The sequence below is a fragment of the Hypanus sabinus genome, unplaced genomic scaffold (assembly GCF_030144855.1).
Source record: "Hypanus sabinus isolate sHypSab1 unplaced genomic scaffold, sHypSab1.hap1 scaffold_1217, whole genome shotgun sequence".
NCBI lineage: Eukaryota > Metazoa > Chordata > Chondrichthyes > Myliobatiformes > Dasyatidae > Hypanus > Hypanus sabinus.
In genome coordinates this window covers 34,620-106,708 of record NW_026779278.1, presented here as the reverse complement: position 1 = coordinate 106,708, position 72,089 = coordinate 34,620, and the positions used below count along the sequence as shown (strand labels likewise).

Below are 72,089 nucleotides of genomic sequence, written 5' to 3'. Positions count from 1 at the left end.
AGAAAGAATAGACACTGGATGAACTTTCAGTGACCACGAAAGGGTGGGTTTTGATCGCAGTTTGGGAAAGGGGTGACCGGTGGAATGTTATCGGTGTGTTTAACCTTTGATAGCTTTACTGCGTGAAGGCGGTACTCTTTTGTGTGATCACAAAACTTTAACAGGACTTCGGAAGGCAACGGAAAGATCGACATCAGCTTACTTGGAAAACAAATCACCTCTCTCTCCCTCTCTCTCCTCAATTCTACTCAAAATATCACAAACTGAACAGACGTCATTCTTATACCATCGGAAGACTGTATCATTTACTACCTAAGCTGAAGAAGTTTGGGGTTTTATATTTACACACTTACATTTGCATAAACTCTGGTAATCTGTTTGATTTGTCTGCTTTTATATTACGAGATTACGTAGATACTGATAAGTAGTGTTTTGTTTGTAACAATACCAGACACCAGGTGTGTTCCAATTCTGCTGGTTCTTTTAACCCGTTACTGGGCACGTAACAAACCCGTTCCAACCCCTACATCACACCGCATTTCTGTAAACCCCTTCGACCCCTACAGCACTCGGCATCTCCGCAAAATCTCCATCATCCACCTGGTGCATATAAACGACAGCAGACCCCAGAAAGATACTGTCGTGTCAGATTGAATGGCTCACTGTTGGCCAGAGAAACTACAGACTGATCAAGGGCGGGGACGCAGACAAACCAGTTCTCTCTGTTTTCTCCTATTTTGTGGGCTATGAACTGATTCTTGAACTGGAATAATTTAATCAGAGGAACACAATGTGGACACAGGGAGATTCAGATAATGATCTGCTAAACCTGAGACCATTCTCAAACAAGTCGCCATTTGTTATGTGAAGGGCGTGGACTCTGAACTGATTCTTGACTCTGGGACAATCTAATCAGAGCAATAAACCTGAGACCATGCTCAGAGGAGAAGCTACTTGTTATATAAAATGCCAGACATATCAAACAGGCAATCTGTAGTCTCGTCAGACTCTGTCTGGGTTGCCTCATTTAACTGGTTTGGACCGGTCAGGGTGTAAAGATACGATTACACAAGGCTGGGCTGGGCAGAGCCAGGTACAATATGTTGGATGTAACTTTGTACAATGACCAGTAACCAGGTGACCCAGGTAGGTCAGGTGACCTTGAGCCAATGGTTTCGAGATCCAGTGGTTCAACTGATGAGGAACAATATAAGATTCCGGAGCTCTTATGGATGGGTATTGCATGAGAGGATGGAAACATTTAAGAGATGATTGGAGAAGTCCACGGATGTGAGGGATATGTCAGCGGTGCCCCACAAACGACCAGGAGACGCAGAATATTCTTCAAGAAGGGTTAAACTTTAATTTGCAAATCAAAGCTGATACAGTCATTGAGCTCGTCGCTGATTGCCCACCCATCCTTGTACATAACATTTTTTATAGCAATCTCCTGGTTTAATCGCATTAGCATATCCAATCAGTCTATAGTTGTGTATCACAAGTACATCCGCCGCTATTGTTTCTACATCTCTTAGCTACCTCTCATTAACACAACATTGTCTTCTACATTCTTAAGATTTCATTCTCCTACTAAATTGGGTACATGCATAGCAAATAGCAAACTCAGACTACATAATCTACATCTCTACATAGGGTCTTACACAGAGAAAGAAGACTGAAGCCACACAAAAGCCCCAATAAACTCAAGCACTTATTCCCAAATCTCGGGTTAAAGTATAATTTTCTGCGCCAAGACCTCAAAGTATTCGTTCCCTGTTGCCCTGGGCCGATGAGCCAAAAACCTGTTCCCTTTGTACCTGAAACAGGGGAAAAGACTCATAAGCCCTTGCAATCTACTCCCACACTGTCGTTTTGCTCCTGTTCATCCTGCAGGTGTTGCAGGCTGTAACGATACATTTTCGGTGTTTCTTTCTCCACTAAGCTTGCTTCAGTAATTGCCACGAGCATCGGAAATTGTTTGGTTGCAGCACGCACCACAAGAGATTTGAGACAAGGAAGAAAACAGCACAGCACAAGCACACAGCTCAACAATACAATACTGACAGTTATTGCCATTTTAGTCAGCCATGCTCCCCATCCTCCGAGTCTACTTTCTAACCAGTCACAAAACTGATGTCCGGACCCTGCATTCTGTTTAACTTCCTATCTTAGACTTTTCAACTTATACATTGCCTTAGTAAACGATCCTTCTGGACTAGTGTTGTTTGGTATAAAAGTCCAGCACTTCTTTCCAAACAGCACACAAACTCCTCCTTTTTCTGCCAACAGCCAGTCCAATGCTTTCAGGGTTCCATTAATTCTCTCTATCATGCCCTGCGACTGAGAGTAGTGTACACATCCAAATATTTGCTTTATCCTCAGCGCTTGTAGTACCAATTTGACCACTTTCTGGATAAAAGCTGAACCATTGTCTGAGCTAACTTCTGTAGGTATTTCAAACCTTGGGATCACTTCATTTGTCAGAAATGTTACCACTGTCTTTGCCCCTTGATCTCTTGACGGTACCGCCTCCACACATCTGCTAAATCGATCAATTACTACCAGCATGTATCTTTTCCCTCTCACTGTCTTTATCGTGTCTACGTAATCGATCACTAGATGTTTAAATGGTCCTTCAGGTACAGGATTGTGGCCGATTGGGGTTGTAATTCCCTTCCGAACATTATTCTGTGCGCATACCTCGCACTGTGACTAGACAAAGTCCACTGAAGCCAGTAAATAAGGTACCAAAAACCATCCTTTATTTTATTTATCACTTCCCCCCTTGCACAATGGTCAATACCATGCGCTTCTGAAATCAGAATCGTCAGTAGAGGGGTGGGCGCTACCAACAAACCGTCTTCCATGCTCCACAAGCCTTCCGGGTTCTGCTTGGCCCCACTTCCGTCTCCACATTGTCTGTTCTACCAAAGTTGCCTTACCCTGTATTTCAATTAGGTCCTCTACCTCGGGTTCTGGAGTTAGGCTTACCTGGGGAGCAATGACAGCTGATGTACATCCAGACGCTTTTCTGGCTGCCTCATCCGCAGCTTGATTTCCCTTTGTTATTACATCATTTCCCTTTTTATGTGCCTGGCATTTTACTCTGGCCAATGTTTTAGGATTCATTATGGCTTTTATTAAGTCCAGAATTTGCTGACGATGTTGTATGGGATCCCCATTACTTTTTTTAAAAAACCTCTTTGCTTCCACACTGCCCCGAACAAATGGAATACTCCATGAGCACATGCCGAATCAGTATAGATGTCTACTCTCTCACCTTCCATCATTTCACATGCAGCTGTCAGGGCTTTGATTTCCGCTAGTTGGGCGGAACACGGTTGGGGACAGGACTCCATCCTAATAATCTTATAGCTCGACTGATCCTGCTGCACTACTGAGAACCCTGCATGATTTCCATCGTAATCCCTATAACAAGAGCCATCTACGAACAGAACCTTTTTATCTGCATCCTCTAGTCACGGGGGTCGGCAACCCGCGGCTCCGGAACCACATATGGCTCTTTTACGTCTGTGCTGCGGCTCCCTGTTCCTTTGGGAAATAATTGGTCAGTATTTAATTAAAATGTATTTTATGTTAGTTTGTTAGTTTTTGAAATGTAATTCTAAATTTGAAGATTATGGTGATCTTGTACAATCTAAATAGGACGTTGCGGCGACCCATTTCCTGGCACATTGGAACCGGCTCACAATTAGCCAGCGTTCAGGCTAAGGGAGATAGCCTACGGGGGTTTGTGAGTACGTGTCTTTTGCAGCATCCGCGCCCATGGGGGGCGGGTTGAGGGAGGCTTAAAAGCAAGGCTGTTTAGCTCGAATAAAGCTATCTTTGACTGCAGTTTACTGACTGCGTGTAGCACGCCGCTACAACGTGTTTTTATCGCTGGCTGTCCAGAGGGGAGGTGCTGAAACGCTTTGTCGCGTGTCTGGAAGAAGTGAAAACTTTCCTGGGCAGCAAAGGGCCCACCTTCCCTGAGCTGGAAAAGCCAGAGTGGCTGGAAAAGCTACACTTCATGGTAGACATGACAGCGCACCTGAACACGCTGAACACAGCTCTTCAGGGGTAAGGACGTACAGCCCTCACATGTTGGAGGATGTTTTGGCATTCGAGCGCAAGTTGACAGTGCTTGCCAGAGATTTACAGAAATGCACATTGTCTCACTTCCCCAATTTGAGAGAGTTCAAACAAGGTCATGACATGATAAATTCGGAGTATTTACGTTCTGCAATCATCGCAATGCAAACATCGTTTGGGAAACGCTTCTGTGAGTTCAGAGAGGAAAAAAACACATTATCCTTCCCGGTCACTCCCCTAAGCATCGATCCATCCCTACTGAATACGACTGCATTGTCAGGTGTGAGTCAACCTGACCAAGTATGATAAATATTTTAATTGCCTATTATTTTACGTATATTCATATGTTTTCATTGTTCAGTGAAATAGTCCTTTTATTTTTCAGGTTGACAGCTGGCTGACGTTATTTTTGGTTTGCTGCTGACGGCAAATTTAAGTTTGACGTTTTTCATAAATACAAGAAGGACTCAAATAGACGTTGAGTATTTTACTTAAAAGTAACCTTCAACCCAACGTCTTTTTTTCGGAGTTCAAAATGTTTTTGTTGCATGCAGAAATGTAATTTCGTTTTCTCTGCAAGAGTTCATCAATTTCATAAATGCAACACATTATAGTTTTTTTATACATAGCATAAAGGCAAAACAAAACGTTGTATGCAGTGTTATTTCATTTTAAATGTCAAACGGGTTTTGCGGCTCCCAGTGTTTTCTTTTCTGTGGGAAACGGGTCCAAGTGGCTCTTTCAGTGGTAAAGTTTGCTGACCCCTAGGTCCTAGGGGTACCCGTAGCCCTCTATTTATTTAAGCTCCATGTACCTATCTAGGGGCCTCTTAAATGCCCCTGTCATGTCCACCTCCACCACCGTCACCAGCAGCCCATTCCATGCACTCACGACTCTACTCCTACCTACCTACTCCTGATGACAGTACCTACTCCTGTCATCTCCTCTGCAGCTACTTCCAAGCACTTTAAAACTCTGCCCTCTCGTGTTAGCCATTTCTGCCCTGGGGAAAAACCCTCTGACAATCCACACGATCAATGCCTCTCATTATCTTGTACATCTCTATCAGGCCACCTCTCATCCTCCGCCGCTCCAAGGAGAAAAGGCCGAGTTCACTCAACCTGTTTTCAAAAGGAATGCTCCCCAATCCAGGCAACATCCTTGTAAATCTCCTCTCACCCTTTCTATGGTTTCCACATCCTTCCTGTAGTGAGCCGATGCTTTCTTCTACATCTCTTTCCTCCAATCCCTGCACTTGCCGCAGTCTGTTCCCCACACATCACCCTCACTCATCCTTTCCCAACAACCCTCGTGCTCACCCCACACTCGAAACCACTTCTGCCTGAAACCCGTTTCACTCACCCCTGCCTCATTGATTACATTCTCACTCTCCATTTTGCCCCTCAGTTTTACCTTTACATCAGCAATATTTAAAGGGTTTTTAGCATGTTTCCTTTAACAGGGAAACATGCACGTTTCATACACTGTGTAATGTCTTTGGTATTAAAGAATTTCACATTTGCGAATGTCAATGAGTGATTTTTCTTAAAAGCATCGTGGATAAAAATACTTTTAAAACAACTGCAGATATGTGAGCTTGAAGTAAAAATAGTCAAATTCTGCAATCTCACAGCAACTAGGGCAGCAACTGTAATCGGTTACGTAGCTGGTTCAAGCCCATCCGTGAAGATAAATTACATATTCATTGGTTTATTGCTCTTCCCTGCAGAAGAAATAGTTAATAGTTAAACTATTAACTATTAACAGTTTAGCATCTTTGCATGTGCAGAAATAGACAATAAACAATAGGTGCAGAAGTAGACCATTCGGCCCTTTGAGCTTGCACCGCCATTCTGAGATCATGGCCGATCATCTACTATAAATACCCGGTTCCTGCCTTGTCCCATCTCCCTTGATTCACCTATCTAGCTCCTTCTTGCAAGCATCCACTGAATTGGCCTCCACTGCCTTCAGAGGCAGTGCATTCCACATCCCCACCACTCTCTGGGAGAAGAAGTTTTTCCTTAACTCTGTCCTAAATGACCTACCCCTTATTCTTAAACCATGCCCTCTGGTACTGAACTCTCCCAGCATCTCGAAAATATTTCCTGCCTCTATCTTGTCAAATCCCTTAATAATCTTATATGTTGCAATCAGATCCCCTCTCAATCTCCTTAATTTCAGCGTATACAAGCCCAGTCTCTCTAACCGCTCTGCATAAGACAGTCCGGACATCCCAGGAATTAACCTTGTGAATATACGCTGCGCTTCCTCGACAGCCAGGAGGATGCCCTTCCTTAACCCTGGAGACCAAAACTCTGCACAACACTCCAATTGTGGTCTCACCAGGACCCTGTACAAATGCAAAAGGATTTCCTTGCTCTTGTACTCAATTCCCTTTGTAATAAAGGTCAACATTCCATTAGCCTTCACTGCCTGCTGCACTTGCTCATTCACCTTCAGTGACTGATGAACAAGGACTCCTAGATTTCTTTGTATTTCTCCCTTACCTAACTCTACACCGTTCAGATAATAATCTGCCTTCCTGTTCTTACTCCCAAAGTGGATAACCTCACACTTATTCACATTAAACGTCATCTGCCAAGTATCTGCCCACTCACCCAGCCTATCCAAGTCACCCTGAATTCTCCTAACATCCTCATCACATGTCACACGGCCACCCAGCTTAGTATCATCAGCAAACTTGCTGATGTTATTATTGTATTTATCTAAATCGTTGATGTAATTCGTAAACAGCTGTGGCCCCAATACCGAGCCCTGTGGCACCCCACTAGCCATTCTGAGACACACCCATTCACCACAACTTTTTGCTTTCTATCTGGCAGCCAGTTTTCTATTCATGTTAATATCTTATCGCCAATGCCATGAGCTCTGATTTTACCCACCAATCTCATATGTGGGACCTTATCAAATGCCTTCTGAAAAACGAGGTACACTACATCTTCTGGATCTCCCTTGTCCAACATCCTGGTTACATCCTCGAAAAACTCCAACAGATTAGTCAAGCATGATTTGCCCTTGGTAAATCCATGCTGGCTCGGCCCAATCCTATCACTGCTATCTAGATATGCCACTATTTCATCTTTAATAATGGACCCTAGCATCTTCCCCACTACTGATGTTAGGCTGACAGGATGATAGCTCTCTGTTTTCTCCCTCCTTCCTTTCTTAAAAAGTGGGATAACATTAGTCATTCTCCAATCCTCAGGAACTGATCCTGAATCTAAGGAATATTTTGAAATGATTACCAATGCATCTGCAATTTCCAGAGCCACCTCCTTTAGTTCCCCCGGATGCAGAACATCTGGACCTGGGGATTTGTCAGCCTTCAGTCCCATCAGTCTACTCATCACCGTTCCCTTCCTATTGTCAATCTGTTTCATTTCCTCTGTCACCCTATGTCCTTGGCCCATCCAAACATCTGGGAGATTGCTTGTGTCTTCCCTAGTGAAGACAGATCTAAAGTACTTATTAAATTCTTCTGCCATTTCTCTGTTCCCCATAACAATTTCACCCAATTCATTCTTCAAGGGCCCAACATTGTTCTTAACTATCTTCTTTCTCTTTACATACCTAAAAAAGCTTTTGCAAATTCTTTTATATTCCTGGCTAGCTTGCGTTTGTACCTCATTTTTTCTCCCCGTATTGCCTTTTTCGTTAAGTTCTGTTGTTCCTTAAAAATTTGCCAATCATCTGTCTTCCCACTCATCTTACCTCTGTCATACTTCTCTTTTTTTAATGCTATGCAATCTCTGACTTCCTTTGTCAACCACTGTGGCCCCTTTCCCCCCTTTGAATCCTTCCTTCTCCGGGGGATGAACTGATTTTGCACCTTGTGCATTATTCCCAAGAATACCTGCCATTGCTCTTCCACTGTCTTTTCTGCTAGGATATCTGTCCATTTAACTTTGGCCAGCTCCTCCCTCATGGCTCCATTGTCTCCTTTGTTCATCTGCAACACTGACACCTCCGATCTGCCCTTAACCTTCTCAAATTGCAGATAAAAACTTATCATATTATGGTCACTCCCTCCTAATGGCTCCTTTACTTCAAGATCGCTTATCAAATCCTGTTCATTACATAACACTAAATCCAGAATAGCCTTGTCCTTGGCCGGCTCTCAACAAGCTGTTCCAAGAATGCATCCCGTAGGCACTCTACAAACTCCCTATCCTGGGGTCCAGCACCAACCTGATTCTCCCAGTTTACCTGCATGTTGAAATCCCCCATAACTACTGCGACATTACCTTTGCCAGACGCCCATGTTAACTCCCTATTCAACTTGCACCCAATATCCATGCTACTGTTTGGGGGCCTGTAGACATCACCCATTAGTGTCCTTTTGCCCTTACTGTTCCTCAGTTCTATGTACACATACTCTACTTCTCCTAATCCTATGTCCCCCCTTGCAAAGGACTGAATCTCTTTCCTCACCAACAGGGCCACTCCACCCCCTCCGCCCACATTTCTGTCCCTACGATAGCACGTATACCCTTGTACATTCATTTCATTGTACATTATACCCTTGTACATTAAATAGTTAAATAGAATTCTAAAGTGACTTTGTTTGCGTTACTGAGAGTGAAATTTCGAAGCAGTTGGATTTGGTTTCAGCAGAAAGTCTGCTCCCTGTTCTGAGGAATGTGTTGTTTAAAGACAGACCCTGAGCTCCGAGTCTCACAGAAAAGCAACCCATACATTCCAACTCAATCAATGATATTGCCTCTTCCCACTTTATTTCCAGTTCCAATAAAAGGTCCCGGCCCGAAACGTTCCCTTTGTATTCAGTTCCATACATACTGCCCGGACCTGCTGAGTTACTCTGGTTAGTAACGGAGTGGCGCAGCGGAAGCGTGGTGAGCCCATAATCCAGGGGTCGGTGGATCGAAACCATCCTCTGCCATATTCTCTGCTGACGCATCCTTGTGTTTCTGAACACCCACGCTCAGTCCGTCAGAGAAAGCAGGACCTCCTAGTGGCCACACATTTTAATTCCACGTCCCATTCCCATTCTGATATGTCTGTCCGTGGCTACTTCAAGATGAAGCCACACTCAGGTTGGAGGAACAACACCAGATATTACAACCTGATGGCATGAATATTGATTACTCTTTTTATTGAATCTGAATATTGATTACTATTGATTAATTTCTGTTAATGCCCATCCTCTCCTTCTTTCCCCATACCTTATCTACCTATCATTTATTTATTTAAGACACCGCGCACGTGAGGGCGGATCCCGGTGTGGGGAGCACGTGCGTGATGTCAGGCGCGAGGGGGAGTCTGTGTGACGTCACCTGTCGGGGTGCGTTCGCATTTAAAAGCACCTTACTGGGCGTTCCTTATGATTTCAGTGGGACAACAACATTAATCACGGGTTTCATCACTGAATCCAGGGTTGTGGGATGTAAAGTCCCCTGTTATGTGTCCGGCTGTGCCGTGTTGTTGGTGGAGTGGGCAGCGTGGTGTTTGTCTCGATTCGGGTCACAACACGAGAATTGCCAGCGGGGTCCACACACAGTGTATTAGTCAACAGAAAACCTCTCGTCCCTGCAGTCTTTGTCGCCTGGTAAACTCAACACCCTGACTGTGTGGACCATAGATACCCCTTCCTCTCAGAGTCAAGGGATCATTCAGACAGCTGATCGCTGAGAGGAATTATATTTATTGGTCATTAAAGTTCACCCAGATTTGTTTGGACGGATTTGATGTGGAGTTCGGGGTGTCACCGTGAAAGGGCCGGACGCCCGAACTCTCTCCGTTGTCCAAACATCCTTCCAGGTGAGGCGACACTTCACCTGCGAATCTTCTGGGGTCGCCTGTTGTGTTCGCTGCTCCCGATGCGGCCGCCTCGACACTGGTGACACCGGCTTCTCCGCAGTTGTGCGGGGTAGGGTTTTTTTTAAAGGGTTTTTTCTCTTTTGTGCGGAGGGGTGGGTTTTGGGGGTTGATAATCGGGATGCCATTCTTTTTGATCCGGGAAGGGGGGGGGGGGAGTTTGATTTTTCTCTCTGAACAACTTTCTTGCTCTTTCTTTGTTTCGTTGCTCTCTGAAGAAGAGAAAAACTCAGCGTTATTTATGGATGCCTGCTTTAATAATATATTAAACTTTGAACTATCCCCTCCGAGCGGGACTTCCCGGTGTCCAAACGTTTCAATTCCGATTCCCATTCTCGTTCCTACGTGTCAGTCAATCTTGTGCCAAGATGAGGCCACCCTCGGGGTCCAGGATCAGCAATTTATACTCCGTCTGGGCAACGAACCCCCCACCCCCACAACCTGATGGCATAAATATAGATTTCTCCCTCCGGTGAACAAATCTCCCTCTTACCCCTCCCTCACACTCCCTGTCTGACTTTTCACGTCCTCTCTCCTGCGTATCACTTCTCTCTGGGTCCACTGCTCCATCCCTTTCTCCTATTCTCCTCTCTCCTCTCCTATTAGACTCTATTTTCTTCTGCTCTTGAGGTTTCCCACCTACCTGGCTTCACCTGTCACCTTCCAGCGAGACATGTCCTCGCCCGCCCCGATTTTATTCAGATATTTCTGCCATTCCATCTCAGTCCTGAAGGAGGGTTCAACTGGAAACGTCGACTGTTGATTCTTTCCGATTGATGCTGCTCGGCCTGCTGAATTCCGCCAGCATTTGTTTGTATTTCTCTGAATTTCCAGCATCAATTGTTTGTGAGTTACCTCTCCGTTGTCCCTCCCGTCTCCGGCCAATTGTCCCTCTGTAGGGACCTCCGGCCATGGCTGGTGCAGCCCAGAACCTCCTGCTAAACGCAGTCGCAGTGCCGACAGTAGCTGTCGCCGGCCGTTATTCTGTTCAGGCATCCGTCAAAAACGTACTGATCTTGGGTTTGTGGAAATCAGGGGCCGGCTGCCATGGAAGCATAACTTTGTGGGCCGAAAGGCCTGTATCGTACTATAGGTTTTCTATGTTTCTATGAAAAGTGCCGGGAACGAGCTCTGCCTGACGGCTGGAGGCTCCGGACTCTCTGGTCCTGCAGCCCAGTTTTCAGCTTTGCGCCCGAGGCCGGGCTGTGGGATCAGTTAGGTGTGGTTCCCAGGCGAGGAGGGGTTTAGGGTGAAGGGTATCTGTCTGTGTGTGTGTGGGTAGAGGTTATGACTGGACTGTGGGTGTGGGGTGAGAGGAGTGACGTTCTGGGGGACCGTATTCGGAGGAGTTGCTGTTGTAAGAAAGTGGGATGATCAGACGTTCAGTGACCTGGGTCAAATAAAGTTGTAAACAGGGGAGGATCTGCTCCGTTGTACCTGACGCTCGCGTGTCCTTTCAGGAAGCAGCAATTTTCTCTTCAAATGAATTGCTGTCTAATCTTGCTGTTAACATTGTGTTTGTTACAAAGCCCCAGTGTCTGGAAGAGCTGTCACCGTCATGGGCTGTTGGTACAGATTGGGATGGCGGTGGCGTGTCAGTGACCTCTGTATCAGAGAGCAACACGGGTTTCTACATCCCCCTGTGAGATATAAATGTCCTCACAGTGGATTCGGATCAGCTGGCATATCTGGAGCTTGCAAGGGGAAAGGGAATAGAGAAGGGGTGAGGAGAGAGAGAGTATTAATCAGCAAGCCATCATCCGGGGTGGAGGGGTAGAGGAGCTGTCTGATAGATCGTTTTACAGTAATTGTGTTTTTATATAATCTCACAGACGGTGACTGAGGAAGAAGCTTGGTGAGGGAGGATACCCGGAGGTGAGCAGGTCAGACACGGTATCAGGAGAGTGACAGTGATGTGATTTCCTGTGTCACGGGTATAGACAGCCGTCTCAAGTGAGGAGTTTGTGTGGTGATGCAGCTTCCCTGGAGGTGGAGGAACGAGGACACACCAACAGGTGGAACCAGCTGTGGGAAAACATGGTTTGTCAAGTCTGACGACGAGCTGAATGTACCATAACCTTCAGACTGAAACAGAAAACCATTCTGAGGGTATTTGAAATGTCAGAAGCAGGGGAGATGTGATCCGTTTGTCTCCATCAGACCCTCAGTGAGATGGTTCCAGTTATAACGTGCAGGGATGAAAGCACAATGTTTGGGGTCTCATTTAGTCCCTGATTCTGACACAGTGATAGGGTTAGTTTTACTGTAAGGCAGCAATATCAGTGGAAGAAGGCACAGAAACTTCATCAATTGCCAGTTGTTAAGCAAAAATGATCAATCCCTATGTTACCTTGACAGAAGCAGATATTCCCAGTGGCGACAAAGGGGCTCAGTCTGGTTTATTTCAGGTTGGAGAGGGATGCGGAGATTTAAAATCAATGCCTTACGGTGCCATCATCATTAATTTAGCATGTCCGGAGTGGCGGATCACACAGCACGGAAACAGGCCTTTGGCCGGCCATACCTGTTCTGACCATCCACTCACTGTCTACACTGGTCCCATTTATCAGCACTTGGTTCACAGCCGACAGTATCTCGGCAGTTTCAATGCTCATCCACTTCGTTAATGTTGTGAAGGGACCTGCCTCCACCACCACCTCGGGCAGTGAGTTCCAGATTTCAGCTATCCTCTGAGTGACAAATCTCCTCCTCAGATCCCTCTAAACCGCTTCATCCTCTGCTTAAATCTATGCCCTCTGATCAGTGACACATTTGTCCCAGGATCGGGGCCGATATGGGCATCAGTGAGTTCTTTCATAAGGTTCAGATGGTAAGTTGCTGTGGAAAGTCAGATCACACGGGATCCAGGGAGAGCTGGCTCACTGGATGCACAGTTGTCTTGATGGTAGGAAGCAGAGAGTGATGGTGGGAGGCTGTTTATTGGACTCGAGGCCCGGGCCTAGTGAGGTTCCCCAGGGTTACACCCCATTGCTCTCATTATTCATTGATATTTAATGATATTTGCATTTGCACAGTTTGTTGAATTCTATGCTCCACTTGATCTTTCATTGAACCTGTTACTATTCTATAGATTTGCTAAGGGTTCCTGTAGGAAAAACAATCTCAGGGTTGTACGTGGTGACATATATGTACTCTGATAATAACATTTACTTTGAAAATCAACCATTATTGTCATCTAGATCAATAATTTGGTTAAGAATGTACAGGATATAGAGAGTAGGTTTGCAGCAATTTCAATTACTTACTCTGAAAAATATTCAGTATAATCTCTCTGCTCTGTTTCCCTCTCTGCATTTGACCACCCCCTCCCTTTACTGTCTTCCCTGTCTGTCCCGTCCTCCCTCTCACCCTGACATTGGACATACGTTCAGGGTGAAAGTGAATTATTTTTGGGGAATCGGAAGGGGAATACTTTACTCAGAGGTTGGTGAGAGTGTGGAATGAGCTGCCAGTGGAAGTGGAGGATGTGGGTTTGATTTAGACACTAAAAAGGAATTTGTGTGAGGACGTGGATGGGAGGTGTATGGAGGCTCTGGTGCAGGCAGCTGGAACTGGCAGTAACAACAAAAACAGGTCGGCATGGACTAGAAGGGCCGAGCGGCCTGTTTCAGTACTGCTGCTCTCTTTGACTCTAATAATATTCTGATTTGTAATTTCCACAGTCAGTGCTTTGCTACTTATGATGAACCCAGACATTTACCCAAACAAGAACCGAAAGACACTTGGCTGGCTACAGAAAGTGTTTACAAGCTGTGATACTTGCCAAAGGGGGTGTTACTCAGTACTGACAATGCAGGGCACACAAACTTTTGCTTCCGGCCTTTTTCCTTGTTTATTATTTTGAGATTGTAAAAGATGGAACTAAAAGTGTAATCTTGCTTAAAATAATAAAGAAATGTGTCATCTTTAACTTTATGCCTTTTGAAATCAGGTCATCTTTTACTCGCTTAGCTATTCACAGGAATAGAAATTTTGACCGTGGTGCCCAAACTTTTGCATGCCCCTGTATAAATCCTGTGCCTTCCAAATTGTTTCCTGAAATTCCAGCCATTGCTGTTCTGTTTTTGTCCCTGCCAATGTTCTTTTAAAATCAATTTTGACCAATTTTTAATCTCATGCCTCTCTAATTCTCTTTATTCCATATCTGACTTTAGCTTCTCCTTCTCTAATGTCGGGGTGAATTTGATCATATTAAGAGCACTTACCCCGAAGGGTTCTTTGGATTTAAGTGACCTAATTAATTCCGGTTCATTACAATAATCCAGTTTTTCTGATCCCCAAATGAGCTCAACCACGAGCTGCTCTAAAAAAAAACATTTCGTAGGCATTCTAGGAATTCCTCCACTTGAGACCAATACCATCCTAATTTTCCTAATCACCTGAATGACAATCCCCCATGACTCTGGTAACATCGCCCGTATGGCTCACATTTTCTATTTCCCATTGTAATTTGTGGACCTCATTCTTACTATTGTTTGGAAGTCTCTGCACAATTCCCATCAGGGTTTTTCTTAACATTTGCTGTTCCTTAATGCTACCCACAGATTCTACACCTTCCAACCCTGTAATACCTCTTTCTAATGATTTTATGTAATATTTCACCAACAGAGCCAAAAAAACCCACAACTAGCTTGTTCACAAGCTTGTTCTTTCAAGAAACATATAAGTATCTGGGAAACAAGAGGACCTGCAGATGCTAGAGTTCTAGAGAATTACACATAAAGTGCTGCAGGAGCTCCGCATGTCCGGCAGCATCTGTGGATGGGAATCAACATTTCAGGCCAAGACCCTTCACCGGGACTCTTAATACCCACGTATCTGGAATATCAACAAGTAAAGAAAATAGAAAGTAGTGCGGAATAGGGAAAACCTTTGACAAAATTTAGTCCAAGGCATTTAAAAAACTACCAAATAGAGCTCAATAATTAACAAATACAATACAGGCAATAAACATTTTCATCAATACCGACATTGAATTTTTTTAATTAAAAATATCTTGGTCCCATTTCAATCAGTAAAATATAGAATGATAAACAAGAACTTAAGAAAGAAAATACCATTTACACTCAAACCCACTTAGATTAACACTACCTTGGACAGGAGGAAGAAGAGAAATAACACACATGAAATAAAAAGAAATCACACAACAGTCAGATAAAACTTCTAGCTATATATATTTTCATCAAAAATGAACTGGATTCAGCACTCCATGTGTGTATATGCAATTGTGATAAGAAATACAGAGCAGAAAACTTAAATGAGAGGCCAACTCAGAAAAATTAATCATCACTCTGGAAGAAAACATTAACCAGTGGAATGAGTATGACCCTCCATGGGAGACATCCCAACGATCTGAGCAGACTGGATGGTGACCAGGAAGCAGCGAGCACCTGACTGAGATTTGGAGACCTCTTCCCAGAAACAGAGGGGTTCCTTGCAGACATACAGGACAAGGTGTTTAAGAAAAAGAAAAAAAAATCTGAAATACATGCAATACAAGCAAACAAGACAATAAATGCAGAAAATGCCAAGAGAAACCAGACACGATCCAGCACATTCCAGGATCCTGCAGTAGTTGAACTCAATCTGATTACTTATGCAGGTACAATCAAGTGGCAAAAACCATTCACCAAAATCTTGCTTTAAAACACAAACTGATGAATGACCACAGTAACTTCATTAAGGCACCATGACTTCAACCCTGATTCTGTTAAGGACATAATCTCACAATTTATATGATAATCAATACATTGTTTCAGATAGGATCATCTCAAATAACAATTCAGATATAATATTATAGGATAAACAAGCAGGAATAACTCCCTCAATAGGTATAACCATTCTCAACACACACATGTGCCTCGACCAATGGGGGCCCTCACCACAGGCATTTTTCGTCAATCAAATAACCAAGTTATTTCGTCTGCCAATTACCGTCCAAATGTCGCTACTCTCTCATCCATTGCCACGCCCCACTGTTGAGTCCTTTTTCCTCATCATACCTTCTTACCCCATCCATCGTCCAGAGTCCCAAACTCTGCCCTGTGCAGACCCGCCTCTGGTTTCTGACCCTGCTCCTTTGAACATCCAACTTATGGGTTCCCATTCCAATTTAAGTCTTTAGAGGACAGTGGTGTTTCCAACAACCCTTTAGAAGCAGGGAAAATGAGGCATAATGTGGAAATAAGTTGTGCTTAAGGAGGTTAACGAACAATGTCGTTCTTCATCAGCCCAGAGATTAGAACTGCAGTCATCTCGACTTCTTCAGTCTGCAGAGAATTCAAGGGAAACAACAGGGGAGGATTTAGATGGACTGATGTGGAACAGATTCACTGGCCGGGTTCAGCAGGCCTGAGGACACCAGTTGTGTTATAAATTCACTAAGCACCAAACACAGAGTTTTTTTATTAGTTTTTTTTATACATTTTCTACACAGCGACAGATAAAAAAAAGCCCGGATCAAAATGAAGAACATTGATACAGTGCAAAAATAAACATACAATAATAATATGATACGAAGAAAGATAATTGAGAAAGCAGCCAAATTGAAGACATGTAAAATTAGTGTCCTCCCCAAGCCCCGCAACAAGAAAAACTCCAGACCAACCACAACACAATATATAGAATATAAAGAAAGCAAAGGACCGAAAAAAAAAACCTTAGTCAAGAGGAAGGTTATGGAAGTACTCAATTAAATGTCCCCAGACCTTATGGAACTTTAAATCCGAATTAAGGACTGAATATTTAATTTTTTCAAGGTCTAAGCAGGCCATAATAAGCCATTAAGCATGGGCGGGGCAACATCTCTCCAACTAGGGAAGATTAAACGCCTAGCCAGGAGAGTGGCAAAATATAATATTCGACACTTCGTCAAACTCAGACGTAAATCTGTCTCACCCCCGAAACCAAACAAAGCAATTAAAGGGTTAGGTTCTAGGTGGTGATTCTGAATATACGATAACGTTATGAAGACATCTTTCCAAAATTTCTCCAAGCTAGGACAAAGCCATTACATATGAATGAGAGAGGCCTCGCCCCTTTTGCATTTATCACAAAGCGGACTGATGTTACAGTAAAACCGAGATCATTTGGATTTAGACATATGGGCTCTATGAACAATCTTAAACTATAAAAGGCAATGGCGAGCACACAGCGAGGTTGGGTTAACCGATTTGAGAATCGAGTTCCAAGTCTCATCGGATAAAGAGGTATTTAAATCATCCTCCCATGCCATTTTAAGTTTATCCACAAGGGCACGTCGTAGGGCTGCTAATTTATCACGAATAAATGATATTAAAACTTTACCTAGTGGATTAATAGAAAGAAATAAGTCCATAACATTCTTCTCAGGCATTTCAGGGAAGTTAGGGATTAAAGGAGTAATAAAGTGTCTAATTTGGAGATATCTAAAAAAATGAGCATTAGGCAGATTAAACTTGGCAGAGAGCTGTTGAAAAGAGGCAAAGCGATTATCAATAAAAAGATCTTCAAAATGTCTAATGCCCTTCCTATACCAATCATGGAAGGCTGAGTCATATGCAGTAGGTAAAAAAAAAGGTGATTATGTAAGATAGGGCTAGAAAAGGAAATACCATGGAACCCATAAAGTTTCCTAAACTGAGCCCATATACGCAAAGTGTGTCTGACAAGAGGATTAACTATTAATCTGGACAAACTACTAGGGAGTACGGTGCCGAGAAGTGTAGAGATAGATAATTCTTTAGTGGAGCTCAACTCCATTGCCACCTATTTAGGGCACTCGGGTTGGCCATGGAAAAAAGACCAGAAGGTAGCACAACATATATTGGCTGCCCAATAATATAAACGAAAGTTAGGTAAAGCCATGCCACCATCTTCTTTAGATTTTTGGAGATAAACTTTGTTAATTCTAGAGCGCTTATTCTTCCACAGATATGACAAAATAACAGAGTCTAAGGAATCAAATAAGGATTTAGGAATAAAAATTGGGATTGATTGAAATAAATATAAAAGTTTAGGGAGAACATACATTTTAACAACATTAATACGACCTACCAAAGACATAGATAGAGGTGACCAATGTAACAGACTCTGTTTTATAGTATATGAAAGATTGGCAAAATTTTCAATAAAGAGATCTTTAAACTTCCTTGTGAATATAATCCCAAGATAAGTAAATTGATCGTGGACTACTTTAAAGGGGAGATCACGAAATGTTAATTCTTGTGCTTTTTTATTAATTGGGGAAAGTTCGCTCTTATGTAAATTAAGTTTATATCCAGAGAACTGGCTAAACTGGTCAAGAAGTGAAAACATTGGAGGTAAGGATGTAGACCGATTTGAAAGAAAAAGTAATAAGTCATCAACATAAAGAGAAACTTTATGCTCAACACCCCATCTCCAAATCCCGGTCAGTTCAGGACAATTTCGAAAAGCTATCGCCAAAGGTTCTATAGCTAAATCAAAGAGAAAGGGATTTAAAGGGCATCCATCCCTGACGGGTGCCACGATTGAGGTTAAATAACTGGGATTTCTGAGATTTAGTTAAAACAGAGGCAGTCGGACACAAATACAGCAATTTGATCCAAGAGATAAAACTTTGACCGAAATCAAATTTTTTCTAAAACTGCAAAAGGTAGTTCCACTCTATACGATCAAATGCTTTCTCCGCATCAAGGGAAATAACACATTCAGGAATCCCAGTTGGAGGTGAATATAAAATGTTAAATAAACGCCGAATGTTAAAAAAAAAGGAAGACGGTTTTTAATAAAACCAGTTTGATCATCAGAAACAATAGAGGGAATAAGTTTCTAATCTATGCCAAAACTTTGGCCAAGATTTTAACATCAACATTAAGCAATGAAATCGGCCTATACGAGGAACACTCTGTTGTGTCTTTACCCTTTCTAAATAAAAGAATAATAGAAGCCTCATTGAAAGAGGGTGGCAATTTGCTGTAGTTAAACGAGTCAGATAATACTGAAAGTAACTGAGGGGAGAGAAGTGAAGAGAATGATTTATAAAATTCTATGGGGAACCCATCAGGTCCTGGAGATTTCCCTGAGGACAATGCAGAAATTGCAGAAGATATTTCTTCTAATGATATAGGTGCATTAAGTTTGGCTTTAAAATCAGATGAAAGTGAAGGAATATTCAGATTATTTAAAAAATGATCGATAGAGATATTGTCATTTAATGATTCAGAGGAATAAAGTCGAGAATAGAATTTTTTTAAATGCGTCATTGATTTCTAAGTGATCCGATGTAAGGTCTCCATTCTCCTTCCGGATCTTTGTAATATGTTGCTTGGCTGTGGAATGCCTCAGCTGATTGGCTAGAAATTTACCAGATTTGTCACCATGAATATAAAAACGACTCTTACTTTCAAGAAGTTGGCGTTCGACAGATTGAGTGGACAGAAGATTAAATTTAGTTTGAAGTTCTACACGTTTCTTGTATAGTTCAAGATTCTTAGTTTGCGCATAGAGTTGATTCAACTCTTTAATCTGATTAATGAGGTCTAATCGATCTGCACAGGACTTTCTATTAAGAATTGCTGTATAGGAGATTATTTGACCCCTCAGATATTCTTTCATGGCATCCCAGACAATCTGGGATGACACTTCAGGTGATGTATTGGTGTTAAAATAAAAGGTTATCTGATCCTTGATAAATTTTAGAAAATCATCATCCGATAGTAAAGTCCAATCAAACCGCCAGTGTTTATTCCTCTGAGGAAGGCCAGGAAAATTTAGGGACAGAGTAATTCGGGCATGGTCAGAAATCAGTATACTCTGATAATCACAAGAATAGACAAATGGAATGAGTTGATTGTCGAGTAAGAAGTAGTCAATTCTAGTAAAGGTATGGTGAACATGTGAAAAAAAAGAATAATCTCTCTCAGTAGGATGAAGGAAACACCATATATCAGAGATATCATAATTAGAGAGAAACGATTGAATAGCTGAGGCAGATTTAGTAGGTGGAAGACGGAGTTTAAAATAGAACTGGTTTATTTGTCTCAGATCCAGAATATTAAACTGCAGTTCCATTAAAGGTGAATGTGCAGCAGAAAAATCTCCTCCAATGCCCAGTGACCATGGTGCAGAACTGGGTGTGGTGAGCAGCAGCAATAATTGCAGAGGTCAGCACCGACAGTCACTCCCAAAATTGCATTCAGCAACGGTGATGGACTAATATCCAGCATGCAGCTGGGAAACTTTCTCCCCAGTTTGAACCCGGTAGTGTGTCACAAGTGTAACACACTGTAAGGATTCATTGCTGATGTAATGGCCTCTCTGTAATGTTTCACTGCTGAGGTAATGGTTTCTCTGCAGCAGCAATGTTTAGGTTACCACTAGAGATAACAGGGTTTTGGAGTGCAGAGCTATCCAATGACAGAAATGTTCTTTCTTGTGAGTCTGGAAGAGAGATTTTCATGGCCTTTTGCTGGGGAGAGATGAGAAGACGTGAATGGAGAGAGCGGGCCCTTTTTCCTTTTTTTTTGTTTTCTTTACTGACCCTTTATTCAAAGTAAGAATTATAAATCTTAATAGTGTAATCACATATTATGTACCATTTGTTACTTCAGGTGTCACACAGACGCAAACCTATAAAACTACCAGCAACAATTGAACACACTTGGGAGTAGGGTTTTGCAGTGAACAAACACTATTTTAGTGTTAACTACTAATAATAGTGAACTTAAACCAGATAATCCAAGGGTTAGAAATGTTATGCATATACAGGTGTGAATACAGGTTTCCCCTGTATCTAAAGCTAGAGCGTTCCTATGAAACCATTTGTAAGCCGAAATGTCATGAAGCGAAGAAGCAATCACCATTAATTTAAATGGGAAAAGATTGTGATGTTCCCAGGCCCAAAGAATAACCCACCAAATCATACCAAATAGCACATAAAACCTAAAATAACACTAACCTATAGCAAAAGTAGGAATGATATGATAAGTATACACACTATATAAAGTAGAAATATTGTATGTACGGTGTAGTTTCACTGAAAATCCAGAAGATAGTGAACTGAAATTGATTTGGAGAGAAAAAAAATCGGCACTTGCACGCATGCATACACAACTGCCGCACAAGGCTTCACGGTCACGGTAGTCTTTCTCGGGATAAACTCACATATAAAGCAGGCATCATCTTTATCGTAAAAGCGAAAATCCTCTTTGGTTAGAAAAAACAGGTACTAACGTAGGTCTTTCATAACAGTGAGCTGTTGTAAAGCGAACGTCCGAAAAACGGGAGCCACCTGTATATAAAATCCAAAACCTAGGTGGTAAACGATATAGTCAATAGACAATAGGAAATAGGTGCAGAAGTAGACCATTCGGCCCCTCGAGTCTGCACCGCCAGTCTTACGATGATGTGGTAGATTCAATTTAGTTCATAAGATTGGAGGGGGAGGGAGGGAGGGAAGGAGAGGGAGAGGGAGAGGGAGATGTAATCCAAGTAAACAGGTGTTGTCGACCTTTTCCAATGCCCATCAAATCTTCCAAGTCAGCCAGACGTGACCAACTCAAGAGCACCTTCTTCAAGAGAAAGTCTCCCAACCCAGGCAAGGGTTAGACTCACCGGTAGATCCCACAGGGTCGCTCTTACACACACTAACAGCCACAGATCGATTCTTCTTTATCGATCCTCAGATCCCACCCTTGTGGGTACAAGAATGTCCAACTAGCAGAAACTTTCATCACTAGCCTTTGAGCATCTGCGTGTCCTGCGAGAAAAGCAGTTACGTGTGTTTAAATACCGTTGTGCTGAACACCATCTGTCCATCACGTAGCTCCGCCCCCTCTCTCTGTAAGAAGTCGCTTGCTTGTTCTGTGTCGGTAGAGGATCATTCTGACCTTGCTTAACCACACAGAACATAAACATTAGCTGGTCACCATAGCAACCCAGCACTTCTGTAGAAATCCAACAGCGTGTCCAAAGTCAGTCTCGGTTCTCTTTGCATTTTAAAGAGACAGTTCACAGAAAGGGGACACATCACTCAGTCTCCACCCAAACGAGATTCTTCAGTTTGGCCAGACTGGGGTGGGCAGGCTATAACCCCCTCTGTTAAGCTGCCAGCAGAACTGAGAGCTACATAAGATTAGATGACTGAGTGAATCGCTTCCTACATTCACAGCCGGTGAATGGCCTCTCACACTGAGTGTGAACTCAGTGATGCACACTGGTTGATTTGGCTGAAAGAATCTTTTCCTAAAGTCTGAGCAGATCGGTCTCTACCCAGTGTGAAGTCGCTGGTGTGCCTTTAGGATGGATGACTGAGTGAATCCTTTCCCACAGTCTGAGCAGGTGAACGGCCTCTCACCAGTGTGAACTCGCTGATGTATCTTCAGATGGGATGACGAAGCGAATCCCTTCCCACAGTCTGAGCAGGTGAACGGCCTCTCACCAGTGTGAACTCGCTGATGTATCTTCAGATGGGATGACGAAGCGAATCCCTTCCCGCAGTCTGAGCAGGTGATTGGCCACTCTCCGGTGTGAACTCCCTGGTGTGCCTTCAGTTGAGATAACTGAGTGAATCCTTTCCCACAGTCTGAGCAGGTGAACGGCTTCTCTCCAGTGTGAACTCGCTGATGTATCTTCAGATGGGATGACGAAGTGAATCCCTTCCCACAGTCTGAGCAGGTGATTGCCCACTCTCCGGTGTGAACTCCCTGGTGTGCCTTCAGTTGAGATGACTGGCCGAATCCTTTCCCACAGTCTGAGCAGGTGAATGGCTTCTCTCCAGTGTGAACTCGCTGATGTACCTTCAGATGGGATGAGCAAGTGAATCCCTTCCCACAGTCCGAGCAGGTGATTGCCCACTCTCCGGTGTGAACTCCCTGGTGTGCCTTCAGTTGAGATGTCTGAGTGAATCCTTTCCCACAGTCTGAGCAAGTGAACGGCCTCTCTCCAGTGTGAACTCGCTGATGTATCTTCAGATGGGATGACGAAGCAAATCCCTTCCCACAGTCTGAGCAGGTGAATGGCCTCTCTCCAGTGTGAACTCGCTGATGTATCTTAAGTTGAGTTAATTCGGAGAATCCCTTCCCGCAGTATGAGCAGGTGAACGGCCACTCTCCAGTGTGAACTGACTGGTGTTTCAGTAACTTATATGACGAAGTGAATCCTTTCCCACAGTCTGAGCAGGTGAATGGCCTCTCCCCAGTGTGAACTGACTGGTGTCTCAGTAATTGAGCTGATGAAGTGAATGCCTTGCCACAGTCCGAACAGGTGAACGGCTTCTCCCCAGTGTGAATTCTTTGGTGTACCTTCAGTTGAGATGACTGAGCGAATCCCTTCCCACAGTCTGAGCAGTTGAATGGCCTCTCTCCGGTGTGAACTCGCTGATGTATCTTCAGTCGAGGTAATTCAGTGAATCGCTTCCCACAGTCTGAGCAGGTGAACAGCCACACTCTGGTGTGAACTGACTGGTGTCTCAGTAACTGATATGATGAAATGAATCCTTTCCCACAGTCTGAGCAGGTGAATGGCCTGGCCCCAGTGTGAACTGACTGGTGTCTCAGTAACTGAGATGACTGAGTGAATCGTTTCCCACAGTCCGAGCAGGGGAACAGCCGCTCCCGAGTGTGAACTCGCTGGTGAGCCATTAGGTCAGTTGACCCGAGTGAATCCTTCCCCACAAATTCAGCAGTTGACCAGCCTCTGCCCGGTGTGAACTGACTGGTGTGTCCACAGGTGGGAAGACCAATTGAATCCCTTCTCACTCACAGGACAGGTGAATGGCCTTGCCCAGTGTGAACTCGCTGATGTACCTTCAGTTGAGATGACCGAGTGAATTCATTCCCACTGTCTGAGCAGGAGAATGGGCTCCCCCCATGTAAACTAACGGGCATGCCAGTTGGTCAGATGATCGAGTGAATCCCTCCTGACAGTCTGAGCAGGAAGGATGATTGACTGAAACCCTTGCTCCACTTCTTAAATATCTGGACAGAGACAGCAAAACTGGTGTGTTGTGTTCGAGATTCCCATACTCAAATTCCTTGCCATTTTTAACCTGTAAAAAGATTTACAAAATCCATCAATGGATATAGGACAACATTTCAGATGAGATTACTTGAGTGTCAAGGTGTGATCTGGCATCACACTGTTACAGTGAATTTTAACCCAAGTCGGAGAGAGAAATCACCTCCTGACTGGGCAGAGTGCTGGTATCTGGAAGACCATCAAACTCTCTGATGCTCTTCCTGTCTCTATAAGAATGGGGCATTTCTGCCATCTCCAATCTGTGACCTGGCTCAGTTTGACTCTCTCCATTGGTATTATTCTGTGTTCCCACTGAGCTGCATGGGTTCCTGGCCCCACAGTAACTGAAACACTCTCACGCAAATAGCCTACAATCCATTCCATGCACCCACAACTCTCTGTGTAAATAAAGTTACCCCTGACATCCCCTCCATATCAACTTTCAAGCATCTTGAAACTATACCCCCTCACACTAGCCATTTGAGCCCTGGGGTAAAAACCTCTGGCTATTCACACGATCAGTGTCCCTCATCATCCTATACATCTGAAAAAGGTTCTAAACATAAACAAAGATATTATACATTTCTTTGAGGATTTATTGGGAATAGACAACATTATGACAGTATAGATAGGGTACAGGTAAGCAGCTTTTTCCACTGAGGATGGGTGCGATGACAACCATAGGTCATGGGTAAGTGGGGAAGTGAAAATTTAATGGGAACATTTGGAAAAGCTCTTTACTGAAATGGTTGTGAGAGCGTGCAGTGAGATGCCAGTACAAGTGGTGAATATGAGTTCTGTTTCACCATTTAAAAGAAGTTTGGATGGGAGCCTGGATGGTAGGGGTTCGGCGGGCGATGGTCCCGGTGCAGTTAGTTGCATTAGACAGTTTAAATGTTTGTTTGGCATTGACTGGATTGGGCAAATAGCCTGTTTCCATACTGAACTTCTCCATGTTTCTGTGACAGAGAAGCTGGCCAAACTTGTTTGGAAGGGAAAGATAGGAGAGACAACGGAGCAGCAATGGCTGGAGTTTCTGGGAGAATTCAGGAGCTGAGTGATCGATACACCCCAAAGAAGTGGAAGCATTGTATAGGCAGGAAGACACAACTTGGCTGAAATGAGAACCCAAAGCCAACATAAAAGCCAAAGAGAGGGCATTCAAAAGAGCAAAAACTATTGGAAGCTTTTAGAAACCAACAGAAGACGACTAAAAATAAGTCCGATGAGCTCGGGGGTGGAATTATGGTACTGTTGTCATTAATGAGTCTTGGTAGCACCCAACAGTCTGAGGTATTTAGAGGAACAAAATATCGGGGGCCTCAATATCTCTTGAAAACCAAGGTTCCCTGCACCAGTTTCCTTTCAGCATACAAACTCTACACTCTCAAAAATGTCACTTCTGAAGGCCTCCCACTTACCAAGTACTCCTTTGCCAGAAAACGGCCTGTCCCAAACCACACTTGTCAGGTCCTTTTGACACCATCAAAACTGACCTTTCATCCCCTCTGTTCTGTTCTCCTAACGAATCCCCTATCACCTGTTTGACTTTCCTCTGCCAGGTAATCCCTCCCTCCCCAACAGTTTCTAAAGCGGCCCACCTGGCTGTTGTGTGAGATGGCAACAAGAGTACTCTGCGATGGCTATTTAACTTCATTCCCCTTCATGTCTCTCAACCAGTTTCCTGTGTCCTGCACCTTAGGTGTAACTCACCTCTCTTCATGTCATATCTATCATCCCCTCCAACTGGTGGATGATCCAAAATTCATCCATTTTCAGCTCCAACTCCTCAAAGTGCAGCTGGGTGCACATCTTGTAGGTGAGGGTGTCAGGGACACTGGAGTTCTCCCCACCAATGTCCCCTCTAATTTGTAATCACCAGTGTGCACATAAATCTTGTACTGTGCATTCTTTTACCCAGTGACGACATGTGCACTGTGAATTTTATATAGAGAGGTATTCATTTTAACAGCCAGCAAAACACTGTCTGTAAGAACTGTGATCTCCTCTGGGCTCGATCCAGTTCATCTGCCCTCTCACACCATGTCACAGGCCTGTAAAGGGTAATGAAGGATTTTCTCACCAGTGCTTTTGCACTTTGTCCATAAGTGGTTTGCTTGCTAAATTACACTTTAAAAAGTCAGATTTCCAAATATCACTCCAATTCTTCCCTCTTGTAAACTCTCCAACAACTTTTGCATCACCACAATACACACAGGTATCACCAGTTTCTGTATTGTACATAAATATTTCCCCTGAAGTCTCCCCCAATGAATGACGGTGTTGAACTCAGTGAATGAAATCCCAATGAATATGAAGGGAAGGGCAGTAGTCTGTCTCATTGGAGTCTTTCACATTTGTGAGGTGAAAGCTACTTGTTGCCCAGGGCAAAGGTTTTTGATATCATTATCTTCCAGAGAGAATGGGACAAAACATGTCGTCACGGGTAGAAAAGTCCAGAACAAGAGGAGGTGGAACAAGCAACATACACAAAATGCTGGAGGAACTCAGCAGGCCGGGCAGCATCTACGGAAAAGAGTACTAATGCTGAATTCCTCCGGCATTTTGTGAGAGTTGCTTGGATTTCCAGCATCTGCAGATTTTCTCCTGTCAGTGATCGGAGGTAGAACAAAGGCGAATTTCTCAACTGCTGATGTAAAAGATTTTGCTCCCTTTCTCCGAGTTCCTAATCCTTGCATTTAGATAGCTGGAGCTCAGCTCTGTCTGAGAGATCCATCGGTTCCCATTCACTCATCAGCCGGGAGCTCCCCGGGGCCCGTGTACGGATCGTGAGGCTGAGAGAGAGGGAAGAGAGCAGGACTGTCCCGGCATTGCGGACTGTGATGTCCGGATTTCACAGGAATCGTTCTGAAGTCGGTGTTTCAGAGAAAAACACGGAGAATCACTCTTACCTCCATCCGACATTTTCAAGGCCTTCAATGTACTGCGCGCATGCGTGACACTCGGGGACGTCCTCAGCCTGACGCCTGCGCATTTCATCGGTGCCTCAACGACGGCGAAATTTTCATCTCATGGCCCTATGGGTAATCACGGTGCCATTAAAGATTTGTGCAGGTACCGGTTCAAGGTCCATAACTTATTTTTTTCGTGTGTATCGAAAAATCTGCAGCTGTTTTAACGCAGAAAGCGGCTCCCATAAGCAATATACTCAATATCAACGCGTATCTAATGCCAAAGTAAAATGCAGTTATACAACACAGGAGATTCTGCAGTTGCTTGGAATACAGAGACGCACACACACAAAATGCTGGAGGAACTCTGCAGTTCAAGCAGCAACTAAGCAGCGGAGTACACAGGCTAGGCATGCTGAAAGGGCTCGGTGTAAACGTTGACTTTTTATTCCTCTTCACAATTGCTGCCTGACTGTTGATTTCCACCAGTATTTTGCAGAAATTAACCACCTTTTTTTTTCGATAAACCAGTTTCCAAAAGCTTCTAATCTTTCTTTTGTAGCCACATCCAGCTGGTCTGTTTCCTCCTCCTCGTAAACACTAGACCCCATCTCTCTTTGCAGCCCCAAAGCCTGACTCAATCTGGCAACTCTCTGGGTTTTGACTCTGCACCATCGAAGATTCACTCGCTAGTCTGCTGTCAGACTTCAGAGGTGCATTGTGTTACGAGACCGCAGGTTCGTTTACTGTGAGTGTCACGTTGAGTGCCTGAGTGAGGCGGGTCAGTGACGTGAAACACATAGGGGGAGGGAGGGAGGGAGAGGGGAAGGGGTAGAGGAGGGAGGGGGAGGGAGAGGAGAGATGGGGAGGAAAGGGGGGAGGGAATGTCAAAACCACAGTGAGCTCATCGTCTTATTCAGACTGGAGAAAATCATGCGGGTGTATAAGATGATGAGAGGCATTGGTCGTTTGGATAGCCAGAGGCTTTTTCCCAGGGCTGAAACGGCTAACACGAGGGGGAATAGGTTTAAACTGCTTGGAAGTAGGTACAGAGGAGATATCAGAGCTAAGGTTTTTTTTAAGCAAACAGTGGTGTGTGTGTGTGTGTGTGTGTGTGGAATGCACTGTCAGCAATGGTGGTAGAGGCGGAAACAATAGGGTCTTTTAAGAGACTCTGAGATAGGTACATGGAGCTTAGGAAAATAGATTTCTATGATTCTGTGAAATTCAACGGAAATCTCCTATTCCATGGAGTGGTGACTAGTTGCAACCTGACACCTCAGGGAGTGTGAGAGGGGAACGGCAGGGGTAGATTTTGATATCCGGATATGGAACAGAAACATGGGCAGGAACCAGATGGGCCGACTGGACTTTGTAGCGTCCATAGTGAGTGCAGTGGAGACAGTAAGTACCTGAAACACGGGATTTGATACAAAACTGATTTATCTTTCACAGATCCACAATATTAAACACCAGTCTAGTTTAAGGCTAACATCAGCAGTACAGACTCCTCCAAGGCTCAGTGACCAGGGTTCAGTCCTGGGTGCGATGAGCAGCCGCAAAAACTGCAGAATTTGACAGTAACAGTCCCTCGTGAACCTGCAGCTGCCTTCAGTTACTGTGATGGTTAAACATTTAACACAGATATGATTTGAACTTCCTCCCTGATGTAGGAAGGTTCATACCGAAGATGTAGGGGAGAAGGAAAACAAAAAGATAATAAAGTTGTGTGCACCGTTAGGGATAAGCAGAGAGGAAGAGGTGGAGAGTTTCTTAAATGCATTTATTTTAATGCTAGGAGCATTGTAAGAAAGATGGATGAGGTTAGAGCATGGATTGATACCTGGAAATATGATGTTGTAGCTATTAGTGAAACATGTTTGCAGAAGGGGTGTGATTGGCAACTAAATATTCCTAGATTTCGTTGCTTCAGGTGTGATAGAATCGGAGGGGCAAGAGGGGTAGGCGTTGCATTGCTTGTCCAAGAAAATATCAGGGCGGTGTTTTCACTGGATAGATTAGAGGGCTCGTCCAGGGGGACTATTTGGTTGGAATTAAGGAATGGGAAAGGTGTAGTAACACTTATAGGGGTGTATTATAGACCACCTAATGGGGAGCGAGAATTGGATGAGCAAATTTGTAAGGAGATAGTAGTTATTTGTAGTAAGCACAAGGTTGTGACTGTGGCAGATTTTAATTTTCCACACATAGACTGGGAAGCCCATTCTGTAAAACGGCTGCATGGATTTGAGTTTGTAAAATGTGTGCAGGATAGTTTTTTGCAGCAATACATAGAGACACCAACTAGAGAAGTGGCAGTGTTGGATCTCCTGCTGGGAATGAGATAGCTCAGGTGACGGAGGTATGTGTTGGGGACCACATAGTGTCCAGTGATCACAATACCATTTGTTCCAAAATAATTATGGAGAAGGATAGGACTGGAACCAGGGTTGAGATTTTTGATTGGAGAAAGGCTAACTTTCAGGAGATGCAAAAAGATTTAGGAGTGGATTGGGACAATTTGTTAATGGGAAGGATATAATAGAGAAATGGAGGTCATTTAAAGGTGAAATTTTGAGGGTGCAGAATCTTTATGTTCCTATTAAGTTGAAAGGAAAGGTTAAAAGTTCGAGAGGGCCAAGGTTTTCAAGGAATATTGGAAACTTGTGTAACCCCCAGGTCGCCTCAGGCTCGCTCAGCTCGTTCTCGTCTAGGGAGAGCAGCCTTCGGCCCCGCCAAACTGGGTAATCAGCTGGTGTGGATGCTGTGTGATGTCCCCGCCTCACCCAAAAACAGACAGTACACCATATGCGATTAAATGAGTACAATTTATAAAGGTTACTATAACTAAGTGATTAATAACGATACAGTATATATGAAGAGAAAATTAAAGAAAAGGCGCCAAACTTATCAAAGTCCAAACCACTTCGTGCACAACCGTTGGAGCTCAATTACTGAAGTCTTCTGGCCACCATTCGATCCCCTCCGAACTCCTCGACTCGCAGCTCAGGACCCTCCGAACTCCTTGGACTCTCCAAACAGCTCAGGACCCTCCGAGTGGTCAACCAAGCACATCTAGCTTCATCCCCCCCCCCTCCTCGAAGAATCTCCCGGCCTCGGACCCCCCTTTGGGGTCCGATCCTCGCCCAGCTTAGAGCATTGCGTCCTCTCTCTCGATCCCCTCGCGCCGATCTGCCCAAAAGCCCGTCAACAAAAGCTTACAGACTCAGAAGAAAGAACATTAATCCCCATTTGGTTTACAAAGGAATACCATTCTCGGTATCAGTAAATTAGCATTCCTGCTAGTTAACAAAAAGAAACCCTTTCCCAACAGTAACAAAGAAAAAAGAACCCCCTTTACACTCTCCCTCCACCAAATAAGTCATGTCCTCATGACTACTAAATAACTCGCCACCTTTCCTGCCAACACACCGTAACCCAAGCACAAACAGTGACATCTCCTCCCCACACAGTAACCCTCACGCCCTGCTCCTCAGGTGCTACTTAGGCCAACTATCTGGGAGTTCCCTAACCCTTCTGAGGCCTCCGTACCCCCTCACCTAAACCCTTCCGGCTCGGACACAACTGGGAATACCTTGGGCCCATTACCAACTCCTCTCTCAACCTCTCACTCATGCCCCACACTGCACACAGCTAACCCTCCCCGCTACACCTGACTCAATGGGAGAAGGGCCAAAGGTCTCTTCCTCAATCGAGGGAAAGTCAGCAAAAGGCAGCATGTACCACACATCCAGCACATCATCCATCGAATCTGTATTCTTCCTCATTCCTGTGATCGGTAGCTGCTGTTTGATCTTCTCCAAACGGAAACACGTGGCCTGCACTGCTCCCGCAGTCTCTTCAGCCTCCTGTTCAGTATTCACTGCACTTCTCTCCAGCTTTTTCTTCCTCATGACTTCTTCCAGATCAACTTTCAGGTTTTGCACTTCATTTGAACTGTCGATGGTCATCTTCAGGTTCCCTTCAAGCTTCCGCTTCTCTCTTCTGAGATTCGTCTGTAATTTCTTCACCTCCGCAAACTCCCCTCTCCGGGTTCTCAGTTTGCTATTACCCTCAGTCAGACAACTTTCTTCATTCTCTCCAACTTGTAAGTCTTCCAAATGGTTCCAGATCACTTTCTGCAGTCTCTCCGTCTTCATTTCAAACTTGATTCCGTAGAGACAGTCTCTCACGAGCTGCGACCTTCGCCAGCCCTGGCACGTGTCCCGAAAACACTTTAACTCGGTAGTTCTCAGCTGCTCCTGCAACGACCTCACTTCATATTCTCCTGAGGCAAATCCAAATACCAAGAGATCATCCACATACACCAAAACTCCAAACGCCTCCATATTCCCTATGGTCTTCCACCTGCCCCGCAGGAAGGTTGCAAGGGCTCCAGATATACCCTGTGGCATCTTTTCGGACCCGAAGACTCCTAGGGAATTTATAACGGCCGTCTTGTCCTTGTCGGCCCCACTCATCGGGATCTGGCAACATCCACTCCTCAGATCCAGCACCTTATACCACTTCACACCACTCAGACAGGCCATCGCCTCTCTGGCCCTCAGGGCCATATTCTGGTCACTGACAGTGCGCCTCTTCAACGCAATACAATCCACACACACGCTGCCTACATCTTCCACGGCTGTAGGGGCCAGTCGCCGCAACCTCTCTCTCTCCGAGGTGTCTTCAGCAGTCAACTCCCCTCCCTCGTGGTATTTCGCAGCGTCCACTAAGAGGGTCTCACCCTCAGATACTTCCCCCAGGCCGTACCACCACTGGCTCTTGTTTCAATTCGGTATCGGCCCAATGCTGCTGCACACGTCCGCACAAGCAGCTCGAAACTCTGGGTGCATCGACAATGCCTCCAAACAGCGCTCACCCGCCTCCTCCGGGCAGGCCCCCAAGCGCACCAGCAGGATATTAGTTCTCTCCAAAACTGAAACGCTGCCCGTCTGAACAGTGTCCGGACACATCAGCATTAACGATTCATGAACCTCAGTCTCCTCCACATTTGCCTCTAAGAACTCCATTTTCACTGACCAACAACCGTCGTCTGGATAATCACAGGCACTGGTACCCCGAATCTCCAGTGTCCTCAATGTCGCCAAGGGTAAATGCTTCCAATAACGGTTATGAAACAAACTGTACAGCAACTTAACCGGCGCTCCGGTGCCGAGGATGGCTTTAACTTGACTTCCATCCATCCGTAACAACAGCTGTGCGCATGGCCCCTCTAAGCCTTCAGGAATAGAGTCTGCTCCTTTCGGGAGTTCCTTGGTACATTGCTGGGAACGTGCTCCCCCAGAGACCCCAAGCCGTTCCCCCACTGGGCCTCCTCTAAGTTTCCCGACACCTCTCGAATCAACGGAACAACTGATCCCCTTGACAGATCCGCTTGGCACCACAAGCAATTTATCTGCCCCCCTAGGCAAAAAGGGATACCCTAAAAACTTCCCAGCAATCTCCTGCCACAGATATAATAAGCCCCCCAACTGCGGCATTTGACTTCCAGTCGAACCACACGCATTTTCCCACACTTACCCAGAAATGGCAGCGGTCACTTCGAGGTAATTGCGCCTGACAGTTCTAACAAAGTCACCAGCCCGTCCCTGTCGCTTTTCCTCAGCCAAGCACTGCCACTCACCCGACAACTGAGGGGTCCGCTCCGCCCACGCTTCCGCCCCTTTAGGGCTGAACATTATTCCAATAACCGGGCGGAGCCCACCACTGCTGAAACATCCCAACCTGTCACTCCTCACTCTCCAAACAGTACGGACAACCCATGGTCCCATCACCATTTCGTCAGCACTAGTCGGACCTCGAACAACGACCTCGAGGCTACCAACAGCAACACACACGCAGCGATAACCAGCAATCACACACCCACAAAGGCACACCAGCTCTTCGCCGCAGACACAATTTAAAGAGGGTGATCACACAGCTTCCACAGAAATCAACCCCGGACGAGCACTCCACAATGTAACCCACTGGGTCGCCTCAGGCTCGCTCAGCTCGATCTCGTCTAGGGGGTGCAGCCTTCGGCCCCGCCAAACTGGGTAATCAGCTGGTGTGGATGCTGTGTGATGTCCCCGCCTCACCCAAAAACAGACAGTACACCATATGCGATTATTCGATCCCCTCCGAACTCCTCGACTTGCAGCTCAGGACCCTCCGAACTCCTCGACTCTCCAAACAGCTCAGGACCCTCCGAGTGGTCAACCAAGCACATCTAGCTTCATCCCACCCCTCCTCGAAGAATCTCCCGGCCTCGGACCCCCCTTTGGGGTCCGATCCTCGCCCAGCTTAGAGCATTGCGTCCTCTCTCTCGACCCCCTCGCGCCGATCTGCCCAAAAGCCCGTCAACAAAAGCTTACAGACTCAGAAGAAAGAACATTAATCCCCATTTGGTTTACAAAGGAATACCATTCTCGGTATCAGTAAATGAGCATTCCTGCTAGTTAACAAAAAGAAACCCTTTCCCAACAGTAACAAAGAACAAAGAAGAAACCCCCTTTACACTTGGTTTGGAAAATGAGAGAGATCTATAATAAATATAGGCAGCATGGAGCAATTGTGGTGCTCGGGGAATATGAAGAATGTAAAAAGAATCTAATATAAAGAATGTAAAAATGTAAAAATAAATTAGAAAAGCTAAAAGAGGATATGAGGCTGCTTTGGCAAGTAAGGTGAAAATGAATCCAGAGGGTTTCTACAGTTAAGTTAATAGCAAAAGGATAATGAGGGATAAAATTGGTCCCTTAGAGAATCAGAGTGGACAGCTATGTGTGTAGCCAAAAGGAGTGGGGGAGGTTTTGAAAATTTTATTTTCATCAGTATTCACTTAGGAGAATTATATTGAATTGTGTAAGGTAAGGGAAACAAGTAGGGTAGTTATGGAAACTAAGATGATTAACGAAGAGGAAGTACTAAAGCTTTTAAAGAATATAAAAGTGGACAAGTCTCCGGTCCTGATAGGATATTTCCTAGAACCTTGAGGGAAGTTAGTGTAGAAATAGCAGGGACTCTGACAAAAATATTCCTAATGTCATTTGAAAGGGGGATGGTGCCAGAGAATTGGCGTATTGTTGTTCTATTGTTTAAAAAGGTATCTCAGAGTAAACCTAGCAATGATGGGCCTGTAAGTTTGACATCAGTGGTGGGTAAATTAATGGAAAATATTCTTAGATATGGTATATATAACTATCTGATTAGACAGGGTCTGTTTAGGAACAGTCAACATGGATTTGTGTGTGGAAGGTCATGTTTGATAAAACATATTGAACTTTTTGAAGTGGTTACTAGGAAAGTTGACAAGGATAAAGCAGTGGATGTTGTCTATATGGACTTCAGTAAGGCCTTTGACATGATTCCACATGGAAGGTTAGTTAGGAAGGTTCAATCGTTAGGTATTAATTTTGAAGTAGTAAAATGGATTTATCAGTGGCTAGATGGGAGAGTAATGGTGGATAACTGTTTGTCCGGTTAGAGGCCGGTGACTAGTGGTGTGCCTCTGGGATCTGTACTGGGTCTAATGTTGTTTGTTATATACATTAATGATCTGGATGATGGGGCGGTAAATTGGATTAGAAAGTATGCAGATGATACTAAGATAGGTGGCGTTGTGGATAATGAAGCAGGTTTTTAAAGCTTGCAGAGAGAATTAAGCCAGTTAGAAGAGTGGACAGAAAGATGTCAGATGGAGGTTAATGCTGATGTGTGAGGTGCAACATTTTGGTAGGTCTAATCAAAATAGGACATACATAGTAAACAGTAAGACATTGAAGAATGCAGTAGAACAGAGTGATCTGTGGGGCATAGATAATAGAATGATGGTGAATAGTCCCCTGAAGGTGAAATCTCATGTGGATAGGGTTGTGAAGAAAGATTTTGGTATGCTGGCCTTTATAAATCAGAGCATTGAGTATAGCAGTTGGGATGTAATGTTAAAAATATACAAGGCATTGTTCAAGCCGAATTCAGAGTACTGTGTACAGTTCTGTTCACCGAATTATAGGAAAGGTGTCAATATAATAGAGTACAGAGAAAATTTACCAGAATGTTACGTGGGTTGCAGCACCTAAGTTACAGAGAAAGGTTGAACAAGTTAGGTCTTTATTCTTTGAAGCATAGAAGTTTGAGTGGGGACTTGATAGAGGTATTTAAAAATATGACGGAGATAGATGAAGTTGATGCGGATAGACTTTTTCCATTGAGAGTCGGGGAGATTCAAACAAGAGGACATGATTTGAGAGTTAGGGGGCAAAAGTTTAGAGGTAACACAAGTGGGAACTTCTTTACTTAGAGAGTGGTAGCTGTGTGGAGGAGCTTCCAGTAGAAGTGGTAGAAGCAGGTTCGATATTTTTTAAAAAATGGATAGGTACATGGACGGGAAAGGAATGGAGGGTTATGGGCTGAGTGCAGGTCGGTGGGATTAGGTGAGAGTAAGCTTTCAGCACGGACTAGAAGGGCCGAGATGGCCTGTTTCCGTGCTGTAATTATTATATGGTTATATAATAACCATCCAGAAATTATATTACAGGATGAACAAGCAGGACTAACTCCCTCAATAGATATAACCATTCCCAACACCCACATCTCCCTCGACCAATGGAGCACCTCACAACAGGTATTGTTTCTGTCATCAGTCAGACAACCCAATTATTTTCTGTCAATCAGCTTCAAAATGTTCCTATTTGTTATTTGTTTCCACTTCCTGCTGCTGATTCCCTTCTCATAATACGTTCTTACCCCAACCATCTTCCAGAGCCACAAACTCTACTCTGTGCAGACCTGCCTCTGGCTTCTGACCATGATTCTTTGAACATCCAACTGATGGTTTCCGATTCTAATTCCAGTCTTTAAACGACACTGGTGTTTTCAACTATCCTTTGTTAGTAGGAAAAATGACTCATAAAATGGAAATGAGTCGTGATTATTGAGGTTAACTACCAATGTCATTCTTCCTCATCCAGAGATCTGAGGGGCGAAGAACATCTCAGACAGAACTGCAGTCAGCTCAACTTATTCAGTCCACAGAGAATTCAAGGGAAACCTCTTCACCCACAGAGTGGTGACTATTTGGAACCCATCACCACAGGGAGAGTGAGAGGTGAATAACAGGGGATGATTTAAAAGGACTATCGTGGAATTGAATCTCAGCAAAGTCCAGGCGGCCTGAGTTGACTCTCTACTGTGCACTATGTGTGTTATAATTTCACTAAGTACCAGAGACAGAGTTTAAAATAGAACTGATTTATTTGTCACAGATGCAAAATATTAAACTCCAGTCCTATTAAAGGTAAATGTGCAGCAGAAGAAACTCCTCCCATGCCCATTGACCAGGGTGCAGAACTGGGTGTGGTGAGCAGCAGCAATGATTGCAGAGTTCAGCACCGACAGTCAGTCTCGAAATTGCATTCAGCAACGGTGATGGACACACATCCAGTGAACGGTCTCTCCAGTGAGAACTCAATGATGCACATTTGGTTGATTTGACTGAGAGAATCTCTTCCCAAAGTCCGAGCAGGTGTCTAGAGTCTCCCCGGTGTGAACTGAGTAGTGTGCTCGCAGGTGGGATGACTGAGTGAATCCTTTTCCATTGTCTGAGCAGGTGAATGGCCTCTCCCCAGTGTGAACTCGCTGATGTACCTTAAGTTGAGATGACAAAGTGAATCTTTTCCCACATTCTGAGCAGGTGAACGGCCTCTCACCAGTGTGTACTAACTGATGTCTCAGTAGGTGAGATGACAACGCAAATCCCTTCCCACAGTCTAAGCAGGTGAACGGCTTCTCCCCAGTGTGAACTCGCTGATGAGCTCGCAGGTGGGATGACTGAGTGAATCCCTTCCCACAGTCCGAGCAGGTGAACGGCTTCTCACCAGTGTGAACTCGCTGATGTGCTCGCAGGTGGGATGACTGAGTGAATCCTTTCCCACAGTCTGAGCAGGTGAACGGCCTCTCCCCAGTGTGAACTCGCTGATGTGCTTGTAGTTGGGATGACTGAGTGAATCCTTTCCCACAGTCTGAGCAGGTGAACGGCCTCTCCCCAGTGTGAACTTGCTGATGAATCTCCAGTTGAGATGACGAAGTGAATCTTTTCCCACAGTCCGAGCAGGTGAACGGCCTCTCCCCCATGTGAACTCGCTGATGTACCTTAAGTTTATATGATGAAGTGAATCCTTTCCCACAGTCTGAGCAGGTGAATGGCCTCTCCCCAGTGTGAACTCGCTGATGTGCTTGTAGTTGGGATGACTGAGTGAATCCTTTCCCACAGTCTGAGCAGGTGAACGGCCTCTCACCAGTGTGTACTAACTGATGTCTCAGTAGGTGAGATGACAACGCAAATCCCTTCCCACTGTCTAAGCAGGAGAATGGCTTCTCCCCAGTGTGAACTCGCTGATGCACCTTAAGTTTATATGACGAAGTGAATCCTTTCCCACAGTCTGAGCAGGTGAACGGCCTCTCCCCAGTGTGAACTGACCGGTGTGCTTGTAGGGTAGCAAACTGTGTGAATGCCTTCCCACAGTCTAAGCAGGTGAATGGCCTCTCCCCAGTGTGAACTCGCTGATGTGCTTCTAGGTGGGATGACTGAGTGAATCCTTTTCCACAGTCCGAGCAGGTGAACGGCCTCTCACCAGTGTGAACTCGCTGATGTACCTTAAGTTGAGATGACAAAGTGAATCTTTTCCCACATTCTGAGCAGGTGAATGGCCTCTCACCAGTGTGAACTAACTGATGTCTCAGTAGGTGAGATGACAACGCGAATCCCTTCCCACACTCTGAGCAGTTGAACGACCTCTCCCCAGTGTGAACTCGCTGATGTGCTTGAAGGTGGGATGACTGAGTGAATCCTTTCCCACAGTCTGAGCAGGTGAATGGCCTCTCACCAGTGTGAACTCGCTGATGTACCTTAAGTTGAGATGACGAAGTGAATCTTTTCCCACATTCTGAGCAGGTGAATGGCCTCTCACCAGTGTGTACTAACTGATGTCTCAGTAGGTGGGAAGACAACGCCAATCCCTTCCCACAGTCTGAGCAGGTGAACGGCCTCTCCCCAGAGTGAACTCGCTGATGTAGCTTAAGATTAGATGACAAAGTGAATCCTTTCCCACAGTCAGAGCAGGTGAATGGCCTCTCACCCGTGTGAACTGACTGATGACTCAGTAGGTGAGCTGACAACATGAATCCCTTCCCACAGTCTGAGCAGGTGAATGGCCACACCCCGGTGTGAACTCGCTGGTGAGCCATTAGAGTGGATGACTGAGCAGATAAATGGATTCCCCCCGTGTAAATTGACAGCATGTCAGTCGGTCAGATGATCGATGAATCTCTCCCACAGTCTGAATAGGAATAATGATCGAGTGAATCACTCCCCACAGCCTGAGTAGGAATGATGATCGAGTAAATCCCTTGTTCCACTTCTTAAATATCTGGACATAGACAACAAAACAGCGTGTTGTGTTTGACCTCCCCGTAGATAATTTCCTTGTTGTTTTTAACCTGAAAAAGATTTATAGTACATCAATGGGTGAAGGACAATATGTCAGACGAGATTACTTGAGGTGTCAAGGTGTGATCTGGCATCACATTGTTACAGTGAGGTTCAACCCAAGTTGGAGAGAGAAGTCATCTTCCAGCTGGGCACAGTGCAGGTATCTGGAACGACCATCAAATTCTCTGATGATCTTCCTGTGTCTATAAGAATCGGGCATTTCTGCCGTCACCAGTCTGTGACCTGGCTCAGTTTGACTCTCTCCATTGGTATTATTCTCTGTTTCCACTGAGCTGCAAGAGTGCCTGTCCGCAAAGTAACTGAACACTCTCACACAAATACCCTTTGTTGACGTGCAGCTGGGATTTTCTTTTATCTATTGTCAATGTGAAGTGCCACAGTTTTGAAGCCATGTAAACGTTTCCTGCCCAGATGAATGGTTGGTCCGCACAGCTGTTAAAAGTTCTTGTCACAGTCATAGAAAAGCACAACACAGAATCAGGCCCTTTGGCCCATCTAGTTTGTGTTGAACTATTTAAACTGTCTGCTCCTGTACCCCTGCCATCCAGGTGCCTATACAACCCTCTTAGAAGTTGAAACTGACCTCGCATGGTCCAGCTGGGTTTTCTGCTCATTCCACACCCGGATGACCGTCAGTGGAAGAAGTTTCCCCTCATGTTTCCCTTAACATTTCACCTTTCACCCTTAACCCATGGCCTCTGGTTGTAGTCCCACCCAATCTCAGTGGAAAAAGCCAGCTTGCATTTTCCCCATCTATAACCCTCATGATTTTGGTACGTCTCTGTCAAATCTCCCCTCAATCTTCTACATTCCAAGGAATTCCAATTTTGGGGGATATTAACTTGCGAGTGGATTGGGAAAATCAGGTCAGCACTGGATCTCAAGAGAGAGAATTTGTAGAATGTCTCTGAGACTGATTTTTAGAACAGCTTATTGTTGAGCCCACTAGGGGATCAGCTGTACTGGATTGGGTATTGTGTGATGAAACAGAGGTAATTAGAGAGATGGAAGTGAAGGAACCCTTGGGAGGCAGTGATCACAACATGACTGCGTTCCTGTGAAATTTGAGAAAGAGAAGCTGAAATCCGATGTGTCGGTATTTCAGTGGAGTAAAGGAAATTACAGTGGCATGAGAGAGGAACTGGCCAAGGTTGACTGGAAAGGGACACTAGCAGGAAGGACGGCAGAGCAGCAGTGGCTGGAGTTATGTGAGAAGTGAGGAAGGTGCAGGACAGATATATTCCAAAGAAGAAATTTTCGAATGGAAAAAGGATGCAACCGTGGCTGACAAGAGAAGTCAAAGCCAAAGTTAAAGTAAAGCAGAGGGCATAGAAGGAAGCAAAAATTAGTGGGAAGACAGGGGATTGTGAAGTTTTTAAAAGCTTACAGAAGGAAACTAAGAAGGTCATTTAGAGGGAAAAGATGAACTATGAAAGGAAGCGAGCAAATAATATCAAAGATGATACTAAAAGCTTTCTCAAGTATATAAAGAGTAAAAGGCTTTGTGAATAGATATAGGACTGATAAAAAATGATGCTGGCAAATTGTAATGGGAGATAAGGAGATGGCGGAGGAACTGAACGAGTATTATGCATCAGTCTTCACTGAGGAAGACATCAGAAATATACCGGACATTCAAGGGTGTCAGGGAAGAGAAATGTGCGCAGTCACAATTACGACAGAGTAAGTACTCAGGAAGCTGAATAGTCTAAGGGTAGATAAATCTCCTGGACCAGATGGAATGCACCCTCGTGTTCTGTAGGAGGTAGCAGTGGAGATTGCGGAGGCATTAGCAATGATCTTTCAAAAGTCGATAGACTCTGGCATGGTTCCGGAGGACTGGAAGACTGCAAATGTCACACTGCTACTTAAGAAAGGGGCAAGGGAGAAAAAGGAAATTATAGACCTGTTATCTTGACAGCGGTGGTTCGGAAGTTGTTGGAGTCAATTGTCAAGGATGAGGTTACGGAGTACCTGGAGGCATATGACAAGATAGGCTGAACTCAGCATGGTTTCCTTAAAGGAAAATCCTGCCTGACAAACCTAGTGTAATTTTTTGAGGGAATCACAAGTAGGCTAGACAAGGGAGACGCAGTGGATGTTGTGTATTTGGATTTTCAGAAGGCCTTTGACAAGGTGCCACATGAGGCTGCTAAACAAGATAAGAGTCCATGGAATTACAGGAAAGTTACATACGTGGATAGAGCGTTGGTTGATTGGCGGGAAACAGAATGTGGAAATAAAGGCATTCCCATTGAGTCCTGACGAAGGGTCTCGGCCCAAAACGTGGACAGTGCTTCTCCTTATAGATGCTGCTTGGCCTGCTGTGTTCCACCAGCATTTTGTGTGTGTTGTTTTATAAAGGCATCCCATGCTGGTTGGCTGCCGGTTACCAGTGGTGTTCCACAGGGGTCCGTTTCTTTTTACGTTGTGTATCAACGATTTGGATTATGGAATAGATGGCTTTGTGGCTAAGTTTGCTGATGATACAAAGATAGGTGGAGGTGCTCGTAGTACTGAGGAAACAGAGAGTCTGCAGAGAGCCTTGGATAGATTGGGGGAATGGGCAAAGAAGTGGCAATTGAATTACACTGTCAGAAAGTGTATGGTCATGCACTTTGGTAGAAGAAATAAATGGGCAGACTATTATTTAAATGGGGAGAAAATTCAGAGTTCTGAGATGCAACGGCACTTGGGAGTCCTTGTGAAGGATATCCTTAAGGTTAACCTCCACACTGAGTTGGTGGTGAAGAAGGCAAATGCAATGTTGGCATTCATTTCTAGAGGAATATAGAGTATAGGAGCAGGGATGTGATGTTGAGGCTCTATAAGGCACTGGTAAGATGTCACTTGTGTGCAGTTTTGGGCTCCTTATTTAAGAAAGGATGTGCTGACATTGGAGAGGGTACAGAGAAGATACACTAGAATGATTCCAGGAATGAGAGGGTTAACATATGAGGAACGTTTGACCGCTCTTGGACTGTACTCATTGGTGTTTAGAAGAATGGGGGGGGGGGGACATCACAGAAACATTTTGAATGTTGAAAGACATGGACAGAGTGGATGTGGCAAAGTTGTTTCCCATGGTGGGGGAGTCCAGTACGAGAGGACATGACTTGAGGATTGCAGGGCGCCCATGCAGTACGGAGATGCGAAAACATTTTTTTCAGCCAGAGGGTGATGAATCTGTGGAATTTGTTGCCACCAGCGGCAGTGCAGGCCAAGTCATTGGGTGTATTTAAGGCAGAGATTGATAGGCATCTAAGTAGTCAGGGCATCAAAGGTTATGCTGAGAAGGCGGTGGAATGGGACTCAAGGGGAGATTGAATCAGCTCATGTTGAAATGGCGGAGCAGACTCAATGTACTGAATGGTCGACTGTCTTATGGTGATTCCTGTGTATGCACCCTGGAAGCCTCAAGAAACGATAATGATCATGAATCAGGCCCCAGATAGAAAAGAAAAACCAGCACAGTTTACTCAGTGTGTCCACAGTACTATACAAATGTCTAATGCGACTCCGCAAGATTTATTCGGTCTCTGCAGCATGATTCTCTCAGCTGATGAGGGGTGGAAATGGAAGGCAGAATTGCGATACCAAACCTATCAGGAGTTACAGGCAGGAAACCATAATGAGAATGAACGGACAGACCAGATTATTCAAGCCTTGGAAAGGGCTCTCCAGCAACCTGTAAACATCACTAAAGTACTTGAATGCAAACGTAAGCCTGGGGAATCAGGACCAGACTATTGGGAGTGATTTGTGGCCTGCTATGGCACTTTCACAGGAGACCAAGCCTTTTAATAATGGGAATCTGTACCCCCAGTTTAATGCCCTACTGCTCCAAAACTTACCAACTAAGTTAGCCAACATAATTAAAACAGATAATATGAATTGGCCTGACAATGACCGAAATTGAATGTGATGAGCTTTGACATATTATTGGAACCTGATTTCGATTCCTGATCAACCCCAAAATGAACTAATATTTAAAGTGAACATGTTCAGCGGGAAGAAGGATGCGAGCGGGCTATATATTGGGATCAGAAATAGGATCAAAAACGTACCAAGGGACAGGTGGGGACAACAACCCGTTTAGAAATTGACAAGCAAAGATGCTTCCTACTGTGAGTATCATCCCTCAGGAAGAGCCCAATGTAATATTGACAGGTGCTGGAATTTCAATTCCGGTTATGATTGATATTGGGCAACGAAAACCACTCTCGATCAGGAAATAGTATCGGAAAAAGGATTCCAGCTATCAGACGCTACAATCACTCTGTCTGGGTTCGAAAGGCACGGAACGTACGTATTCACGTACCCAGCCACTGCAGGTGGAATTCCAGGGGAGCCAGTGTGAGGTTTCGTTTACAGTCACCACCAGACGGGGGTGTAATCTCGTAGGGAGAGACTTGCTCTGTCCGTTGGAAGTCGAGATTCTATACACGGACAAGGATATCATGCTGGAACTGCGAACAACTGATAGCTTCCTCTGACCACCCAGTGGTGGGCTCTTTATCTGGACTCCAGTACATTTGAACCCCTTCTGCCAGTGGCCAGCTCTCATGTGACTCTGTGCTATGACCCTATGCTCAACTGAGGAAACCCCTCGAGGGACAGAAGTTCCCAGTCACGGTGATTGGAGAGGTTAAAGGAAGAGACGGCATTGCATTTCTGGCCAAAGTTCCAGATTTCTTTTGGTGACTGGAGGTTCCCTATACCACCGTCAGGGTTTGCCCTGGGTTCAAGCCAAAGAGCCTAGGGCTCCTTGGACGAAACAGGCCTCCAGCACCGAGGGAGACTGGCAAAATTGGTCCTCTTGAAGATCAGAGTGGTCACCTATGAATGGAACCAAAAGAAATTGGGGGGATCTTAAATGTATTTTTTTGCTCCTGTATTTACTAAGGAAATTGGCATGAAGTCAATGGAAGTAAGGCAAACAAGAATTAAGGTCATGGAATCTATACAGAAAGAAGAAGAGGAGGTGCTTGCTATCTAGAGGCAAGTCAGAGTAGATAAATCCCCAGGACCTGACAGGGTATTCCCTCGGACTTTGAAGGAGACCAGTGTTGAAATTGCAGGGGTCATGGCAGGTATATTTAAATGTTGTTATCTGCGGGTGAGGTGCTAGAGAATTTGAGGATAGCTCATGTTGTTCTGTTGGGTAAAAAAGACTCTAAAAGTAATTCAGGAAAGTATAGGGTAACTTTGACGTCGGTCGTGGGTAAATTATTGGAAGTGGTACTAAGCGATAGGATCTACAAGTATATAGACAGACAGGGATTTATTAGGGCGAGTCAACATGGCTTTGTGTGTGGTAGGTCATGATTAACAAATCTATTAGAGTGTTTCAAGGAGGTTACAGGAAAATAGATGAAGGCAAGGCAGTGGATGTTGTCTACATGGACTTCAGTAAGGACTTTGACAAGGTCCTGCATGGGAGGTTATTTAGGAAGATTCAGTTGCTAGGTATACATGGAGAGGTAGTAAATTGGGTTAGACATGGAATAATGGAAGAAGCCAGAGAGTGGTAGTGGAAGATTGCTTTTCTGAGTGGAGGCCTGTGACTAGTGGTGTGCCACAGGGATCAGTGCTGCGTCCATTGTTATTTGTCATCTATATCAATGATCTGGATAATAATTTGGTAAATTGGATCAGCAAATTTGCTGATGATACAAAAATTGGAGGTGTAGTGGACAGTGAGGAAGGTTTTCAAAGCTTGCAGAGGGAACTGGACCAGCTAGAAAAATGGGCAGAAAAATGGCAGAAGGAGTTTAATACAGGCAAGTGTGAGGTATTGCACTTTGGAAGGAAAAACTAAGGTAGAACATACAAGGTAAATGGTAGGGCACTGAGGAGTGCAGTAGAACAGATGGATCTTTGAATACAGATACAAAATTCCCCAAAAGTGGCGTTACGGGTAGATAGGGTAGTAAAGAGAGTTTTTGGTACATTGGCCTTTATGAATCAAAGTTTTGAGTATACGAGTTGGAATGTTATGGTGAGGCTGTATAAGGCATTGGTGAGGGTGAATTTGGAGTATTGTGTGCAGTTTTAGTCACTAAATTACAGGAAGGATATTAATAAGGTTGAAATAGTGCAGAGAAGGTTTACAAGGATGTTGCCGGGACTTGAGGAACTGAGTTACAGAGAAAGGTTGAATAATTTAGGACTTTATTCCTTGGAGTGTAGAAGAATGAGCAGAGACTTGATAGAGGTATATAAAATTATGATGGGTCTAGATAGAGTGAATGCAAGCAGGCTTTTTCCACTGAGGCTAGGGGAGAAAAAGAACAGAAGACATGGGTTAAGGGTGAAGGGCGAAAAGTTTAAAGGGAACATTGGGGGGGGGGGCTTCTTCACAACTGGGTCTGACTGGTACTGGCATAACTGGTTCTTCTGGGCACATTCTGTCTCACTCCCAACTATTTCCTACCTTCCTTTGTGCAGGTACGTAATGTCTAAAGGACCAGTGTTTGAATAAATGAGACTCACCAAACTTTCTCCTGACTGAATCACTGGAATCTCCGAGTCAGATGGGTTCTCTCCAGTCGGTGCTCTCAATCCTCGGGCTGGTTCACTTGTTGCTGTTCCCTCGACTTCAGTCGTGGTTTTTCTTCCAATAAATCTCTCACTGCAGGTCTAACTTTAACATGTAAGATAATGAAGCACATTAACATTACAAAGGAGGACCAAACATTTCTGCTTAATGTTACTAGGAACAAAACTCACTGAAATTTAAACATTGAAGGTAAATATAATGATCTCAGTGAACAATCTTTTATTGTCCCTCACATGTCACAGAATGATATGGGATAAGAAGGAGCCATCATTCAGTCATGGTAAGACACAAGACACAGGAACAGAATAATGTGATTCGATCCATCTGGTCTGCCCACCATTCAACCACGGCTGATTTTCATTCCAACAACATATTCCTGCCTTCCTCCTGTAACCCTGAAGCTACTTAGCAATCATGAATATATTAATTTCTGTCATAAATACCAGAAACACTCAGCAGGTAAGGAACAGCTTACAATACAATTCAATTAATAACATTTCATCAGAATGACTTCAAACATTTTCAGTTTTTAGTGCAGATCTCCAGCACAGCTGCCTGATTGACAGTGAGGGAGGATGGGGGGGGGGATTTCCAAACACAGTTTGAACACTAATCTCTGGGTCTATTTCTACTGTTGTAAACACGGAACAACCCATTTACTCACAGCCTCTCCCTGTGAGGATGGAATGGGAACTCATCCTCTCCTCAGATTGTCAGTCATTGCTTCCAAAGGAACTCCAGAAACAAACAGCTGATCCCAGACCAGAAATACTCGATCAACACCTCACAAGCCCAAACAGCTCGATCCCTGGGTCCACTTTACCTGGATCAAAAACCATGATCTCCCAGGACCCAACCCCACAGACTCACACAGCTGAATCTGCCACTCACCGACCCTGAGAGTCTCACACTTTGTCCCCACATCTCACACTGGGTAGTGCAATCCGGGATTTCCCCACAACCAATGTCCAGCTGCTCGAAATTTCTGCTTCATTGCAGGTCGAGCATCCAGCCCCGTCTGTAGAAGCACTAACCAAAGTCAAAGCTAAAACACCAGCAGTTCCATTTGCCTGGAATGCCAATCAAAAGATTAGAGCCCAAGCACCAACTCTCCCAGTACTCTTTGCTGCCAGTAAAATGCTGCAGTGCGTCAGCCCGTCACTGTTCATAAACGAGCACCTCCACACCAATGCACAACAGAACTGGGACCTGATGACCCTCCGACATTCCAGCTAACAATAACCGATTCTGGAAATGACTCAGCGAGGCCAAAGGTACAAAAGAACACTTCACAATGAAGACAAGGGTTGGAGGAAAGATTGCTGATATATAACATTGAGGAGGTGGGATACAAGGCGGACTGAGGTTGACCCAGATGGTTGGTGTACATCACTGAAACGGGGTTGGGGGTTGTGAGGAGACTGGACAGAGGTTGAACAAGATGAACAGATGGAACAAGGTGGGAGAAGGGATCAAGGACGATCACTGATGGTCCTCCAGCAACACATAGGTACTGAATGAATAGTACATACTATCGTACAAAAGATTCTAAAATGACAGAATTAGCAAAAACAACAAGACTTTGCAAGATATACTTTGACACTCACAAGATTTTTATCAACACACCATAGAAAGGTTCCCATCCGGAAACTTCACGCTTTGCACGGTAACTGCCCTGCCCGTGACTGTGAGGAACTGGTAAGACCTTTGGATTCAGATCAGCACATCACAGAAACCATTCTCCCCCCGAGACTTCACGGTCCCTCGGTAAAGCAGGCAGTGAAATCAAAGATCCCCATAACCTGGGTTGTTCTCTTTCCTCACCCACCCCAATCCGGGAGAAGACACAACAGGCATAAAGCTCCAGGACAAATGTGAGGAGCCTCAGGAAGCGAGGCAAGTTCGGGAGAAGTTAACAGGACTCAGTGGCCAACATCAGATTTCCCAACACAACATGGAGGATGCGTGACCACCCATCTGAACATGCACAAAGAGATCGTTACATCTCCAGTTAAATGGGAGGGGCAAATGGGATCTCGTGACCGGTGGGGTCTGACACCCCAGGCATAGTCTCCAGCTTCCCAGCACTCTGTGGAAATAAACAGACGCCCCTCACATCTCCTCTCACCTTAAATGTGTCAGACATTTCAAACCCCAGGTAAAACATACCCTCTGTCCACTCTATCCATTCCTCTCGTAATCTGATAAACGTCCATCCAGTCTCACCCCAGCCTGCACCGCTCTGGAGAAAACAACACAAGTTTGTCCAACCTCTCGTTACAGCTCATGCCCTCTAATCCAGGCAGTGTCCTGGTAAACCTCTTCTGCACCCTCTCCAAAGCACCGACATCCTTCCGAGAATGGGGGCAACCAGAACTATCTGGAACACTCCAGATGTGGTCTAACTAGTTTTTTAAAGCTGCAACACAACTTCACGACTTTTGAATTCAGTGCTTCAAATAATAAAGGTAACCACGCCATTTGCCTTCTTAACCACCCGATCAATCTGTGTAGTCTGTTTCAGGAAATGATGAACTTGGAGTCTAAGATCCCTCTGATCATTGACACTGCTCAGGGTTTTATCTCATACCCTGTACTATCTCATACATTCAGGGGTGCAGTGCTACCAGAGCTCACCGGAGAGCCGCTCCGACACCTCTGTAAAAAAGTCAAAATAAACAAGCGCGGAATTTAACAACGGCCACATATTAAATAGAGGGAATTTTACGGAAGCGGGGGTTGGGAAGAGGGGGTGTTGGCTGATGGGGAAAAATACCACTAATAACATTAGAATATTTGATCATTTTTCGTGAAATCCTGGAGCTGTGACTGTTTTTTATTTAGGTATTTGTGAAATTCCTTCTCCCTCGACCCATTGTCCTAGGAAGCTCGGAAATCCCTGTACACAAGTGTGAGCATTCTTCTGCTCTTTCCAATGGGTACCATTGGATACCAGGAAGGAGCTATATTCAGCAAGGAATGAACATGGAAACCCAAGTTTAAAAGTTGAAAACAATGAAAGAAAAATTCACTACTTGCTTATCTTCCGTCTGATTTTGATCAAATACACATGCTAATCATCCAAAATCCTCTTCTACACCTGGATAAATTTAGTTTTGTTTTCCAAGCCAAATGGAAAAAAAGACATTTCCAGGCTTTAAGCTAGTTTTACATCATTTCAACTATTATATCATTAACAGCAGATCAACCCCTTGGCCTCGCTCCACCAACTGCAGCTGATTGGAAAGAGGCTCTTTTTCTCATTGCGATGATAGGAAGGAGAATAATTTAGTGAGGCAATGACGAGACAAAACACATTTCCAAACCTCCCAAATGGTTGCTCTGCTCCCCGTTAACATTTATGACTTTCAAAATACAATCTTTTCTATTCGTATAGATGCGATAATAATAAAGATTCAAGCTTGTTTAACTTTTTATATATTTAAAGACTAAACAGTGTCTGTATCGGTCTCACCATGTAACACCTGACCTGTGAGGATATTGTGAGAATCAACACTCACAGGTACACTTCCCATCCAACCACTTCTCCGAGAGAAACAGTACGAAGCAGAGTTGACAACCTACATCTTTTGAGACTAATATTCAGCAATATTCATGGCTTTAGCAATAGTTCATCAGATGTTATTTTTTCATACTTGATTACTTGGTTCCAATTTAGGGGCTAAAAGTATAAAAACTGAACTGCTTTATTTTTGTTATTTTTATACCTCTGAGGAACACTGCTAAGCGCTGCGGCCGTCTGCTCTGACTCAGTCGTATTAGTAAGGCTACATCTGTGGTGGTCCGTGGATTACTCGCTAATCCTAAAGTACATTTTTCTCACTTACAACCGTTTGACTTCTAAGGAAACAAAGTTATTTTACTTGCTTGATAATTATATTCTATGATAATCAGTTAAGTGCAACTGTGTAATGCTTTGTCATGTTATTAAATTAAGTATTATATGTTTAATTGTACCAGTTATACACTGAAATGTAGTGAGAGGCTGTAATCTTGTTAATGTCTTAGCTATCACTATATTTCTGTGGAGCTCTGGAATTCATATATTTCTTTCATCTTGGTTTACTGCTTGACATTATAAGAAGCCCTATATATGTCACACCCAATTTGTGCACCTGCTCATTACACGAATGGCACAAGGAAGTTGCCCAGTAAATGAAATGAGCATGTACACAAATTGGGTGTCACAAATTAGGGGTGATTAATAGGGGGCCTAAGGTGGAAGGATTCAATTTTACAAAACTTAGCAATTTCCAATTATCTGAAACAGAAATACCACAAAAGTTATTAACTTCAAACTTTCTGCATAATCACTCAAAGAGTTGAACTACACGTGCAGGTACCGAGCGCTGTATAACTTCAGGCCTTCTAACTTAGGCCACGAACTTATCAATCAAACCTACCGACCCCCCCCCCCCCCCCAACCCCAAACCACTCGCACCCCAACCCCAAACCACCCCCACCCCCTTACAGCTCTGGCAGCTAAAAAATTATCACTGCACCCCTGCTCCAGCCGTCCAGCAGAGCTCGGGCCCGGCCCTTTCCCAATGCAACCGGCCCCCGAGGTGCACAACACCGGGATCATTCCCTACTCACCCCTGCTCCAATCGGAGAACCGCCAAACAGCGGCACTCGGCACCGCGCATGCGTTCAGCAGCGTTCCTCCACAGCGCCACCAATGGCCGGATGTCTGCATATCGTCGCCGACGGCCGGAGACCCGCACAGCAGCGCCACAAGTGGCCGGAAGCGGGACGGACAACGGAGAGGTAAATCACAAACGCGACAAAGTCTGCAGATCCTGGAAACCCAAAGCAACACAAACAAAATGCTGGCCGAACACAGCAGGCCGGGTAGCAACGGGAATGGGAATCGGAATGAAAATGTTTGGACACCGGGAACTCCCGCTCGGAGCGGATAGTTCAAAGGTTAGTTTATTATTAAAGCAGGTGTCCATAAATAACACTGCGTTTTTGTTTCTCCATAGAACCACGAAACAAAGAGAGAGCAAGAAAGTCGTTCGCAGAGAAAAATCAAACTTCTACCCCACCCCCCGGATCAAGAAGAGCAGGATCCCAATCATCAAACCTCAAAAACCACCTCTCCGGACAATAAGGAACAATAATAACGACCCCCGATAAAAAAAAATACTCCTACCCCGCACAACTGCGGAGGAGCCGGTGTCATCACTGTCGAGGCGGCCACATCGGGAGCAGCGGACACAACGGGCGACCCCGGAAGATTCACAGGTCAAGTGTCGCCTCACCTGGAAGGATGTTTGGACAACGGAGAGGATTCGACCGTCCGGCCCTTTCACTGTGACACCCTGAACTCCACATCAAATCCGTCCAAACGAATCTGTGTGAACTTTAATGACCAATAAATATAATTCCTCTCAGCGATCAGCTGTCTGAATGATTCCCTGACTCTGAGAGGAAGGGGTATCTATGGTCCACACTGTCAGGGTGTTGAGTTTTGCAGGAGACAAAGGCTGCAGGGACGAGAGGTTTTCTGTTGACTAATACACTGTGTGTGGACCCCGCTGGCAATTCTGGTGTTGTGACCCGAATCGAGACAAACACCACGCTGCCCACTCCACCAACAACACGGCACAGCCGGACACATAACAGGGGACTTTACATCCCACAGCACTGGATCCAGTGATGAAACCCGTGATTAATGTTGTTGTCCGACCGAAATAATAAGAAACGCCCATTTTGGTGCGTTTAAATACGAGCGCTCCGCCACAGGTGACGTCAGACACCCCCCACTTGCCTGACGTCACACATGGGCTCCCCACACCGGGATCTGCCCTCACGTGCGCGGTGTCTTACGTCACCCACGCGCTGCTGTGCTCGAGCTTTATCGATTTAACTGCTGGGCTAATAATCACGTGACCAGCCTCTTCTTTCCCCCCCCCCCCACCGCTGTCAGCAGCGGATTCAGGACCTGCGCTACTCCCATTGGTGCGAAGCGATGTCAATCACCGGTTACAACCAGTCCCGGAGGTGGACAAGCGGAGCGGGCGTTACGTCGCTGAGTTCGTCTCCCGCTCAGGCGCCGACCTCCTCCTCAGAGCGGAGAAAACCTCAAAGTAAATGTCCGCTTTCTGATTTATTTCCATTTCCCTCCGAGGGAAGTTGGGGCGTTTGTGAAGCGTCTCCCGCGGCCGGAGTCTGATGTATCGCTGAGAGGTAGGAGGAGACCGCTCGGCCCGTCGGTTCGATGCCGGTTCCCCGGGGAGGGAGAGGGGGATTTTATTGAAAGAATGAAGATGGTGTGAGAGGGGCCGGACAGGATGTTTGTCCCGGTGGGGACAGGAGGGGCTCATCTGTGGAAATGTCTGAGCCCACGGTGGTGTCGAGCAGAGAGATTCACCACATTGGGGGCAAACACTGGCAGACTGTTGCCCTGCAAGCGGGGCCAATGGTCCGGGCAAAGTGACAATTATTTGTGCTTTGTTGAGATTGTACCTGGAATATGGTGTAAAATCCCGCTCCCCATACTAACACGGGTTATACAGACCGAAGAACAAACTGCCGGAGAAACTCAGTGGGTCGGGCAGCATCTGTGGAGGGAAATGGACCGTCAACATTTCGGGCCGAGACCCTCCCTCTGGACTGAGAGTGGACGGGAAATAGTCAGAGAAAAGAGGTGAGGGTGGGGATGGGGCAAGAGCTGGGGAGAGAGAGGTGGATCCAGGTGAGGGGGAGGTGGGAAGGAAATAGTGACAGGGGTGGGAGGTGAGTGGTTGGGGCAACACGGGGCTGCAGATGATAGAAATGAATTCCATAGAGGATTAACAAAGTGTTTAGAGAGTATTTGTTATAGAGAGTGCAATGAAGATTCACCTGACTGATCCCTGGAGTGGCGGGGTTATCACATGAAGACAGATCAAATGTGATAACCCTTTCATTTAGAGAATCGAGAACTGAGAAGTGAACACATTGAAATTCACAACATCATTACCGGTTGAACCAGGGATCCCAGTCTCTGAAAAAAGAAGTGGTCTGACCGGGACTGAGATGAGGGGAAATGTCTCCACTCCAAGTGTGGTGAATGTCTATGAATCCCCACCACAGAGGGCGGTGAAGACTCAGTGATCATCCTCGCGTAAAACAGAGATCGGCAGATGTTTGGAGACCGAAGGGATCGAGGAAATGAGGATCGGACAGAAACATGTGGTTAAGATGGGAGAGCAGCCGCCATCTTGTTGATGGTTACAGGGGCCGAATGGCCACCTCCTGCTGTTTCTCACTTGATGTTTCAGTGTTCGTGTCCACTGAAGCCGGAGGAATGTGAATAGAAATTAGTGATTATAAACACAGAACTGGTTTAAATGAAACGTGAACACTTCCTGTTTGGGCTTGAATTACGTGTCGGACTGGGATGGGAATCGAGCCCGCGACTTTGTGACCTAGGGGTGGAGGGAAAGAGATCAGTGTAGATATGATGTGGAAAAGTAGACATGTATCTGGTGTAAATATAAAATAATGTGGGCAATGCGGCGGATGTGTCGGTCAGCGTGTGAGGGCCGAGGAGCAGAGTCACTGGTTCAGGTGGAAGTCCCTCCACCCGTCACCTGATCCCTTTTCCTGTTCACGTTTTTCAGCAGATCTGCAGAATTTGCGGGTCACCGCTCTACGTGTCCGTGTAACTTAATGTTTCACCCGTTCAGACAAGTTCGTGAGATCCGGATTGGTCAGGTCCTCTCGTTGTGGGTGGACAGTATGTTTTTTTTCTGCAACATGGAAGTATGTTTTATTCCAGTGTTGTGCCCTGCCAGACTACACACAATATTTCCGGGTATATTACCTACTTATGTGAGAATTTAACTTTCACAATGCACCTGACCTTCTCATAGATGTGCACAGTTCAATTAAGTTCAACAACCAAGTCAGTCAAATATTTCCACAGAATTGAAACAGTTCATTACATTTATTATTTTTCATATTGTTGCACTGCTTCTATAATTTAACAATTTACTATGTATATTCTTATTGTAATTCGCAGTTGTTAAAATCTATAGTGATGAATTAGGTTGTACTTTTGCTGCAGAGACAACAAATTTCAGGACATATGCCGTTGATATCAAACCTGATTCTGATAATTGGTATGGGAGACCCAACACCGGTCACGTGGTCCCCGTTGCCTCAGATCTTAATGCGAGATTGAAGCCTTTTTCAATCATTTGCATTCCTCCGAAATGAACACAGTTCAGTTAAGTTTCGCTCTGAAGTTCCAGAGCAGAAGCTCAGTCTGTCTAATATTTCCACACAATTAAAATGGGGAAATTTGTTTATTATCATCACGTACTGAGCTGCAGTGAAAATCTTGCCTGACGTACCACCCACACAGATCGATACATTGCAACAGTACATTGAGCTGATATACAACAGAACAATAACTCTAACAAAGCATTATGGCTGCAGAGAAAGTGCAGTGCATATAGACATATGGTGCAGGGTCACTTCGAGTTACATTGTGAGGTCGTCCATTTTATCATTCATTTGGCTTATAAACACAGACAGGAAACCGTCCTTGAGCCGTGTGTTATGCGCTTTAAGGCTCTTCCCCGATGGAGGAGAGGGTTTTACAGCAAAAATGTCCAGGTAATGAGGTTCTTTGAGTACATGGCCTGGTTCTCCAAGGGAGGGTAAGTGTAGGAAGAGGCCATGGAGGGGAGGCTTGTTTTTCTGATGTTCTCTGCTCTCCAAAGTTCTCTGCAGTTCCTTGCAGTCATGGGCAGAGCCGTAGCCATACGAAGGCGTGAAGTATCGACAAGAAGCTCAGGGACCTCGGCCTTCACCCTGCCTTGTGTAGCTGGATCCTGGGCTTCCTGTCAGATCACCGGCAGGTGGTAAGAGTGGGCTCCATCTCTTCTGCCACTCCGACCGTCAACACAGGTGCCACTTAGGGCTGTCTACCTTCGCCCTCTCCTTTACTCTCTGTACACCAATGACTGTGTTGCCACCCACAAATCTGTTAATTAAATTTGCTGATGACTCTACACTGACTGACCTGATTTCAAATAACAACGAGGCTGTCAACAAGGAAGAAGTCATCACCCTGACACAGTGGTGTGAACAAAACAATCTCTCCCTTAATGTCACAAAAAGAAAGGAGCTGGTTGTGGATGACAGGAGTAATGGAGACAGGCTACCCCCTATTGACATCAATGGATCTAGGTTTAGCGGGGTATATAGCTTTAAGTTCCTTGGCGTAAGCATCACTGAGGATCTCACGTGGTGTGTACATACCAGCTGTGTGGTGGAAAAGGCACAACAGCACCCCTTTCACCTTAGGCCACTGGGGACCCGAGTCACCCCCAAACAAAAACTGTTCTAGCTGCTACCATCTGAGAAATGGTACCGCAGCATAAAAGCCAGGACCAGCAGGCTCTGGAACAGCTTCTTCCACCGGGCCATCAGATTGATTAATTCATGCTGACACCACAGTATTTCAATGTTATATTGCTGTACATACTATTTACTATAAATTACTATTATTTGTACGTTGCATATGTAACCCCGTGGGTCACCTCAGGCTCGCTCAGCTCGTTCTCGTCCAGGGGTAGCAGCCTTCGGCCCGCCAAACTGGGTAATCAGCCGGTGTGGATGCTGTGTGATGTCCCCGCCTCGCCCAAAAACAGACAGTACACCATATGCGATTAAGTGAGTACAATTTATAAAGGTTACTATAACTAAGTGATTAATAACGATACAGTATATATGAAGGAAAAGAAAATAAAGAAAAGACGCCAAACTTATCAAAGTCCAAACCACTTCATGCACGACTGTTGGAGCTCTATTACTGAAGTCTTCTGGCCACCATTTCATCCCCTCCGAACTCCTCGACTCGCAGCTCAGGACCACCCGAAGTGGTCAACCAAGCACACCTATCTTCATCTGCTCTCCTCGGGATACCTCCTGGCCTCAGAACCCCCTCCCCCCCCCCACTGCTTGGGGTCCGTTCCTCACCCAGTTTGCAGCATCACGTCCTCTCTCCCTCACTCCCTCGTGACAAGTCCCCCAAAATGCCCGCCAACAATAGCTTACAGACTCAGAAGAAAGAACTACATTAATCCCAATTGGTTTACAAAGGAATACAATTCTCCGTATCAGTAAATTTGAACCCAAACAAGCTTCCAGCACTCTTGCAACAAAGAAGCATTCCTACTTTTAACAAACAAAGAGGCCATTTTGATTAACATACCAGTAACAAAGAAAAAGAAGAAACCCCCTTTACACATATTTAGACGGAGACGTAAGGATTATTACTCATGTATATGAAGGATGTAAATAATAGTCAACTCAATTCCCTGCCCATCTGGAATAATCTGTATGCCACCACCTCAATCATATATACCAACCATCTTGTTCAACCACTGTCCAGTCTGTATCCCACCACCTCAATGATATATATCAACCATCTTGTTCAATCTCTGTCCAGTCTGTATCCCACCACCTCAATGATATATATCAACCATCTTGTTCAACCGCTGTCCAGTCTGTATTCCATCACCTCAATGATATATATTAAACATCTTGTTCAGCCTCTGTCCAGTCTGTATTCCACCACCTCAAAAATACAATTTGGGCCAAGACCCTTCATCGTGACTCTAGATACACACGTATCTGGAATAGCAACACGCAAAGTAAATAGAAAGTATGCGGAATAGGGAAAACTTTTGACAAAATTTAGTTCAAGGCTTAAAACAACCTGCCAAACAGATTTCAATAGTTTCCAAATTTAACAAAGGCAATAAACACTTACACCAATACTGACAATGACTTTTTTGGATAAAAATATCTTGGTCTCGTTTCAATCAATAAATTTACAAAGTTTAATAAGAACTTTAGAAAACATTAGAAAAGACTATTTACACTCAAATGCACTTCGATTAACATTACCTTGGAGATAAGGAGAAAGAGAAATAATGAACATGATAAAAATAAATCACACAGTAGTCAGATAAAACCTCTAAGTATATATTTTCATCAAAAATGAACAGGATACAGCACTCCATGTGTGTACATGCAATCGTGAATAGAAATACAGACCAGAAAACTTCAATGAGAGGCCAACTCAGAAAAATGAGTCATCACTATGGAAGAAAACATTAACAAACGGAAAGAGAATGACCCTCCATGGGAGACATCCCAACAATCTGAGCAGACTAGATGGTGACAAGGAAGCATCGAGCGCCTGACTGAGAGTTGGCGACTTCTTCCCAGAAACAGACGGGTTCCTTGCAGAAATACAGGACAATGTTGTTAACAAAAGAAAGAGAGAAAAAAAAATGAGAAATACTTGAAATACGAACAAACAAGGCAGTAAGTGCAGAAAATGCCAAGAGAAACCAGACACAGTCCAACGCACTCCAGGATCCTGCAAGAGTTTAACTCAATCTGATTACTTACAAAGGTACAAACAAGTGGCAGATATCATTCACAAAAATATTGCTTAGAAATACAAACACATGAATGTCCTCCATCACTTCATAAAGGCAGCATAAATTGAAGCCTGATACAGTTTTAGAGTCAAAATCTTACAGATTATATGATAATCAATACATTATTTCAGATAGGACAATCCACAATAACCATCCGGATATAATATTACAGGATAAACAAGCAGAAACAACTCTCTCAATAGATAAAACCATTCCCAACACACACATATTCCTCGACCAGTTTGTCTGATCAGTCAGACAAACAAAATATTTTCTCTGTCATCAGATTCCAAATGTTGCTACTCTGTCAATTGTTACCATGCCCCACTGCTAATTCCCTTCTCCTCATCACACGTTCTTACCTGGACCATCGTCTAGAGCCTCAAACTCTGCCTGTGCAGACCCACCTCTGGTTTCTGACCCAGCTTCGTTGAACATCCAACTAATGGTTTCCCATTCTGCTTTCAATCTCTTTTCAAGAAGGGAGGGAAGGAGAAAACGGGCAAATCATGCTTGACTAATCTGTTGGAGTTTTTTGAGGGTGTAACAAGGATGTTGGACGAGGGTAAGCCAGTGGATGTAGTGTACCTAGATTTTCAGAAGGCATTCGATAAGGTGCCACATAGGAGATTGGTGAGTAAAATCAGAGCTCATGGCATTGGGGGCAGGGTTTCAACATGGATAGAAAACTGGTTGGCAGATAGAAAGCAAAGGGTAGCAGTGAATGGGTGTTTCTCGGACTGGCTGGAGGTGACTAGTGGGGTACCACAGGGCTCTGTATTGGGACCACAGCTCCTTACGATTTATGTCAAGAATTTAGATGAGGGCATTGAAAACTATATCAGCAAGTTTGCTGATGATACTAAACTGGGTGGCAGTGTGACATGCGAAGAGGACGTTAGGAGAATACAGGGAGACTTGGATAGGCTGGGTGAGTGGGCAGATACTTGGCAGATGTCATCCAATGTGAATAAATCTTAAGTTATCCATTTTGGAAGCAGGAACAAGAGGGCAGAGTATTGTCTGAACGGTGTAGAGTTAGGTAAGGGAGAAATGCAAAGTGACCTAGGAGTCCTAGTTGATCTGTCAATGAAGGTGAATGAGCAAGTGCAACAGGCAGTGAAGAGGGCAAATGGAATGTTGGCCTTTATTACAAGGGGAATTGAGTACAAGAGCAAGGATGTCCTTTTGCATTTGTACAGGGCCCTGGTGAGACCACACCTGGAATATTGTGTACAGTTTTGGTCTCCAGGTTTAAGGAAGGACATTCTGGCAATTAAGGAAGTGCAGCGTTGATTCCTGGGATGGCAGGGCTGTCTTACGCAGAGAGATTTGAGTGATTTGGCTTGTACACACTGGAACTGAGGAGATTGAGAGGGGATCTGATTGAAACGTTTAAGATCATTAAAGGATTTGATAGGATTGAGGCAGGAAATATGTTCCAGATGTTGGGAGAGTCCAGTACCAGAGGGCATGGATTGAGAATAAGAGGTCAGTTATTTAAAACAGAGTTGAGGAAGAGCTTCTTCTCCCAGAGAGTCGTGGAGGTGTGGAATGCACTGCCTCAGAAGACGGTGGAGGCCAATTCTCTGGATGCTTTCAAGAAGGAGCTAGATAGGTATTGATGGATAGGGGAATCAAGGGATATGGGGACAAGGCAGGGACTGGGTATTGATAGTGAATGATCAGCCATGACCTCAGAATGGCGGTGCAGACTCGAGGGGCTGAATGGTCTAATTCTGCACCTATTGTCTATTGTCAATTTTAGAGGACAGTGGTGCTTTCAACAACACTTCAGAAGCAGGGAAAGTGACCAATAATGTGGAAATGAATCGTGATAAAGGAGGTTAACTAACAATGTCATTCTTCCTCAGCCCAGAGATTGGAGGGGTGAAGAACATCTCAGACAGAGCTGCAGTCAGCTCCACTTCTTCAGTCTGCAGAAAATTCAAGGGAAACCTCTTCACCCACAGAGTTGTGACTGTTTGGAACCCATCACCACAGGGAGAGTGAGAGATGAACAACAGGGGAAGATTTATTAGGACTGTCATAGAAATGAATCACTGGCAGGGTAAGCTGGCCTACGTTGACTCTCTACTGTATACTAGGTGTGTTATAAGTTCAATTAATTACCAAAGACAGAGTTTAAAATTAACGGATTTATTTCTCTCAGATCCAGAGTACTAAACACCAGTCCCATTAAAGGTGAATGTGCAGCAGAAGAAACTCCTCCCATGTCCAGTGACCTGGGTGCAGAACTGGGTGTGGTGAGCAGCAGCAATAATTGCAGAGTTCAGCACCAACAGTCACTCTTGAAATTGCATTCAGCAACAGAGATGGACAATTATCCAGCATGCAGCTTATCGAAACTTTCTCCCCAGTGTGAACTCAACGATGCACATTCATTGGATTTGGCTGAATCTTTTCCCAATGTCTGAGCAGGTGAATGGCCTCTCTCCAGGGTGAACTTGCAGGTGACTCTGTAGGGTGGATGACCGAGTGAATCCCTTCCCACAGACAGAGCAGGTGAATGGCTTCTCCCCAGTGTGAACTGACTGGTGTGCTTGTAGATGGGATGACCGGGTGAATCCCTTCCCACAGACTGAGCAGGTGAACGGCCTCTCCCCAGTGTGAACTCGCTGGTGTATCTGTAGATGAGATGACTGAATGAATCCCTTCCCACAGATTGAGCAGGTGAATGGCCTCTCTCCAGTGTGAACTGACTGGTGTCTCTGTAGGGAGAATGATCGAGTGAATCCCTTCCCACAGTCTGAGCAGGTGAATGGCCTCTCCCCAGTGTGAACTGACTGGTGCCTCAGTAGGAGAGATGACAAAGTGAAACTCTTCCCACAGACTGAGCAGCTGAACGGCTTCTCCCCAGTGTGAACTCGTTCATGACTCCGTAGTTCGGATGACTGAGCGAATCCTTTCCCACATTCTGAGCAGGTGAATGGCTTATACCCAGTGTGAACTCGCTGATGTACCTTCAGTTTAGATGAGTATGTGAATCCCTTCCCACAGTCCGAGCAGGTGAATGGCTGCTTCCCAGTGTGAACTCTCTGGTGAGCCATTAGGACAGATGACCGAGTGAATCCTTCCCCACAAATTCAGTGGATGACCAGCCTCTGCCCAGTGTGAACTGACTGGTGTGTCCACGTGTGGGTTGACCAACTGAATCGCTTCTCAATCACAGAACAGGTGAGTGGCCTTGCCCAGTGTGAACTTGCTGATGTACCTTTAGTTGAGAAGACCGACTGAATCCATTCCCACTGTCTGAGCAGGGGAATGGGCTCCCCCTTTGTAAAATGACAGGCGTGCCAGTCGGTCGGACAATTGAGTGAATCCCTCCCCACAGTCTGAGCAGGAAGGATGATCGAGTGATTCCCTTGCTCCGCTTCTTAAATATCTGGACAAAGACAGCAAATCTGGCGTGTTGTGTTCGAGATTCCCGTAGAGAAATTCCTTGTCATTTTTAACCTGAAAAAAAGATTTACAAATTCCATCAGTGGGAATACGTCATTATTTCAAATCAGATCACTTGAGTTGCCAAGGTGTGATCTGACATCACACTGTTACAGTGAAGTTCAACCCAAGTTGGAGAGAGAAATCATCTTCTAACTGGGCACAAAGCTGGTATCTGTAATAACTATCAAATTCTCTGATGTTCTTTCTGTCTCTATAAGAATGGGTACAGAGGAGGTATCGGGGTAAGATTTTTTTTAATGCAGAGCGTGGTGAGTGCGTGGATTGGGCTGCTGGTGACAGTGGTGGAAGCGAATACAATAGGGTCTTTTAAGAGACCCCTGGACAGATATATGGAGCTCAGAAAATTAGAGGCCTATGGGTAACCCTTGGTAATTTCTCAGGGAAGGGCATCTTTGGCACAGTTTTGTGACCAAAGATCCTGCATTGTGCTGTAGGTTTTTGTTTCCATGTTTCTGCCATCTCCAATCTGTGACTTGGCTCAGTTTGACTCTCTCCATTGGTATTATTCCCTGTTCCCCCTGAGCTGCATGGGTTCTTGGCTCCACAGTAACTGAAACACTCTCACATAAATAGCCTTTGTTGATGTGCAGCTAGGATTTTCTTTTATGCACTGTTAATTTAAAGTGCCACAGCTCTAGAGCCATGTAAAAATTTCCTGCCCAGATGAATCGTTGGTCCATACAGCTGTTAAAAAGAATTAAAGTGAACAGTAACATTATTTCAGGTTTTTGTAACAGTCATAGAAAATTACAACACAGAACAGGCCCTTTGGGCCAACTGGTCTGTGCTGAACTATTAAAACAGCCCACTCGCACACCTCTACCATCCAGGTACCAACAGAAACCTCTTAAATGTTGAAATCGAGCTCGCATGCACCACTTGTGCTGGCTGCTCATTCCACAGCCGGATAACCGTCTGTGTGAAGAAGTTCCCCTCATGTTCCCCTTAACATTTCACCTTTCACCCTTAATCCATGGCATCTGGTTGTAGTCCCACCCAATCTCAGCGGAAAAAGCCAGCTTGCATTTACCCTATCTATAACCCTCATAGTTGGGGTATACCTCCATCAAATCTCCCCTCAATCTTCTATATTCCAAGGAATAAAGTCCTGACCTGTTCAATCTCTCCTTACAACCCAAGTTCTCCAGACCTGGCAACATCCTTGTGAATTTTCTCTGAACTCTCTGAACCTCTTTTATATCATTACTGTAGGTAGTTGACCAAAACTGCACACAATACTCCAAATTAGGCCTCACCAATGTCTTCTAGAAATCAAGATAACATCCATCTATTGTTATCAGTACTTTGGTTCATGAAGGCCATTGGGCTGAAATCTTTTTTTCCATCTCTATCTAACTGTGACACAACTTTCAGTGAATTAAGGTATTCCCAGGTCCGTTTCTTCTACAACACTCCTCCGTGTCCGACCAATCACCGTGAAAGACCTCCCTTGGTAGGTCAGACCAAAGTGCAACAACTCACACTGGTCTGCATTAAATTCCATTTTCCATTTCTCAAACCATTTTGCCACCTGGTCCAGATCGCACTGCAAGCCATGATAGTCTTCCTCGCTGTCCACTACACCACCAGTCTTGGTGTCACCCACAAATTTGCTGATCCAGTTAACCACACTATCATCCAGATTACTGATATAGATGACAAACAACAACAGATCCAGCACTGATCCCTGTGGCTCACCAACAGTCACAGGTTCCAGTCAGAGAGGCAACCATCTGCTACCACACTCTGGCTTCTGCCAAAGACAGTGTCTCATCCAATTTACTGTCTCATCTTGAATGCTGAGTGACTGAATCTTCTTGATCAACCTCCCATATAAGACTTTGTCAAGTGCCTTGCTAACGTTCATGTCGACAACATATACTGCCTTGCCTTCATCCACTTTCCTGAGAACATCTGCAAGAGACTATAAGATTGGCGAGAGCCATGCTGTCTATCCTTTATCAGTCCACACCTATCCAAATACTTACAGTATATACCTGGTTCCTGCACACACATTCCAATAACTTTCCCAGTTCTGATGTCAAGCTCACCAACGTATAATTTCCTAGTTTATTTTTGCAGCCTTTCTTGAACATCAGAACAACATTGTCTGTCCTCCAATCCTCCAGTACCTCACCTGTCACTGAGGGTGAATTAAATATCTGTGCTAAGGCCCCGATAATTTCTGCACTTGTCTTCCGCAGGGTCCTAGTAAACAACTTGTCAGGCCCTGGGGATTGATCCACACTAATTTGCCTCAAACGCCTCCACCTCTGTAATCTGTACAGGGTCCATGAAGTTGATGCGGCTTTGCCTCACTTCTATAGACTCTGTGTTCATCTCTTGAGTAAATACGGATGCAAAAAAAATCTCCCCAAGTCTATGTTATCCCTTCATATGGATTACCATTCTGATCTTCCAGAGAATTAATTTTTTCCCTTGCAATATTTTTGCTCTTAACATATCTGCAGAATCCCTGAGGATTCTCCTTCAACTTGTCTGCTGGGGAAACCTCATGCCTTCTTTTATTTCTTTCATAAGTGTTCACTTGAATTTCCTGTATTTCATAAGTACCCCATTTGTTCCTATCTGCCTGTACCTGGTATGCACCTCCTTTTTATTGATCTGGGTGAGGAAAGCCAAAGGGGTGATAGATCTGCATGGTGGGAGGTGGGGTTAAAGAGGGTTAACCTAAAGTTGCAGGGGGAATGGGAGCCTGAATAACAGAACAGATGGTGGTGGGGTTGTGGAGACAGATGTTGTTCAGGCCTCAGACAAAGTCAGGAATGAAAAAGCTGAGCATGGTACAGTGAATATGCTGAGCCCTGTATATTTCAATACAAGGAGCAGCGTAGGAAAGGTGGATGTGTTCAGGGCATGGATCAACACCTGGAATCAACACTAGGATCTGGCAACTGTGGATTGGGACAGGCTGCTTTATGGCAAAGATGTGCTTGGTAAATGGGAGGCCTTCAAAGCAAAATTTTGAAAGTAGTAAGCGGGTATGTCAGAATAAAAGGTAAAGATAGAAACTGTAGGGAAACTTGAATTGCACGAGATATTGAGACCCTGGTAAAGCACAAAATGGAATTGCATAACAGGGATAGGCAGTCACTTTCTTATGGAGTATAAGAAATGCAAGAGAACACATAAGAAATCAATCAGGATGGCTAAAAGATGGCATGAGGATATTACCACTAGGATATTCATCCTCTCTTGTTCTGTTCCTCTAACTAACAAATCCCCTATCAGCCTTTTGACTTTCCTCTGCCAGGTAATTCCCCCCAACAGTTTCTAAAGTGGTCCACTTGTTGTTGTGTGAAATGGCCACAAGAGTACTCTGCGATGCCTATTTAACCTCATTCCCCTTCCTGACTCTCACCCAGTTTCCTGTGTCCTGCACCTTGGGAGTAGCTCACCTCTCTTCATGTCATATCTATCACCCCCCTCCAACTGCTGGATGATATGGAATTCACCCATTTCAAGCAGCTCATTGAAGTGCAGGGTTACAAGCTGCAGCTGGATGCACATCTTGTAGGTGAGGGCATCAGGGACACTGGAGGTCTCCCCTCCTTTCCTCCAATACCCCTCTAATTTGTAATAATCTCCCCTCTAATTTGTAATAACCAGTGTGCAGATAAATCTTGTGCTGTGCATTTTTAACCCAGTGACAAGATGGGCACAGTGAATTTTATATAGAGAGGTATTCATTATCACGGCTAGCAAATCACTGTCAATAGGAGCTTTGATCTCGTCTGGGTTTGATCGAGTTCATCTGCACTCTCACACAACCTATGTAGCAGGCCTGTAACAGGAAATGGAGGATTTTCTCACCAAAACTTTTTCACATTGTCCATATGTGGTTTGCTTGCTAAATTATGCTTTAAAAGGTCAGATTTCCGAATATCACTCCACTTCTTCCCACTTGCAAGTTCTCCAGCAAGTTTTACATCACCAAAATGGAAACAGGCATCCCCAGTTTCTGTATTCCACATAAATATTCCCCCTGAACCCTCCCCCAATGACTGACGGTGGTGAACTCAGTGAATGAAATCCCAATGAATATGACGGGAAGGGCAGTAGTCTGTCTCACTGGAGTCTGGCACATTTGTGATGTGAAAGCTACTTGTTGCCCAGGGCAAAGGTGTTTGATGTCATTACGTACCCAGAGAATATGGGATGAAACATGTTCTCACCGGTAGAAAAGTCCAGAGCAAGAGGAGGTAGAGGAAGCAACACACACAAAATACTGGAGGAGCTCAGCAGGCCAGACAGCATCTACGGAAAAGTGTGCTAATGCCGATTTTCTCAACTGGAGATGTAAAAGATTTTGTTCCCTTTCTCCGAGTTCCTAATCCTTGCATTTAGATAGCTGGAGCTCAGCTCTGTCTGAGAGATCCATCGGTTCCCATTTCCTCATCAACCGGAAGCTCCCCGGGGCCCGTGTACGGATCGTGGGGCAGAGAGAGAGGGAAGAGGGCAGGACCGTCACGGGATTGCTGCCCACGGTGTCCGAAATTCGGAGGAATTATCCCGAAGTCGGTGTTTAAGATAAAAACACGGTTAATCGCTCTTACCTGCAACCGACGTTTTCAAAGGCTTCTGTGTACTGCGCGCATGCGTGAAACTCAGGGACGGCCTCAGCCTGACGCCTGCGCATTTCATCGGCGCTTCAGCATGGCCCTATGGGTAATCACGGTGCCATTAAAGATTTCTGCAAGCACCGGTTCAATGTCCATATCTCATTTTTTTTTTATCTTGGGTATAGAAAAAATCTGCAGCTGTTTTAACGCAGAAAGCGGCTCCCATAACCAATATACTCAATATCAACGTGTATCTAATGCCAAAGTAAAATGCAGATATAAAACACAGGAGATTCTACAGTTGCTGGAAATACAGAGACGCACACACACAAAACAATTCAGAGATCAACTAAGCAGCGGAGTACACAGGCTGGGCATGCGGAAGGGGCTCTGCCTAAACGTTTTCTATTTATTCCTCTCCAAAATTTCTGCCTGATCTGTTGATTTCCACCTGTGTTTTGCAGAAATTAACCCCCTTTTTTTTCGATCAACCAGTTTCCAAATGCTTCTAATCTTTCACTTTTAACCACATCCTGCTGGTCTTATTCGTCCTCCTCCTCTGGGCCCCATTTCTCTCTGGAGCCCCTGATTCAAGCTGGCAACTCTTTTGTTTCTGACTCTGCATCACCGAAGATTCACTCGCTAGTCTGCTGTCAAACTTTAGAGGTGCATTGTGTTACGAGACCGCAGGTTCGTTTACTGTGAGTGTCGCTTTAAGTGCCTGAGTGAGGAGGGCTGTGACGTCAGACACAAGCTGCGGCAGCCTGAGGGAGCGGGAGCGGGAGAGGGAGACAAGTTGTTGGAAATTCAGCGTGTGACTGCTATAGGCTGAAACTCTTCCATGCCCAAAAGGTACGGTTGATCCGATCATCGGCACGCAGTGCACAACGGATGTGTGACTGTCACTTCGTATCATCCATATGTGTGGATTTGCTGGAGTATCCTGTGGTATCACTTTTGTTGTCCCTTACCTGGAATCGGGGTGTTCTGTGGTAACCACTTGAAGACGATATTCCTGTGACTGTCACCTGGTGATATTTCTAATCTTCAGCGACTGTTATTTCGTTTACCCAGCGTGGAATGAGTGTGGAGTTCTTCATAATTGCCTTCTCTCTACATTTTCGTGTGGATTTACAAATCTCTCCTCTCACTGACTTACTCCGTGGATTACTGAACTTTTCCAATTTACCATCTGAAGACTTTAAGCATTGTTTCCCAAGCTTGATAGTTTGGGAGCTATATATACGCATAACACTGTTAACTTCTGTTTATTTCATTTAATCTTTTATATTTGGAGTAGCTACTGTTACGTACCCCGTGACGGGTCAAAGATCCAGCAGAAACAGAAAACACCGTGTAGTCGGGTATTGCTATAAACTAATGCTATTTATTAGTAACTACAGCAATATAAATGCAGATATATCAAACAGGTTATTAATGATTATATATATATATATATATGTGTGTGTGTGTGTGTGTGTGTGTGTGGAAATAGGAAAGCCAAGCTTCTTCACGCCTCGGGGTGAATGGATGCCGTCTGACGGTGATGAGTGAAGTTCGGTTCAGTTTGTGGGATTGAGTCGGGTAGTGATGGAGAGAGAGAGAGGGAGAGTTTTGAGTCTTCAGGTAAGCTGACGCCATCGATAGTCCCTTCGTCCTCCGAAATCCTTTGGAAGTCACCGACTGTGACACTACAAACGATACCGTTCTTCTGTGGTGGAGTTATTAACCCAGGCGAGGGATGGACACACGAATAACTCCCCACCAGTCACAGCCTTTTCACACTGCGAGAGCCACTGATCGATGCTCCTGATCGATCTTCCAAAGCCCAACTTTTTCTGTGGACACAACAAAGCTCATTCAGTGTCCAACACCATGTGTCTGGAGGTCTATCAGCGGACCTCCTACTTATCTCACCGTGCTGAGCCCCAGCTGTCCATCAAACAGTTCCTCCCTTTTCTCTCTGTAAGAACACAGAAGCTGACAGTGTCCTTGTAAAAGTGGAAACAAGCTTGCAGAGAAACCGTAACACTCTATCTCTCTCTCTCCACCTTCCCTCCCTCCCTCTCTCTGTGTCCGGTGTTGAACATCTCCCTCTCTCTTTTCAAAAACACAGTTCATAGGGGTAATTCAGGACCCCGTCACTATACTAATGAAGATAGTAGTTTTAACATCGAAACCAGACTCCGTTAGTGATCTATTGCTGCTGATATGTAACAATTGCAACAACCCAGCTGTCTGAGGCACAGTCCTTTAAAATTGGTGAAAATGACCCAAAACGTTGAAAAGAGCGGGGAAGAAGGAGTTTAACCAACTTCGTCTGGAGCCCTGAACAACGTCACAACCACAGTGAGCTCATCGTCTTGTTCAGCCCGGAGAAAATCATGCAGGAAATTCATGCAGGTGGATAAGATGATGAGAGGCATTGGTCGTGCGGATAGCCAGAGGCTTTTTCCCAGGGCTGAAACGGCTAACACGAGGGGGAATAGGGTTAAGCTGCTTGGAAGTAGGTACAGAGGAGATATCAGAGCTAAGTCTTTTAAGCAGAGAGTGGTGTGTGTGTGGAATGCACCGCCAGCAACAGTGATAGAGGCGGATACAATAGGGTCTTTTAAGAGACTCTTGGATAGGTACATGGAGCTTAGGAAAATAGAGGGCGATGCGGCAGGGTAATTCTAAACAGTTTCTAGAGTAAGTTCAACATTGTGGGCCAAAGGGTCTGTAATGTGTTGTAGATCTCTATGATTCTATGAAATTCAAGGGAAATCTGTTATGAGTGATGATCTGATGGACGATGGGGTGAAGAGTTAACCATCCCCCCAACCCCCGAGAAACACGAACTATTACGTTGCTATGCTGACCATGAGAAAGAGACGAAAAACAGGCAAGTACATCGGCGACAGATCAGAGAGAGGGAGAGAGACTGTTGATTTACTGTATTATGACTTCTGCAAGGGTTATTTATCTTCTACTGTTTTGCTCATAAACATTCCTCAGTGGACTGAAAGAGTGGCCTGATTTAGTGGACACAGTCATTCAGGATTGATGGATAGCTGAGTCCCCGTGAGTAGGGATAAAAGACAGGTCTGGAGAGACACCCTTCAGACACACCAGTGGCCACTGATTGAGTGTTGGAACCCACAAGAAAGGTGGGGGCTTCGAAGGCCAAACCAGGAGGTCGGTCAGTAAGGCTATCAGTGTAAAAGCAGGGCCGGTGGGGACTTGTGTGTGTGTCCCCTCATGCCAGAGTGATGAGTCCACCACAGAAGAACGGTCTGGCTGAAGACCAGAGGGGTCATAACTGAATGACCACAACGGTGCAACGGATTAAGAAAGCAAAGGAAGGTTTGGCTGCTTGGCTGCTGTAGCTTTTACATATCTCTCTCTCTCTCCCTCTCCCTCTCCCTCTCCCTCTCCCTCTCTCTCTCTCTCTCTCTCTCTCTCTCTCTCTCTCTCTCTCTCTCTCTCTCAATCTCTCTCTCTCTCTCTCTCTCTCTCTCTCTCTCTCTCTCTCTCTCTCTCTCTCTCTCTCTCTCTCATGATTACAATACAACAACCATAACTACATCAGCACTCATGAACTGAACTGAACTTTATACTTTTCTATGACAATTCATTTACCCCTAGACATCGATAGAGCTTGTTTATTATTGCTTGTTATTATTCCTACACTTTTAGGTTTATTACTTCTGACTGGTTTTATATGTATATTCGCATTATTGATATGGTTTTGCTTATTTTTATTAATAAACACCTTTAGTTTGGTACCACCAGACTCCAACAGATTCTTCTTTCTCTGCTGTTTAAATACCCAGTTACGGGGTACGTAACAAATCTCCTATCCCATACAGTGGTGACTAGTTGCAACCTGTCATCTCAGGGTGAGCAAAAGGGGAACGGCAGGGATATATTTTCATATACTGATATGGAACAGAAACATGGGCAGGGACAAGATGGGCCGAGTGGCCTCTCCAGTGAGACACGGAATTTGATACAGAGGTGATTTATATATCACAGCTCCACAATAGTAAACACCAGTCTAGTTTAAGTCTAACATCAGCAGAACCGACTCCTCCAATGCTCAGTGACCAGGGTTCAGTCCTGGGTGTGATGAGCAGCCGCAAGAACGGCAGAATCTGACAGCAACCCTCATGAACCTGCAGCTGTCTTCAGTCACCGTGATGGTTAAACATTTAACACGGAGCTGATTTGAACTTCCTACCTGATGTGAAGCTGCTGGTGTTGCAGCAGCTGGGATGATTGAGTAAAACTCTTTGCTCACTCCGGACAGAAATGTGGCCTCTATTTATTGTGAACTCACCGGAGCATCACAAGGTGGGTTAACTGAATGAGTCTCTTCGCACACACGGAGCAGGTGAACGGCCGCTTCCCAGTGTGAAGATGTGGATCTCGGTCTTGACCCGAAACGTTGACTGCTCATTTACACGGATGCTGCCCGACCTGCTGAGTTCCTCCAGCGTCTTGTACGTGTTGCTTTGACCACAGCATCTGCAGTGTACTTTGTGTTCAAGCGCTGGTGAACTGACAGATAGAGCGGAACTAACGTGCTGTTCTGTTCGAGATTCCCATACACAAATCCTTTTAATTTTCTACACTGTTAAAAGTTTACAAAGCACGTCAGTGGGTGAAGGACAACATTTCAACTGAAATAATTTTAGTCTCCATGGTGCCTTCTGATTAAAACACTGTCACATCTCAAAACAATTTAGAGGAACAAGATTTCATCTTCCAACTGGCCACAGTTCCGGAATCAGGGTCAACATCAAACTCTCTGCTTCCCTCTCTGTGTCAAAATGGATCATTCCTCCCCTTCATCAGTCTGTGACTTGGCTCAGTTTGTCTGTCTCCTTCGCATTCTGAGCATGCGCCACACACCCACTGAGATCACATTTTATTTAGACGGCTGTGACTAGAGACTTTCTGATTATTATGTCCCTCCCGGTATTTGACGGTGGTAAACTCAGAGTCAGCAATGGTATTGAACATCGGGAGTAGGTGATTAGGCTTTTTCGTTGGAGATCGATAAACTGCCGGTAGTCTGTGTCTGGATGAGTGGGTCGTTTTCAGACTGGAAGGAGGTAGCGTTTGGAGTACCCCAGAGATCAGTCCCTGACCACAGTTGTTCACAATTTAATGTCCTGGCAGAGGCAGCGAGATGAGAGATGTCCCAATCTGCTGGTGACGCAGAAAGAGTGGAGTTGGGGGAGGGGAGGCTATTCACATGCAATTTCGTAGCTTTGCAATCGGTACATAGTGCACTGTGGGGCTGCAGTGGCGGGTCCCAATCTGCTAATTAGATTTGCTGAAGGCACTACATTGATTGGCCGAATCCCAAATAACAACGAGACAACTTATGAAGAAGAAGTCATCACTCCGACACGGTGGTGTCAAGAAAACAACCTCTCCCTCATTGTGACAAAAACACAGGAGCTGATTGTGGATTACAGGAGGAATGGAGACAGGGAGCACATTCAACATTTCCAAGTCTGTTATTGACACAAAATGCACATTTCAATATTGATCACTACACAATGCATTTTATACTTTGTTAATGACATAAAACATGTTTATAGATTGTTACCGACAGAGAATCGTATAACTTGTGTTCCGTGTGTTATCTGAATGTACTTGCCTGTGATGCTGCCACAAGTCAGTGTTTCTCTGTACCTGTACCTTCCCGTACTTGTGCACTTGGCAATACATTCAACAGGACCTGAGAAATCTCAGTGAGATTTGATTAATGATGATCATCTTGGCCGCTCGGTAGGTCGAATGTATGAGACAGTACACTGTTAAATGCAAATCCCTGAACAGTGTTGATGATCAGTGGGATCTTAGACTCCAAGTTCATCGCTCCCTGAGAGAGACTGCACAGATTAATCGGGTGGTTAAGAAGGCAAATGGCATGGTTGTCTTTATTACTTGAATCATTGAGTTCAAAAGTCGGGAAGTTGTGTTGCGGCTGTTCCGAGCCTGCGGTCGTACTGTAACTGTTTCTTTAAGAGCGCCGGCGTGAGGAGGCGGGGCTATGACGTCAGTCACAGTCTGACAGCGCTGACTGTGGACTGAACCAGAAGAGAGAGAGAGAGCGATCTGCAGACAGGCAGTCGGCCAGTCTAAAGAGAGAGAGAGAGAGAGAGGGAAAAGCTGATAGCTTCAGTTAGTCGCAGCTGAGGCTTGGAACTCTCCTATGCCCACAAGAGTGGGTTGATCATCGGTACACGGAACCACAACGAATGTCTGTGGCTGCCACTTCGTATAATCCATAGGAGTGGGTTTTGGAATGTCTTGTGTTAACCCTTGCCTGGGTATGTTGTGTGGTAACCCCGGGAAGACGGTATTCCTGTGACAGGTCACTTTCGTTAATCGTATGTGGACGGATTCAGCGGATAAGATCTTCGTCAACGGTATTTTGAAGTAACGGTATTTTCACCCTGTAAGACTCTAAGCTTTGTTCCCTCAGGCTCGATAGTCTGGGAATTATATTTACACATATATTCACATAACACTGCTAACTTTCCTTTATTTCGTTAAGTTACTATATTATAAATAGATATTAATAAAGAGAGTGGTTTTAACATCAAAACCAGACTCCAGTGTGAACTCTATTGCTGCTGGTTCGTTTCTAAAACGTTACAGTTCGTAACACAGTTTTATAGAACTAGTTAGACCACATCTGGAGTGTTTCATACTGTTCTGGTCGCCCCCATTCTCGGAAGGATGTCGGGGCTTTGGACAGGGCGCAGAAGAGGTTTACCAGGACACTGCCTGGATTAGAGGGCATGAGCGAGAACGAGAGGCTGGACAAACTTGTGTTGTTTTCTCCAGAGCGGCGCAGGCTGGCGTGAGACTGGATGGACGTTTACAAGATTACGAGAGGAATAGATAGACGGGACAGACGATATATTTTTCCTGGGGGTTGAAATGTCTAATACATTTAAGGTGAGAGGAGATCTGAGCGGCAAGTTTGCCTCTTTCCACAGAGTATTGGGCAGCTGGAGTGTCTGCTTGCGGTGGGAGACCAAAGCGGTCACGTGATCCCGTTTCCTGTTCACGTCTTACCGCAGATCTGCAGCATCTGCGGGTCACTGCTCCACCTATACGTGTAGCTTCATCTTTCCCCGTTCAGACAAGGCAGTGAGATCCGGATCTGTCACGGCCTCTCGTTGTGGTGGACAGTATGCTTTTTTCTGCAATATTTTCAGCATGTTTCATTCCACTGTTTTTATCTGCTGAAGTGTAGCCGATGTTTCTGGGTGTCTGACCCATTTATGTGAGAATTTAGCCTTTTCTATTTCTCTGAGCTTCTCATAAATGTGTACAGTTCAGTTAAGCTTCACTCCACTACTTCCAAAGCAACAACCCGGTCAGTCAAAAAGTTCCACACAATTAAAATAGTTTATTACATCGTTTTTTTTTCATTTTGTACTATTTATATAATTTAACTATGTAATATTTATATTCTTATATTAAATCATAATTGTTAAAATCTATAGTTATGAATCAGGTTCTATTGCTGCCGCAGAGACAACGAATTTCATGACAAATGCCGGTGCTATTAAACCCGATTCTGATATTGATCTGGGA

General features: G+C 44.8%; 2 protein-coding genes across 5 annotated transcripts; both read right to left on the bottom strand.

Moving 5' to 3' along the window:
• Positions 1 to 36,131: 36,131 nt before the first annotated feature.
• Positions 36,132 to 49,753, bottom strand: LOC132386573 (gastrula zinc finger protein XlCGF57.1-like). 4 transcript variants are annotated; one of them, XM_059958852.1, is made up of 4 exons: positions 49,556 to 49,753; positions 44,872 to 45,022; positions 38,698 to 38,808; positions 36,132 to 38,363 (listed from the first exon to the last, which is right to left on the bottom strand). In XM_059958852.1, the coding sequence occupies exon 4, from the start codon at positions 38,163 to 38,165 to the stop codon at positions 36,333 to 36,335; it is 1,833 nt and encodes a 610-aa protein (XP_059814835.1). In that variant the 5' UTR covers positions 38,166 to 38,363; positions 38,698 to 38,808; positions 44,872 to 45,022; positions 49,556 to 49,753; the 3' UTR covers positions 36,132 to 36,332. The 4 variants fall into 4 exon arrangements, with proteins under 4 accessions (XP_059814835.1, XP_059814836.1, XP_059814837.1 ...); XM_059958853.1 differs by lacking the exon at positions 49,556 to 49,753 and adding an exon at positions 49,462 to 49,538; XM_059958854.1 differs by lacking the exon at positions 49,556 to 49,753 and adding an exon at positions 45,109 to 46,490.
• An 8,902-nt stretch (positions 49,754 to 58,655) lies between these two features.
• On the bottom strand, positions 58,656 to 64,568 carry LOC132386574 (zinc finger protein 239-like). The gene is made up of 2 exons (XM_059958858.1): positions 64,476 to 64,568; positions 58,656 to 59,889 (listed from the first exon to the last, which is right to left on the bottom strand). The coding sequence occupies exon 2, from the start codon at positions 59,481 to 59,483 to the stop codon at positions 58,815 to 58,817; it is 669 nt and encodes a 222-aa protein (XP_059814841.1). The 5' UTR covers positions 59,484 to 59,889; positions 64,476 to 64,568; the 3' UTR covers positions 58,656 to 58,814.
• Positions 64,569 to 72,089: the final 7,521 nt, after the last annotated feature.

Coding starts and splice junctions, on each gene's coding strand:
- LOC132386573 (XM_059958852.1), bottom strand. CDS start 38,165: ATGCTGTCAATTTACACGGGGGGAATCCATTTATCTGCTCAGTCATCC.
- LOC132386574 (XM_059958858.1), bottom strand. CDS start 59,483: ATGGCTCACCAGAGAGTTCACACTGGGAAGCAGCCATTCACCTGCTCG.